Source organism: Aquarana catesbeiana, linkage group LG09 (assembly GCF_042186555.1).
Source record: "Aquarana catesbeiana isolate 2022-GZ linkage group LG09, ASM4218655v1, whole genome shotgun sequence".
NCBI classification, from domain to species: Eukaryota; Metazoa; Chordata; class Amphibia; order Anura; family Ranidae; genus Aquarana; species Aquarana catesbeiana.
Window position 1 is genome coordinate 113,356,993 of NC_133332.1, and position 72,089 is coordinate 113,429,081.

Here is a 72,089-nt window from a genome sequence, read left to right on the forward strand (position 1 = left end):
GCCACAACACTCCAACCCCTCACAGATGCTATAGTTGGAGCACAGGAATGAGCCCAGCTGCAAAGTATTGCATCAAAAATTGTAATTGTACGCCCTTGTTAAACAGGGGCTGAAAAATTGGGCCTTGGGCACAGGTGCTGGTGCCACAACACTGCAACCCCTCACAGATACTATAGTTGGAGTGCAGGAATGAGCCCTGCTGCAAAGTATTGCATCAAAAATTGTAATTATACGCCCCTGTTGAACAGGGGCAGAAAAATTGGGCCTTGGATACTGGTGGTGGTGCCCAGAACCAAAAATGTTCTTACAAGCTATCAGCATGAAAATTGAGGAGAAAGAGGATTGTGACTCAGCATAACAGGATAGTCACTCAGCATCAGCATAGGCAGTCTTGAAGGGATCTCACATTAAAAAAAAAAATCAATCGGTTACATCAGCATCAGGTGCTTGGTAGCTGGTGATCCAAGACTGGTTCATTTTTATGAAGGTCAGCCGATCGACCGATTCGGTGGACAGGTGCACCCTGTGATCGGTTACAAAGCCTCCAGCAGCACTGAATGCATTCCGAAAGAACGCTGGATGCAGGACAGGCCAGTAGCTCAATTGCATACTGTGCAACCTCTGGCCAGTGATCCATCGTCAAGACCCGGTAACCCAGAGGATTTTCGGTGGGAAAAGTGTCCAAGTCTGATCTTGCCCCTAGGTAATCCTGCACCATGTGAATCAGACGCAGGCGATGGTTGCTGGAACTGATTAGACCTTGGGGCTGCGGCCTAAAAAATTGTCTGAACGCATCGGTCAGATGGCCACCTTCTCCACCGCTCCTTCTGTGACTGACTGAAGCCTCAGCAACACATTTTCCAGGAGGACCAGGAAATTGTAACCTCCCAGGCTCTGGAATTGCGTTGCACAAACCTTTCTGTAAGGCCTCCCGAAGATGTTTCATCCTCTGCTCCCTCTGCGACAGCAAGCTAAGGTCTGCAACCTTACCCTTGTAACCCTTGTTGATGAAGGAGGGTTGCCAGCCAGTAATCATCCCTCTCCTTGATACCACAAATACGAGGATCCTTCCGCAGGCTTTGCAAGATCAGGGAGGCCATGCAGCATAGGTTTGCTGAGGCATTCAGTCCAGAGTCCTCTGGGTCACTAAGGACGACATGATCCGCAGCCACCTCCTCCCAGCCACGTACAAGTCCATGGATTTCTTCGGACTGTAAATGATCCCTTAAAGACTGCTGCTGATGCTGAGTGCCAGGCTCCACCTCCATGCTGACACAATCCTCCTCCTCATCCTCTTCCTGTGTGATCGTCGGGCACGCAGGAACACTGTCTGGATAAAGGGGGTCTTGAGAGGTAAGGAAGTCCTCCTCTTCCTCCCTCTGTTCTGCCTCAAGTGCCCTGTCCATTATTCCACGTAGCGTGCTCCAACAGGTGGACAAGAGGGACAGTGTCACTGATGCATGCACTGTCACAGTTCACCATCCTCGTGGTGTCCTCAAATGGTGACAGGACAGTGCATGCATCCCTGATCATAGCCCACTGGCGTGGGGAAAAAAAAACAAGGTCCCCAGACCCTGTCCTGGTGCCATAGTCGCAGCATGGCCAATGTTGAGTTCCACCTGGTGGGCATGTCACAGATTAGGCGGTTCTGGGGCAGGTTAAATTCCTTTTGGAGGTCGGCCAGCCAAGCACTGGCATTATATGACCTGCGGAAATGCACACAGACTTTCCTGGCCTGCCTCAGGACATCCTGTAAGCCCGGGTACCTGCTCAAGAACCGCTGCACTACCAAGTTAAGGACGTGAGCCAAACAGGGCACATGGGTCATGTGTCCCTGTCGGAGGGCGAAGAGGAGGTTGGTGCCATTGTCGCAAACCACCATACCTGCCTTAAGCTGGCGTGGCATCAACCACCTCTGAACCTGCCCCTGCAGGACAGAATCTCTGCCCCAGTGTGGCTCCTGTCCCCCAAGCACACCAGCTCAAGCACCGCATGGCATCCAAGGACAAACCAGCACAGGAAGAGGCCATGGAGGAAGAAGAAGAAGAGGGGGTGGAGGAGAGAAGTATGGCAGAATCACTACTAGTAGAATTTTGAAGGCGTGGTGGTGGAACAACCTCCAACACTACTGCACCCTGTCCTGCATCCTTCCCAGCTGCCAGAAGAATCACCCAGTGCGCGGTGAAAGATTGGTAACGTCCCTCTCCATGCCTGCTGGACCATGAGTCAGTGGTAATATGCACCTTACCGCTGACCGCCCTGTCCAGCGAGGCCAAGACATTACCTTCCACATGCCAGTAGAGAGCCAAAATCACCTTCCATGAGAAAAAGTGGCATTTGGGAACCTGCCACTGAGGAACCGCACATTCCACAAACTCACGGAAGGGGGCAGAGTCTACCAACTGAGAAGGCAGCAGTTGAAGTGCTAGCAATTTAGCCAAGCTAGCATTCAACCGCTGGGCATGTGGATGGCTGGGAGCAAACTTCTTTCGGTGGTGCAGCAGCTGGGGCAGGGAAATTTGCCTGGTACAATCTGATGTCGGTGTACTGATAGCAGAGTGCCCGCAAGTACTTGGCTGTGACTCACCTAATTCTACACCTTCATTCCTCTCAGTGCAGGTTTCAGAGAGGACTGAACGTATAGTGGGGTTGGAGATCCCAGCTGATGAGGAGCAAGGTGAGGTCCGCTTTGTTCTTTGGTGTGGGTCTTTTAGGTACGTTTGCCAATGAACTGCATGGCAGGTCGACATATGTCTGGTCAAGCATGTGGTGCCCAAGCGGGTGATGTTTTGGCCATGCGAGATACGCTTGAGACGTATGTTACATATGGCAGTGGTGGGATCTGATGCACTCGTCTCAAAAAAGGCCCACACCAAAGAACTTTTAGAATAACGCGCAGAGACAGCAGCGCCCTGCACATTCGGAGCTCTGCGGTGTAATGCAGTCAGTGTGCTCCCCCTAAGCTGGCCCCTGGAGGGCATCCTGCCTCATTGGTGCCTCTTCCTCCTCTCTCCTATCAGGCACCCACGTGGAGTCAGTGACCTCATCATCCCCTCCCTCCTCATCACTGAAGCAAAGCTGGCAGTATGCTATAGCTGGGGGAACATGACTGACAGATTGCTGTCCTCTAGCTGGGTACCATCATTGAAGCCTTCAAAACGCTGGGCATCCTCCTGGAGCATGTACCCAACACTGAGGTCAAACAGTTTGGGGGACTCCTCAGGAGGACATGGTGGGGCTAGGGAAGAAGTGACTGATGCCATTGAGCCGAGGGAAGAGGCCGCGTTGGCAGCTGCTTTGCCAGACAAAGTACTCTGATCCTGGGTGAGAGAGGATGAGGAGGATGAGGATGGCTTGGTTATCCACTCTACCAAGTCTTCCACATGTTGCGGCTCAACGCAGCCAGCTGCCGAAAAAGAGGACAAGCGTGTCCCACGGCCACGTGATGATGAGGATGCACCGTCTGCATGACCAGCACTGTTGCCTCTAGACACAGAGCCTGCTTGCCCTCTTTTATTGGCTTGTGACTGTCTGCCTCTCCAGCAATTGTCTTCAGGTAGCTTTAGGTGCACACTGTGCAGAGGACACAGTACACCAACTGTAAATATTGCAGCTGCCTGCCTGTGGTATTAATAGGATCAGAACAACAGCAATTGTCTCCAGGTAGCTTTAGGTGCACAGTGTGCAGAGGACACTACACTAACTGTAAATACTGCAGCTGCCTGCCTGTGGTACTAATAGGATCAGAAGAACACCACCAATTTTCTTCAGGTAGCTTTAGGTGCACACTGTGCAGAGGACACAGTACACTAACTGTAAATATTGTAGCTGCCTGCCTGTGGTACTAATAGGATCAGAAGAACACAGCCAATTTTCTTCAGGTAGCTTTAGGTGCACACTGTGCAGAGGACACAGTACACTAACTGCAAATACTGTAGCTGCCTGCCCGTGGTACTAACAAGATCAGAAGAACACCACCAATTTTCTTCAGGTAGCTTTAGGTGCACACTGTGCAGAGGACGCACTACACTAACTGTAAATACTGCAGCTGCCTGTGGTACTAATAGGATCAGAAGAACACCACCAATTTTCTTCAGGTAGCTTTAGGTGCACACTGTGCAGAGGACGCACTACACTAACTGTAAATACTGCAGCTGCCTGTGGTACTAATAGGATCAGAAGAACACCACCAATTTTCTGCAGGTAGCTTTAGGTGCACACTGTGCAGAGGACGCACTACACTAACTGTAGCTAATAGGACTAATAGGATCAGAAGAACACCAGCAATTTTCTTCAGGTAGCTGTAAATGCTGTAAAAACACCTGCCTGCCTGTCAGTAGGAAGAGAACAACAGGAATGGATCTAGCTAAACTGAATACAGTGTGTATATATATATATATATATATATATATATATATATATATATATATATATATATACATGCAGGCGGCCTTATATAGTGTGGGGCATGTACTAAACCCCCTGAGCTATAATTAGCTAAAGCCATCCTGGCTTTGGCCAATTACGGCTCTCTGTACAGACAGCGCTATGATTGGCCAAGCATGCAGGTCATAGTGCATGCTTGGCCAATCATCAGCCAGCAATGCACTGCGATGCCGCAGTGAATTATGGGCCCTGACGCGCCACTCCAATTTGGCGCGAACGGCCCATAACGTTCGAAATTCAACGAACTATCGAACATAAGATGTTCGAGTCGAACATGGGTTCGACTCGAACTCGAAGCTCATCCCTAACTGAAAGTAATACTCAAAAAATAATAATCCATAGTAGTGACTACACATATGCATGTAAAATTGCAATATGCATATTAACAAATACCATAACAATACCTAAAAACCTACCTTGCACATCATTCAATAATCACTGATAAAGCAATTGATAGCAAGCTCAATATTTAATCCTTTCGGGGCAAGGGTATCTTTTCAAAAAATCCAGTGAGTTTCTCGTTTAGAGGTTTCTCTCACTAGATTTGAACCTCTCCAAACTGGTTTTATGTGGTCTATACCCCAAAACTTCAGACCAGAAGGGTCTTGATTATGATGCAGTTTAAAATGAAGAGACACATTATGATCTTTAAAACCCAATTTAATATTATGGACATGTTCTGCTATTCTTACCCTCAACATCCTTTTAGTTCTACCTATATACATCAACCCACATGGGCACTCCAAGGCGTAAACAACATGTGTAGTGTTGCACGTAATAAATCATTTGATGGAGAACTCCTTGTTATTAGAGTTTGATATAAAATGGTCCACACCTCTCATGGTTCTAGACACTTCTTTACATGGCTTACACTTTCTACACGCGAAAAAAACATCTCTGTCCCAAAATGATGGACATCTCACTGGAGGGTCAACCACCCTTTTGAACACTAAATCTCCAAAGTTTGAAGCTTTCCTGTATAATAACTTTGGTATCGGTGGGAGCTCTGTTTTAAGAGTCTTATCAAGACATAAAACATGCCAATGAGTCTTAAAGATGGTCTCTACTTCTCTATACTGCGAATGAAAGGCCAATATAAAGCCCCATTCATGGCTTTTGTTGTTTGTCTCTAATATTTTGTCCCTTAGGCATTCTTCTCGGGGAATACATCTTATCTCCTCTACAACTGTGTCCAGATGTTGAGCATTGTAGCCTTTTTCTAAAAATCTGTTTTTTGGTACAATCGATTGAGCATCAAAATTCACAGTAGTGGAACAATTCCTTTTTACCTGCATCATTTGGTCTTTAGGAACATTCCTCAACCAAAGAGGATAATGGCCACCGTGTGTGGGCAAAAAACTATTACGGTCCGTTGGTTTAAAATAGACTTTGGTCTCCAAACTGTCATTATATCTATAAATATTGACATCTAAAAAATAATCTGTTCCTTGCTCCACTGACTGGTCAGTTGTATATTATTCATATTATTGTTTAAATTCTTTAGAAATGCTTTCAAAAAAGGTTCTGATCCTGCCCATATGAATAGTAGATCATCTATATAACGCCTATAAAACAGCAGCTCCGCCCTCTTTTCACGTAAGACAAATTTATCCTCCCAATCTCCCATAAGGAGGTTAGCTATACTGGGCGCAAATTTTGTGCCCATAGCCACTCCTCTCTTTTGGGTAAAATAATTATTATTTAACCAAAAATAATTGTGGGAAAAGCAAAACTCTAAAGCATTCCGCAAAAAAACTTTCTGTATACATGGTAAGTCTTCTCTTTTACTCAAAGATCAATTAAGGGCAAGTAGAGCGTCCTCATGTACTGTGTATAGAGATGTCACATCTGATGTGATTAAAACAACCTCATCTTTCCCAGTTAACACAACTTCTTGTAATAGCTGTAACAGATTTTTTGTATCTCTAAGGTAAGCTTTCATGACTACAACGCTTTTCTGGAAAAGCTGATCCAAATATTGACCCATCCTTGATGTTACGGATTCTATCCCATTCACAATGGGCCTAGGGAGGGTGTAAATATTGGGTATACGGCTACTACTTGGTATAAAATATCTCTTTTCTTTCACCATTAGTACATGTGACTGATGACCGAATTCTACCAGGGCTCCAACTCAGACCTATACTGGGGAGTGGGGTCTTTATCCAATTTACTATAGGTGCCTACATTTGATAACATTTCTGTTAATTGATTTTTATAGTACTCTTTAGACAGAATGACCACTCACCCTCCCTTGTCTGCTGGCCTAATTATTATGTCTTTCCTGGTTTCCAACGGCTCTATCCCTTCTTTAATATGCCTAGGGATCACATTCTTGTTAGGTACTATTTGGTCTAAATCACGCAATACCAGGTTATTAAATACCTCTAAGTAATGTACTACTGTATTTGGTGTGTTAAATAGTGATCGATTTTTAAGGCCACTATCAACCGCTATTGATGCAGTTCCACTGGCATTAACTGAATTTTGATTTAAAAATACTTTTTAATACTGAGCTTTCTCATGTATTTATGAACATTTATGTATACATGAAATTTGCCAATGGTTCTCTTCAGACCACATTTCAAACCCTGATGCAATATATTGGTCTCCTTATGTGCTAATGTTACATTACTCAAGTTAAAAATTCCTCCTACTCTGTTTCCCTCCCTCCTTATTTTGGACCCTAAGTCCTGCCCTACAGCCCCTGATTCTTCTCTCCTTGGGCCTTGTGGCTGAGCTAAATTCCTCTCCCAATATAGTTGTTCTCTCTCCACTGTGGTTCCCTATAAACAGGTGTCATTGGGGGGTATGAGAGTGGTGGTGGCTTGCCTTTGTGTGCTGGGTGTCCTTGACCTCTCCTTTGTCCCCCCTCCCCCTCCCTAAAAAAGAACGTGGTGAATGGGGTCTATTCCCAGTACTCTGATCCCACAGTGGTTCATACCTATTTGTAATTGAAATCTGATATGCGTTATCTTATAATGGGGGTTGCGGTTGGTAAGGAGTTCTCACTGTCCCACCTCTTCCTCTTGTTCCCCTACCTTGGTTCCTATTTCCCCTATTAGGGGTTAAATGGTTCATCAAGAGATAAGGGATTTTCTTCTCTGATTACCCTTCCCCTGTGCTTGTTGATAAGAGCCAGGTACTTGTTGATAAGAGCCAGGCTTTTATTGTTGAGGCCTCACAGTCTGAACTTGTGATGGATCACTATCCATATTTTCCTCATTATGCTTATGAACCAAGAAACTTTGCCACATATATATTGTATTAGCTTGAAAATCTCTTAAATCTCTAAAAAACTGTTTTACCTTTTTCTTCTGAGTATCCCTATCTAACTTCTCCAATCTTTTAGTAATGCGACCATTAAAGTCCATATGTTGTTGGGATTCCTTAACAGGGTCCAGCTGTTGTTATAATTGTTGGAATTTACTCACTAATTTAATAATTTTCTTCATTTTCCTTTGTAGTACCAATTCTTGCAATTTCAGTCCAACTCCATTAAAAAACCCCAACCATTCTGTCATGGATTCTAAATCATCCAATCCATCTTGGACTGGATCCAACTTCCCACCGCAAACTCCGTACTATAATATTTTCTTTTAAATAATTCTCTATGATACAAATGTCGCACCAGGTTCTAACCTGTTTTTCTAAAGCTCCTCCCAGAGCTGTAATGATACTGTCATAGTTCTTATCAGATTCAGACTGTTCATTTACAGAGAATACGCTATTTATATCAATTTGCCTATTGTTCAAAAACCTAAAAGCATCCATTGCTGCCAGAGTAAAAAATAAATAAACAATCTATATAAAAAGGAGAAACAAATGCTCCCACTTTCCCTATCACAGCGCTATGGTGTTTAGACTAAGACAACAAACAATCAATTAAAAAGACCATCAGTTAAAAACATATATCTAAAATCAATAATACAATTTATTCATCAGCAGCCGCTTAATATACACAAACATTCATAATATTCTCAAGATAAACAAGACCAAAGCACTTAACCTGTGCCAGGTATTTATCAAAGTAGCCTTGCTATAGGTGTGTGCATGCATGGTTGAAGCGTGATGCAGCTGCTCTTAAACAGACAACGTTGTCTATTTTTAATATGATCTTTGTGTTGGTGGTGGGTACCTGGTCTTGGCTCTTTTTGTATTAAACATATTTTTCTAATAAAGTGTATCCCTTTTTAAGCAGCATGGTCCGCCTGTGTCTCTTTTCAGTGGGAATCTTTCCCCTGTAACTTTCTTTTTCTATAGTATTTAGGCACAGAGACCGCATTTATTATTGGTGAGCCTGCAAATCTTGGGAAACCACACGGGTATATTGAACACCCAGTGTTGTAATAACTAATACAGAATACTGATCTTTAACCAATTTTTTTATTTATCAAAGCAGTGCTCCTATCAGTGGTTAATATGACTGGCTTGTGTATGTAAAACAACATATGCGAACAGAAAACAAGCACATTTGAATGACAGGTGGTGATGAGAAAGAGTCCGAAAAAGACACAGGTGGTGTTCCAAGTATTGATTGATATGTGCAACTTTCACCAGAATCCTCCAAGCTGTGTGTCACATCCCCCTCTGGGGTTTAAACTCTCCAGATTGTAGTAGTTTTCAAGCCTCAAAACTCCTTGGCCATTGCCATCCGCAATATGGACAAGATCAGAGCTACATAAAATCTCCACAGGTTTTCGGATGGGTTTTACCTTTTATTGCAATCCTCCAATCATTAAAAATTGACACTGTAACTCAATCTGTATAAAAAACTGGTCAAAAGTTTTAGTGTCAGCAATGTCCCAAGTCTAACTGAGGAGCCGGAGATGGATGGAGGTCGTCTCAGCACACTGATAAGCCTACAAGCCTTCCTTACGTGTCTCTCTCAAGCTGTAGAACGCAAAAACGTCACTTCCAGTCATCGTAAGATCACTGACTCACGCGTTTCGTCATCACGACTTTGTCTGAGGGCATGGTCTTACGGCGCGGCGTCCCAGAATTTATTTGAAAATTTCTGAGTGAGATTAACTCACTACAAGCTAGAAACCGCTCTATTATTAGGTGCACATCAGTAGTAACGGGAATAATGCTCACAGGCTACCAATTTCTTAGTACCAATTTAGCAACAGCCGACGCTTAAATATTAGACCTTTACAATATTTGTTTATATTTCATGTAAACTTATATAAAAAAATAACATAAGTACCTTTTATTAAAAGTCATTTAGACTTGTCTATATCTGAACTTTATACATATTATCATAAAATCACCCATTCAATCAACAGAGCCTCTATATAGAGCTCTGTTAATCAATCATAATCGACAATAAATCTAAAACATTACTAAAGGTAGCAGACCAAATAATATCTAAAAAGAATGTGAACCCTAGGCATATTAAAAAAGGGATAGAGTTGTTGGAAACCAGGAAAGACGTAATAACTAGGCTAGCAGACAAGGGAGGGGGAGTGGTCATTCTGTCTAAAGATTACTATAATAATCAATTAACAGAAATGTTATCAGATATAGACACCTATAGTAAATTGGATTAAGACCCCACTCCCTGGTATAGGTCTGAGGTGGAGGCCCTGGTAGAATTCAGTTATCAGTCACATGTACTAATGGTGAAAGAAAAGAGATATCTTATACCAAGTAGTAGCCGTATACCAACGATTTACACCCTTCCTAAGATCAATAAGGATTCAGTAAACCCCCCAGCTAGGCCCATTGTGAATGGGATAGGATCCGTAACATCAAGGATGGGTCAATATTTGGACCAATTTTTACAGAAAAACTTTGTAGTCACAAAAGCTTACCTTAGAGATACAAAAAATCTGTTACAGCTATTACAAGAAGTTGTTTAACTGGGAAAGATGAGTTTTTTTTAGTCACATCAGATGTGACATCTCTATACACAGTAATCCAACATGAGGGTGCTCTACTCGCCCTTAATTGAGCTTTGAGTAAAAGAGAGGATTTACCATGTATACATAACTTTTTTTGCAGAATGCTTTTGAGTTTTGCCAATCCCAGTGGAGAAAAACAACAAGATTGCTCAAATCTTGGACCTTTGCAGAAAGATTGCAGGGCATTTCCACCGCAGTGTAGGGGATAGTCAACCGTTGAGGGAGGAGCAAGAACAATCAGGGCTCCCCATACATCACCTGAAACAAGATGTCAGCACCCGGTGGAACTATACCCTGGAAATGCTGGAACGCATTTTGGAGCAAAAGACAGCCACCACAATCTATCATCCCGCCACAGCATCGGGATTGATTCCACACTGGGACCTGATGACTGGTGTATAATTGGGCAGCTCGTTTATGTCTTAAAACCCTTTGGAATGTGACAGAAAACTTGAGTCAGAGCAATGCCAGCCTAGGACAGGTCATACCCTTGTTTACCTATCTCATAGATAAGATTGGATCGTTCCTAGAAAACAGTGAGCCTGTTTGTGGCAGCCCACTTCATGCCAATGTAGCGTCTTTCATCAGAAAGCTACAAGCTAACTTAAAAGATCGGCTAAATGAACGTGTCCGAAAAAGCCCTGAACTCATGCTGGCTTCCTTGTGTGATCCCAAGATCAAAGGTAAACTGGCACTCAGAGACAACAGCCTCTCCTACTGGAAAGAAAAATTGATTGAAAGGGTCCGGAATTTGCAGCAACAGAGATGTACGACGGATGAGGCCGGTTTGGAAGATTCACCTGCCATGTCTGCTATTCCAAGGCCTGGCACCATCACTCAAAAACAACAGAGTGGAGCATGTGCATGTTGGGTAGAGGCACTTGACAATCTGGTGGATGCAGGTCAAGCAGCAGGTAATCGAGAGGAGAGCAGTGCCTCTGAAATGGTCAGGGCCTACCTATATGAAGCACCTTTGCTTCCTACAGAGGACCCTTTGACCTATTGGGATGGTAAGAAAAGTTTGTGGCCTGGTCTTTGCCTGGTTGCCCAGCAACTACTATCCTGTCCTCCAACCACTGTGCAAAGTGAGAGAGTTTTCTCTATTACTGGGAATATCCTTAATCCACACGGTTCACAACTAACACCCCATTTGATGGAACAAATAACTTTCCTCAAATTTAACCTCCCCAAGCTGGGTTACCCTACCCTTAACTTGTGAGACCTGAATCATTGTTACCATGTGAAGATAGATGGGACTAGAGTGACTTGAGTGTGCGTAATTGCATGAATGAATGTTGTGTGAATGGACAGTGAAGATAGATGGGACTCAGAGGAACCATCCAAATGTTGAGGAAAATAATTTTTTTAAATTTTCTTACCACTTGACACAATAGCAGTTGTCTACTTGACTTTGGTGTGACCCCAAGATTTAAATAGAGTTATATTGTTTTAAGCAATCTAAATTTTTCCCTTTATTCCTTCCATCACCCTTTTTTGTAATGAATGTTGTGTAGAGTGACTAGAGTGTGCGTGATTGCATGAATGAATGTTGTGTGAATGGACACAGTAGCAAGGGTTGAAGCCTTGACGTGGAGCTACTGCTCACGTGTTACTGTCTTTGTAAATACAAATAGCAACATGTGCTAATTTAACCATTTTTGTTTGATGATCTGGAAATAAGAGACAATGATTAATGATGACCTCAACAGCATGATAGTTCCTCTTGATGGAGAGACTGTCAACTCAAGGATCAGAATATGCTACCAACACAACATAGCACAAAGAAGCATACAGTTGGAAACGTGATTCTATGCAAGATATATCAGTTGGTCACTGCTGAGCTGCTTCCAGATGCCCAGGACCCCTCCCATTTACCATCTCTGACCCTGGGGACACCAGGGCCCTCTCTGATCCTCCGCCTGTTTCATGACCATCTGCAATTGTCCAAAGTCACCAGTGTGAGTGAGTAATCTACCCTGCTGCCATGTTACTCAAGCCCTGGAAATGATGACTGCCTGTCAGGTCACCTTGAGGCTAGGTGACAGATGCACTCTGTAGAAATCGGAAGTGCACCGCTAGGTAGTGGACCCTGGGACTGACTGCTGTGGATTGACTCCTGGGAGGTTCAGGAAGCAGGTCTACTGGATCACTAACACAGATCCCACTGGGAGCTAGAGAATAGATTCCCCAGGGCGCGGAGTCTAAGAGCCAGCAGGTGTTCACCAGAGCCTCTAGTGGTGAGGATGGACTGCGCTGCAGTCTGGCTCCAGGTCGCGGCCCCCAGGGTCTCACAGCTCATGCTCACAGTAGACTACAGGAGAAGAGGAAAGAGGCAGCAGGCTGGAACAACAAGCAAGTAAGGGATAAGCCAAGGTCGGGGCCACAAGCAGACAAGGACAACAGAGTACACGCCAAGGTTCAGGGTCACAGGCAAACAGGGATGGTCAAGGACACGCCAAAGGTCAGGGTCACGAGCAGACAGGAATAGTAGAGAACAGGCCAAAGTCGGTTAACTGGAATCAGATGTAGGAAACACAGCCAGTACACACGAAAGCTAACACACAATGGTTGATCAGCACTGCTGCCTTGCAGTGCACAGGTTAATATAGGGTTCCCTGATAGGAGCTGGGGTGGAGCCATGCTAGAGGAGAGCTTACAAAAATAGTCAGGTGAGGGTCAGCTGGTCTCTAGAGATGAACACATGGAGGCAGGTATGCTGACAGGCCAACTCTATTGCATAACCATGACACTGCCCTTTGAACTGTTGCCCCTTGTGATTGTGTTAGCCTGTGAACCTCTGTCCGGTTAACTGTTGCCCTCATGATTGCAAGCCTGCAACCTATGTCCTGTGAACTGTTGAGGAATGTATAGAGTAACCCCTGCTGTAACTATCTGCTGTGTATTCTGGTGGAGGGAAAGCTGAACGGTGTGACTGGACACAATACATGGGATTACCCTTTGCACATTGAAATAGTGTAGAGAGAAATCTCATCAATTTTCTAAGTTCAGCCTGATGGTTAAATTTAGAAAAACTACAATTATAAGGCCTTTAGTAAGTTAGTAACAATATATGGACTAGTTCATTTAGATAAACATCACACAAATCTAACAAGGAAAGCAAAACTCAAGAAAACAATTATTTCTGAACAAATTTTTTTATTTTTAACATAAACAAAACAAACAAAAAATTAAAATAAAAAAAAATTAAAGTACATTCTCCCCCAACCTGGTGACCAGTCGCTGTAGGGACATATTAATCCCAGACAACTGGTCACCAAGGTACCGCGTAGCCTCCAGGTGTCTCCTGAGGCTACGCTGGTTCCTCTCCAGAGCCACATAGTGACGGAGCTGCCGGCGATTGCGAAGGGCAAAAGATCGAGCCTCCGGGTTACTTCAAATTGTCTCTCTTGGACCTCCACAATGCGCCGCAGATAATCCGTCACATGTGGCTCTGGAGGGTGGGGGATGTGTGCCTCTTCTGGAGCGGGTAAAGGATGCACTGGGGAGGAGGCAGCAACAACAATGGGTGTGTCACTGTCCAGGTGGGGGGATGTTGAAGGGTGGAGGACTGTAGAAACCACTGGGGACTCGGAAGGACAGTCAGTCCAACCAGATGCGGGCAGGTCCAGGCCTTCGTCCACAGGGTGCAGTTGCAGGATGAAGACTTCACCTGTGAAGAAAAGAAAATACATTAGATGATCAGGGACATTGAGGAAATAACAAGCACAGGTCACGCTAACAGGAAGACTGGAATCAGCTGCAGAGGGGAACTAATATAATTAATAATTCCAGCTAAACCGAAGCCTTGCAGAATAAATCACAAGCTATTCTAGACAAGGTATGCCATCAGCATTTCATATTTAAAATACTATATTTGCCTGGAAAATACAAAAAAAGTTATGCTTACTCCCTGGATCTGCCGCGTCTGGCTGTTCCCCCAGCAGCCTCTACAGGGCAGGTTTCTTCCACCTCCTGCTCAGCCTCAGTAGCTGTTGATTAATGATAGAAAAGAACATTACAATCTGCAGTGTACAACAATCTCACACATTAGTACAAGAACATTGAAACATGTATGAGATCACTCAGCAGATACCAGCAAGATTATACTAACTTAATGTGGGCGTTGCTGCCTCAGCCTCCTCCTCAGTCTCCCCCTCTGACTGGATGACACCTATTTATAAAGGAGAAATGATGAACGTTAATAAACATAAATAAGTATACTGTAGTGTAAATAGATAAAATTAATTATCCATTAGCATGGCAATACAGGGCAGGTCACTAACGTTTATCTACAAGGCAGGGACATGCATTCACCATTTAGAAAAAATCATTAAAAAAAAACAAATACGAGGCACTTACCTGTCCTGGTTCCAGTGGCACCGGCGAGTGCTAGGTGCACCGCCACTGATCAGGCGCTTCAGTTCAGAGCGGCGACGTTCTGTCAGATTACGTAAGTTACGCAATCGCTTGCGTTACCTGACAGAGCGTCGCAGAGGCTCTACCTGTCACTGCATGAGCGAGAAGCAATGACACTGGAATCAACAATGGAAGGCTGGACAAATGGAAAAGGAACTACTGTATTAGTGTCACTACTACAGTACTTACTGCACATTGATGACTACAGTACTTACTGCACGTTGCTCCTCCGCCCTCTGTCTTCGACGGCGCTGGGCCTGGAGACGATCTTTAAATAATATCAAACACATCATGGTAAATGACTATGTCGCATCGCATGCTTGACAAAAAAAAATGTCCTGCACACAATGCAATGCTGACACCAACCTTGATGAGCCAGCAGCTTTGTTATCTCATCCTCCCCTACAGCTGCTAAGAGCTCCTACTCATGGGGGTGGAGAGATACCTGCTTTCCTCTGCGCCCCGACTGCCTGCGCTTACGCGCTATGGAACTACAAAACAAAAAGAGAAGAGAAACGGGTTCCACAATTAAACTACAATTGTAGAATGAACCTGTAGAATGAAACAATGCAAATGGAATTTTTGGATTAGGCACATTTTTTCATGTAGCACAAGGTTTGCACATTTATTTATTAACCAAATTTATTGTAAGAAAAACGTATGCTTTTTTGGTGCACAATAAAAAATAAGACAGGATTGGGACTGTACCGAGTAAAATGTCCATTGTGTCCACTCCAGTCCACCTTTCTATTACGCGCTTGTGTGGGTGAACTGTGTATAGTGTAAAATTTCCTTTCTTGTTTCTTTTGCAAAGCATTAACCCACTTGCAGATGTGGACCCCCCATAGTAACTAAACATATGGCGGGTCCGCAAGCTGGTTAAGTCCAGCCACCGTAACACGTTTTATATATATATTTAACTTTTTTATTTTTCAATAACAAAAAATGTAAAACCCAGTGGTGATCTAATGCCACCAATAAAAGCTCTATATGTGGCGGGAGAAGAGCATAAATTTCATTTGGGCAGTACATCGCAGGAGCGTGCAGTTTAAAGCTGCTAAATAGCAGAATATGGTGATAGGGTTGAAATAATGACTTAGAGTTCCACTTTAATTGTTTCTGTTTTTTCTTACCTGTGTACGTATCAATTGTTCTATTTAAATTGTTTGTGCTCCTTTCTTACCTGTGTACGTATCAATTGTTCTATCAATCTGTATCTAGATGGAATTTGGAACTGCTGAATAATCATTACATGTTCGCTGATGAGAAACTCTTTGTACCTTAACCTCATTTGGTAATGCCGATAAGATTACTGCTTTTGGAACTGCCTATAAAAGAAGTAAAGGGAGCAGTCCTTTTGGGGATGCTCAGAACTTTGATACAGACATACCTGACTCTGTGTCTTAATTCCTATATGAAGCAATAATTAGACAAAGCAATATAAACTATAAGCAACTTGTTTAAGAGTTGCCCCTAACATTTTTGGCGCCTGAACAGGGACTCACCGATGATACTACAAGAGGTGGACGAACGCGGCTGACGGAACAAAAAGACAGGCATTCCGGGAACCACAGATCAAAAAAAAACCTGCGCAGGTAAGAAAAAGCTTTATTTTTCTTATATTCTGTGCTCCCCTGATTTGTGCCTATCCGTTCTGTCAGTTACGGTTCTCCTGGTTTTAAAACACCAGCCTCTGTAGTGGTGAGTCTAGAATTACTGCATATTTTAGTTTATATTGCTGGAATTATTTGTTTGTTTTGTTATCTGTGTTTGTCTTGTCTGTCTTGTTGAGAAAGTGAATGAGCCTTGTCAAGGATGGTATGAGTTAGAAGGGGATTGCCGAACTAAGCAACGGAATGCGCCTTACCTCACACGATTGGGAACCTGAGGGCTTGTGAGCTTGGGGGTCTGACGCTTATGCTTAACCTCACATCTAACTCATAAACCATAGACGGGTTGAGAGTATAAGCCCTGTCTGCTCCATAAAGCAGGGATAAGAGTGTATGAGAGGGTTTCCCAGATACGGGGAGGGAATAAGGTCTCAACAAAGTCCCGAGATCTAGTCGGATACCTGGCCACTTAAAGGAATGCTTGTATATGTTGTAGCCGCATTTTTGTATATGTTGTAGCCGCATTCTGGTTTGTTATTGGGCTAGCATATAAAGTAATTATTTATTATTGGGCTAGCATATAAAGTAATTCGGTTTCAGAAATCTCATTCCGGAGAGGTTTCTAGAATTCTAGCACCCTAGGAGGAAGGCAACGAGGAACTAGTGTAACTTAGCTGGTTTGCTATTGGGCTAGCATATAAAGTAATTATTCATTCTTGTATATGTTGTAGCCGCATTATATTGTACACTAAGTGTCCCACACGCTACCTAGGCAGGACTGTTAGAATGGGCCAGAGGAACACAAAACCCCGTCAGGGAATTGTGGCGCACTATACGGTGCCACAGATAATTAAGAACATTTATGGGAAAACCGAAGCACAGGACTTAAAGGATGTCCTTCGTAAATTTAAGGTGAAAGGAGCAGCGGGCTTAGACCCGGATGTATGGAGTGAAATAAAAAGGGACAGACAAGGAGAGGTGTTAGAGAAGCAATGGATGCGTCAGGTTCAATGCTTAATTAAGGTCTCAAATAGAGCGAAAGAAGAGGGGTGGAAGTATAATCCAGATTGTGATGGTTGGGATATGAAAGATAGAAGAACAAAAAATGTTGAGGCTCCCAGCTCAGCCATCCCACCCCCATACACTGACGTAGAACGCAAACCACACAAGATATATCCGGTACTTGAGGGGAGAGGATGGGTTTGTCAGGATTGTGGAGCACAAAACCCAGAATGGGCAGTAGAATGTGTGCATTGTGGGGCACAAAAACCTCATCCAGAAACTGTAGCTCCCGTACGCACTGATACACGCATTGTTCAGGTAAACAATCCAGAATTTGGACAAGCAGCCCATCCAAATGCCCCGCCTACTGTCACTCGTAGAATGCAAATAAGGACTTGGGCACCATGGTCGGCAGACACCCTTATGGCATTAATACAGAGCGCCCCAGACCCGGTAGCAAAGCCAGCTGCTTTTTGTAGATTTGTGACACAGTTAATGAATGCACATGAAGCGACCTGGCAGGATGGGGAGGATCTATGCAGACACAAAATGACTCTGACCCTGTTTAACCAGTTTATGACAGAAATAGGTCCACACAGACCTGCAGGACAAGTTGATGGGGATGGCAATTTAGAGACAGGACATGTCAGACATATAGACTCAAGGGCCCCTTTTATTGCTAGATTAGAAGCTTTTTGTCAGGCAAAACAACAGGAGAGGGGGTCCATATCACCCATGAAGCAAATGCCAGGACAGACTGTATCGGAATTTTACTTATCTATGGAAAGTATGATGGCAGATGAGGGATTGGACTTGGCCCTGCCAGTCACAATCCGAGCCTTCAATAGACAATTTATGGAGGGATTAATTCCACAGATAAGTGAGAGACTGAAAGCCTGCACACCAGAGTGGAGGGCAACTAGAGATAGAGGGACGTTGTTACAAAAAGCGCAAGGCATAGAGGCGGACTTAGCAGAAACCAAAGGGAGGAAATCTCATGCTATCAACGCACTCGGGGGTCCCCAAGAGCAAGGTAGAGGTTCCTTTCGCAAACCCCTTACCTGTCACTACTGTAACAAGATTGGTCACATCAGACGCAACTGTAAGAAAAGAATAAGGGATGAAGGAGAGGAAGGTGTTGATTCTCCAGTTAATCAGAGAAGGAACCAGCCCAGGGACAACAAAAATAGTCATATCAGGCAGCAGGGAGATGGTCCACGAGCATGACTCACCCCGGTTTTAGAAAAATCCAAAACAACAATGCTTAAGACAAATATAACGGTTGGTAATAAGAAAATCTCTTGTTTAGTCGATACAGGAGCTTCACGCTCGTTACTTTCTGACTCTGAACTACTCCCTGGCCAAAAATCACCTGACACTTTACTAATAACTGGATATGATGGCATTTTAGCCGACGCCCCGCTTACAAAACCTCTGAAAGTTAAAGTAGGAAACCACATGTTCCTTTCACGCTTTCTGGTATCCAGAGGAGCCCCCACTAATTTGTTAGGAGCTGACATTTTGCAGAAAATAGGAGCTAACATTACCTATCACCCAGATGGCACTGTCACCTTAGCTATAGGGGATAATCAAGAACACATGGAGATGTGTAACCTGATACAATACCTAGAGGAGGAATCGGAATTGTCCGGCACACCTCCTTCAGACTTAGATCAGATTTTGTCGTCCCTTCCAGGAGAACTATGGGAAAAACATCCAGCTGATGTTGGACTTTTGCCCATACCTCCGGTTACCCTACAGCTGATTCCAGGAGCAGTGCTTCCCCAACAAAAGCAGTATCCACTTAGTGCACCCCAAGAGACGGCCATAGAAATGCAGGTCCAATCCTTCTTAAAAAGTGGAGTTCTAAAAGAGGTAAAATCACCGGCAAACACTCCCTTGTACCCGGTTAAAAAGAAATTAGTAGCCGGTAGTCCGGTTAAGTATAGAATGGTCCAAGACCTTAGAGCGGTCAACAAAATACTAGCCCCGATGACACCTTTAGTACCCAATCCACATACATTACTGTTACAAATACCATCAACCAGTATGTACTTTACGGTTATAGATTTAGCGAATGCTTTCTTTTCTGTCCCGCTTGCTGAAGAATGCCAACTTTGGTTCGCATTTTCAATAAAAAATCGGCAACTAACCTGGACACGCCTACCTCAGGGTATGGCGCATTCACCTACCTTGTATTCGCAAGCATTGCAAACGGTGTTGGGAGAATGGGTACCACCAGATTCCTGTGTATTGTTACAATATGTGGATGATTTATTGTTATGCTGCCCTGACAAAGAAACTTGTTTGGCCACCACCCTTAATTTGTTGCGATTTTTGGCAGAAAAAGGTTGCAAGGTTAATAAGAAAAAGTTGCAAGTGTGTCAGGAAAAAGTTATCTTTTTGGGACATTGTATATCACAGGGTACGAGACATCTCACTGAGGAGAGGGTTCAAGTGATAAAGGGAATGTTACCCCCACGGAATTTCAAACAATTGCGTATGTTTTTAGGTATCGTGTCATATTGTAGACAGTGGATACCACATGCTAGCGCTTTGATGCAGCCATTATACGATTGTTTGAAAATTGTACCGTATATGCTTACAGAAGTAGCTTATGAATCGTTTGTCACTTTGAAAAAGTTGTTGATTTCTGCCCCGGCTATTGGTATACCAGATTACACCAAGATATTTAATCTGTACATTGCTGAGATCACTGGACACGCCACAGGTGTTCTGACACAGGCACATGTAAAACAAAGACCAGTCGCTTACTTTTCAGCAGCATTAGATCCAGTATCTAGAGGTTCACCGTCTTGTGTACGGGCGGTAGCTGCAGTGTCAATTATCATAGATAAGTCATCAGAGATTGTTCTAGACAATCGAGTCGTAGTGCATACCACACATGACATACATGCAATCTTGTCTCAGGTACAGCCCAAACACATTTCAATGGCTAGGCAATTAAGATTACAGTGTACTTTACTCTTACCTCCAAATGTTACTTTTCAGCGCTGTACAACCTTAAATTTGGCCACCTTTTTGCCTCTTCAGTCACCAGATTTGGCAAGGGGGAATGATAGTACTAATAGTACTAGTGAGAAAAGAAATGAGGACACTGACACTCTTTTGTTTAAAGAAGTAGATCAGCACGATTGTTTTCAGCTCATGGAACAGGAGACAATGGGATTTCCACATGTTACAGATGCACCAATTTTAAATGCTGAGCACACCTTGTATATAGATGGTAGTAGGTTTGCTGATGACAAGGGTAAATATCACACAGGGTATGCTGTAGTGACTGATACGCAGGTAATTGAAGCACAGGCCTTACCAGCCCACATGTCAGCACAGGAAGCAGAATTAAAAGCTTTAGAACAAGCCCTAGAATACTTAAAAGAACGAGAAGGGAATATTTACACTGACTCTGCCTACGCTTATGGTGTAGCGCACGATTATGGCCACATATGGAGGGCTAGAGGTTATCTGACAGCAGCAGGTACACCTGTAAAACATGGAGAAGGGATTAAGAGAGTCCTGAACAATCTTCAAAAGGTTAAACGAGTAGCCATTATGAAGATAGCGGCACACACGAGCGCAAAAACAATTGAGGCAAAAGGAAATGCATTTGCAGATTTGACTGCAAAACAGGCAGCTCTAGGGGAAGGAAGCCCTGAGACCTTAGCAGCGGTAGAGGTGAGTATCCCAGAACCAACATGGCAGCAGCTGAGTAAATTACAGGAGCAAGCAGGGGAGAGCGAGAAAGATAAGTGGGTCAGGATGGGAGCAGCACCAGACCTTGACAATGTATGGAGGGAAGGAGGCAAAATATGCCTGCCTGCCTCTCTGTACCCAGCAATGGCAGCGGCAGTTCACCTACCCACACACGTCAGTTCCAATTCCATGTATAGGATTGTGAACCAAGGATGGCTCGCCCCTGGATTCAGTAGCACTGCAAGAAACTACTGTGCAGCCTGCCAAATCTGTCTCCTGAATAACCCAGGACAGAGAGTAAAAACCCCACGTAAACACCAGGTCCGGGCCCAATACCCCTTCCAGAGACTGCAGATTGATTACATACAAATGCCTAAGAGCGGCCCTTTTGAATTTGTCCTCGTGTGTATCGATTTATTCTCAGGTTGGCCCGAAAGTTATCCAGTAAAATCGGCTACAGCTAAAGCCACAGCTAAGAAACTGATCACTGAGTTAATACCTAGGTTTGGTCTTCCTGAAACCATAGAATCAGATAGGGGGACACACTTTACAGGAGAAATCATGCAGAATGTGATGACCATGTTAGGGGTTCAACAAAGTTTTCACACCCCTTACCACCCACAGAGTTCAGGATCAGTGGAGAGAGTAAATGGGACAATAAAGTTAAAAATACAAAAAGCCATGCAAGAGTTAAACAAGCCTTGGCCAGAATGCCTGCCTTTGGCTTTGTTCTCTATAAGGTACACTCCAACAGGAAAGACAGGATTATCCCCATATGAGATACTTTTTGGGAATGCACCTAGATTGGGTTTATACTTTCCACAGAGTATGCAATTGCAATGTGATAGTTTGACTGCATATGTGATACAATTACAACAACGTCTAACTAAGATCCACAAAAGTGTGTATTCTTCTCTTCCAGACCCTAATTCAATAACAGGTACACATACTCTGCTACCAGGGGATTATGTATATGTGAAGAAACACACCAGAAAGACATTGGAACCCAGGTTTGAAGGTCCTTACCAAGTACTCTTGACCACAGCCACCTCAGTAAAGCTGGAAGGAAAACCTACCTGGATACACGCATCACATTGCAAGAAACAACCCGAGAAAACAACATGATGAAATATCTACTTACATATTTTTTGTTGAAGATTGTTGTTTTACAAATATATGCATGGACTCCTGGTATTAATGTACTTGAAGTAGACGAAACAGCAACTTTCGAATGGGCTATAGATGATCCTAAAGTAGCAAATTATTATTGACAAAGGTAGACTAGTACATCTTTCCTCACAGATACAACAGGATACTGCACCACATTGGTGGGATATATTTAGTGGAATGTCTTCTACAGCAACCAATACCTTTCACTGGTTGTTAAGTCCAATGGTAATTATTATTCTAATATTAATATCACTTACAATCACGAATATATGTGTATACAGGAAAATAAATAGGAAAATTAGGAGAATAGACAGGGCATACCGATAAATGTGTATTGACATCACCCTACTCCTATAAAACTCCTCTTCTTGAATTTTAAGATGTTGGTAATACCTAGGGGGATGGGTTCTACCCCTCTGACAACTCGCGGTCAGGGAAAGGACTCTGGGGAAAAACTGACTAGAACTTATTCATGAGGACCCAGGGGGAAGGAGAGGATGATGTCAAAGGGGGAAATTGATAGGGTTGAAATAATGACTTAGAGTTCCACTTTAATTGTTTCTGTTTTTTCTTACCTGTGTACGTATCAATTGTTCTATTTAAATTGTTTGTGCTCCTTTCTTACCTGTGTACGTATCAATTGTTCTATCAATCTGTATCTAGATGGAATTTGGAACTGCTGAATAATCATTACATGTTCCCTGATGAGAAACTCTTTGTACCTTAACCTCATTTGGTAATGCCGATAAGATTACTGCTTTTGGAACTGCCTATAAAAGAAGTAAAGGGAGCAGTCCTTTTGGGGATGCTCAGAACTTTGATACAGACATACCTGACTCTGTGTCTTAATTCCTATATGAAGCAATAATTAGACAAAGCAATATAAACTATAAGCAACTTGTTTAAGAGTTGCCCCTAACAATGGCCTGGTCAGAAAGGGGGCGTAACCTACAGGTGGTCAGGTCAAGTGGAACTTAAAAGCACTTACTGCTCAGTTTAGTGATAACTAAGAACAAATAATGGGCATGGAAATATTCCTCTTAAAATGATCGTGGCGATAATATATAACATGTGCAACTGCAGACTATGTGTAGGCTAGGCACACCTATGCGCAAATTTGTTTTTTCACAGGAGGGAGGATAAATTAAAAATTATTTATTCCTTTTTAAAAAAAATTTCACTTAACTTTACTGACATCACATGTGATAGCAATAATATATGTTTATATGTGTGTGTAAAAGCAGTGCATTTTTGGAGCTTTTATCATTGTATAAATGACAATGGTCCCGAAATGACATCAAAAGTGTCCGATGTGTCCGCCATAATGTCGCAGTCACAATAAAAATCGCTGATCGCCGCCATTACTAGTAAAAAAAATTGTTAATAAAAATGCCATAAAACTATCCCTATTTTGTGGACGCTAGAACTTTTGCACAAACCAATCAATAAATGCTTATTGCAATTTTTGTTACCAAAAATATGTAGAAGAATACATATCGGCCTAAACTGAGGAAAACATTTTTTTTTATATATTTGTTGGGGATACTTATATAGCAAAAAGTAAATAAAAACCGCAGAGGTGATGAAATACCACCAAAAGAAAGCTCTATTTGTGGGAAAAAAAGGACGTCAATTTTGTTTGGGAGCAACGTCACACCACCGCGCAATTGTCAGTTAAAGCGTCGCAGTGCCGAATCGCACGGTCATTTGGTCATTTGGCAGCCATACCTCTGGGGCTGAAGTGGTTAAAATGTAAAAAAAAAAAATAATCAGACACGTTACTTACCGTTTTATGTCGCTGAATTTTTTGCGACAGGCAGTTGGGTCACGCCGATGGCGATATGTCTCCTCGACCTTCCTGGAGATCTCCTCCTACTTCTTCCGCTTCCACTCCGCAGTGGTTTCCCTGGAGCGGGGGCCACACAGCTGCATCCAGCAAGGAAGCGTTTCCCTTATAAGGACCTGGGACTCAATGTGAGTCCACATAAGGTTACGCTTCCTGCTGGTTGCAGCTTGTGTCCCCCTCCTGCGCCCATTTTTGGATGCTGCCTTAGTAGGCCCAGGAACGTCCTCCTCCATGCTGCTAGTGCTTTCATCGGTTGCTGCTGGTGCTGCCATTGCCATTATCTCTAAGCCAGACACAGCGTCGGATTTTGCGGCCGCACTTCCGCACTTCCGATTGAGAAACGAATGTGAAAGTTTGGTTAGCTGACTGCTGGGGCAGAGTAGACCAATGAGCATGAACGATGAAGATTCGACACAGAAACGAAAACATGCAAACGTAAATCTTTGGCTTATGGTGTCTGTCGAAAGTTAGAAGATTCGATGGAGCAGCTAAACAAACTGTACGATGCTGCTATCGTACATTTCCGGTCAAATGCATCCCGGAAAATTCGACCGGAATGTACGATTGCGACGTCGTACAGTTTAGCTGCTCCGTCGAATCTTCTTTGAACATTCGACAGACACCATAAGTCTTTAATGACAGATTCGACCTTAATTCATTTCGATTTTCGGACGAATGCAAGTTTTTAACGAAAAACGAAATAAAGAAAAACAAATTTCGGGAGTAACTAAATAAATGTATTTTTCGGACGAAAACTAAATTCCGGAAACAAAATATTTCAGTGTGCACATGTCTACTGATTATTGTTTTCTTAGGGTGAATAGATTTGATTTGCTTGTTCTCCTCTTCCTCTTTAGGATTTAGGGCTCTTTCACACGGGGCGGATCAGTGATGATCCGCCCCGTGAACACCCGCTTGCTCAGCGGGGATCGCTCCGCCGATTCCCGCTGAGCAGAAAGATGACAGGTCCCCCTATGGGGGATCGGATGATGACGGACCGTAGAGTCCGTCGTCACCCGATCCGATCCGAAAACGGATGGAAAAGTAGGATTTTCCTCCGTTACACTTTTCGGATCGGAGCGGGTCGGATGTCAGCGGACATGTCCCCGCTGACATCTGCCGCTCCATAGGGATACATGTATGTCCGTTTTTCATCCGAAAACGGAAGGATGAAAAACGGACATACGGATCCCTCGTGTGAAAGAGGCCTTATTTAACTAATTATATTTGCAGATGTGTGTGTGTTTATTCTTTGGATGTAAGGGATATCTTCTTATGCACAGCTATATTGAGCCTTTAGGGTTAATTTCCTCATGTGGGCAGTCTAACTGGACTCTCAGGCAGCCAATTAGATCATTGACTCCAGTATTTAGCCTTGTAGGATCCAGTACATCTCTAGCTCTGAAGAAAATCGCTCTGAAGAAAATCGCTTGACGATTGAAATGCGTCAGCTACATGCCCCCCCAACTCAGCAGCTACCTGGAAGCTATTTCCAACTCCCACCTACCAGATATTCCCCTCTCCCCCTTTTTTATGGTTGGCAAATGGAAGTACACTACTGGGACCATGTGCATCTCTAAGACTGTTGTATCTATTGATTGCTTCAGGGAAAGAAACATCAGCTGATTGTAATCTCATCCCATGAAGTCCTGCACGGGCGTTGAGAACCTGACCTCCGCTCAGAGTCTGTTCACTTGAGCTCCGCTAACAGCACTGCACGGCTGCAATGCTCAGCCCTTTCTGCGATAGCGTCGATAGAGCAGTGTGAGTTTTAGGCTCGGCGAAGCACTACTGTTCATTCATTCAACAGCCCTTGTAGCGGGATCCACATAACGACAGCAGTTACATACTATCTGGAAGGCATCACACATCTCAGTATCACCAGGGGATCCCCTTCTGAGGTGTCTTTCATCTTATGAGTGACAGTGCCTACAATCAGGTGAGACAAACTGAACTTGACTACACATGAAGATTTGTCCTCTGTAGAAACTCAGAGAAGGTATGTGCTTGTCTATACCTTTCATGTGGTGCATTCCGTGACTTTTTACAATCTTCCCAACACATGGGCAATTTAACAATCTATTATGATGCAACATTATTCAGGATTTAATTCAGTATAATTTATGAACTGCCAGAATTTTTTACCTACTACACTTAACAGCCGCAACGTGGGAGGTTTACCATCACTCTTTCTGATCTATTACTACTGTACAGAGACTGCCTCTTTAGTCATATTGTCCCAATTTTTCAGTAGCGGCGCTTATTTTTAATAATACTCTGGAACCAGCATTAATTAATGCTCTGGAACCAGTACTCCCCATACTGGGGAGATCTGGAGTGAATCAGGAGTGTGTAGGTGGTGTGTCTGTTGTTGCTATACTTAGCTGTTTTTATCATTGGTGGAGGTACCATGTATTGTTTATTTGTTTATATGTTCAGATTTTTATACCATTAACCAGTTGCCGACCGCCGCACGCCGATGTACGTCGGCACAATGGCACGGGCAGGCATAAGGACTTACCTGTACGTCCCTGCCTGCCCGTGGGCACGGGGTCCGACCGGACCCCTCCCGGTGTCTGCGGCGGTCGGATTCAGGTAAGGGGCGATCAGAGGTGAGGGGGAGACCACTCATTCGTGGCCACCCCTCGCGATCGCTCCTGGCAAATGACAAGCTTCCTCAGCTTCTGTAATGTAAACAGAAGCGGAGGAAGTGATGTCATCTCTCCTCGAGCCGGTCTTTTCGTTCCAGCGCCGAGGAGAGAAGACATCAATGTGAGTTTGCACAACACTACACTTACAGTAGAACATGCAGGCACACTTTTCACCCCCCAGTCACTCCCCGATCACCCCCCTGTACCCCCTGTCACAGTGACACCAATAGCAGTTTTTTTTTTGCATTGGTGTCAGTTTGTGACAGTTATAAGTGTTAGGGCAGTTAGGGTTAGCCCCCTTTAGGTCTAGGGTACCCCCCTTTAGGTCTAGGGTACCCCCTTAACCCCCCTAATAAAGGTTAACCCCTTGATCACCCCCCGTTGCCAGAGTCACTAAGCGATCGTTTTTCTGATCGCTGTATTAGTGACACAGGTGACGCTAGTTAGGGAGGTAAGTATATAGGTTCGCCGTCAGTGTTTTATAGCGACAGGGACCCCCATATACTACCTAATAAAGGTTTTAACCCCCTGATTGCCCCCTTGTTAACCCTTTCACCAGTGATCACCGTATAAGTGTTACAGGTGACGCTGGTTAGTTAGTTTGTTTATTATAGTTTCAGGGCACCCGCCGTTTATTACCTAATAAAGGTTTAACCCCCTAATTGCCCGGCGGTGATATAAGTTAAGTTTTTAGGGTCAGATAAGGTCTGCGTTGCCCCAGGCAGCGTCAGGTTAGTGCCAGTACCGCTAACACCCACGCACGCAGCATACACCTCCCTTAGTGGTATAGTATCTGAACGGATCAATATCTGATCCGATCAGATCTATACTAGCGTCCCCAGCAGTTTAGGGTCCCCAAAAATGCACCTGCGTTTTGCCCCTCGGCCCAGCCCTGCCCAGTCCACCCAAGTGCAGTATCGATCGATCACTATCACTTACAAAACACTAAACACATAACTGCAGCGTTCGCAGAGTCAGGCCTGATCCCTGCGATCGCTAACAGTTTTTTGGTAGCATTTTAAATCAGTCGCTTACAGTCAGGAGCTTTTTTGCCTGTGAGTCTCACTAGTGTACCACTAAATTTAGAGGCCAAAATGGCAAATTGAAGGTACACTAGTGAAGAGGCCTACACGTTTCTGAGTGTGACAGATAGTGAAGAGGAAGTCAGTCATCTGTCAGATTCAGGCTCAGAATACGAACCTGTAGACAGCAGCAGCTCCATGACAGATAGCTCTGATGACGGAGTTGTGGTCCCTGCCAAGGTCAGGCGTACCAGACCCCAAACTTCTTCTTCTGTCTTTGATGTGCAAGAACCGCAGGTCCCTCGTATGGAGCAGAGAAGTACTAGCGCGCTATTCCTTCTGGTGAACTGGCAAGCACCAGCGGCCTAGTACACCCTAGTCGTACATCCAGCACTGCAGTAACACTTGGTGACGTGGCGAGTCCCATAAGTGCAGTTCAAGCTGGTGAGGTGGCAAGCACAAGTAGTGTCCCGCTGCCACCAAGAAGAGGAACACAGGCCCGTCGTGCCCATAGTGCCCTTCCTGCTGCATTCGCCAATCCGAATTGTGAACCCACCACTTCTGCAGCACCCGTACTTCCCCCATTCACTGGCCAACCCAGCATTCATGTGGAAACAGTTGATTTTATGCCACTTGATTTTTATTTGTTGTTTTTCACCGAAGATCTCTATAGATCTATTGTGGACCAAAGCAATTTGTACGCTGGTCAACACATCGCCACTATTCGCCAGTTCTCCCTTGCCAGAGATTGGAGACCAATTACGGTCTCTGAATTTAAGATCTTTCTGGGCTTTTCCCTCAACATGGGCATAACCAAAAAGAGTGAGTTGTGGTCATATTGGTCCACTGACCCAATTCACCATATGCCCTTGTTCTCTGCCTCCATGACCAGGGCACGATACGAGCAGATCTTGCGGTTCATGCACTTCAATGACAATGAACTCTGTCGTCCTCGTGGAGACCCTGAATACGATCGGCTCTACAAAATTCGGCCCCTCGTAAACCACTTCAACCAACATTTTGCAGACTTGTTTACTCCCCATCAAGTTGTCTGCGTTGATGAGTCGCTGATTAAGTTTTCTGGCAGCTTGTCATTCAAACAGTACCTTCCCGGCAAGCGTGCCAGATACGGGGTCAAGATGTATAAGCTCTGTGACAGGGCCACAGGCTATACATGTAGTTTTATGGTTTATGAGGGCAAAGATAGTCACGTAGAGCTGACAAACTGCCCTGACTACATAGGAAGCGCTGGCAAGATTGTGTGGGACTTGGTGTCACCATTATTCGGAAAAGGGTACCACTTATATGTGGACAATTATTACACGAGCGTGCCACTTTTTAGTCACCTTTTTGATCAGCAGATTGGCGCATGTGGCACCATGCGACTTAATCGCCGGGGCTTTCCCCAGTGGCTTGTAGATTCCCGTCTTAGGCTGGGGGAGAGAGCCTGCTTGCAGTGTAATAATTTGCTTGCTATGAAGTGGAGGGATAATAAGAATGTTTTCGTTCTTACCTCCCTTCATGCAGACACGACGGTCCAAATTACTACGGCGACTGGTGTTGTGGAGAAACCCCTCTGTGTCCACGAATATAACCTCAATATGGGAGGGGTGGACCTCAACGACCAGTTGTTGGCGCCATACCTAGTTGCCCTTAAGGGCAGACACTGGTATAAAAAAGTGTCTGTATACTTATTTCAGTTGGCTTTGCTGAACGCTCATGTGCTATACAGAGCTTCAGGACGGACTGGATCCTTCCTTAAATTCCAGGAAGAGATCGTCAGAGCCCTTCTGTTTCCAGATGGTGCTCAACCTCACCTTCCCCAACCAAATGCAGTAAGCCGGCTGCATGAGAGGCATTTTCCTTATGCCCTCCCGCATACCCCTACCCAACGAGCCCCCCAAAGAAAATTTTGTGTCTACAGAAAGCGCGGATATAGGCGTGACACCCAGTATTATTGTCCCTCCTGTCCTGACAATCCTGGTCTTTGCATTGGTTAATGTTCCTACCTTTTGCGGGAGGATGCCCCCATGCTTTGGCATATATATATTTTAGGCACATGTTGCGTTAAATGTTTTATTTTTTACTATTTTTTTTTGTATTTGCTTTGCAGGTATGGTAAGTCTTACTGTTATACTGTAATGTTACTTTGTTTTATTGTTAACCATCATTTGCTTAGCAGGTACGTCATTCAGTTGCAGCGCGGATTTATTTATCTTGACAGCAACAGCGTTTGCTCCCACGATACATTAAGCCGTGACTCCAGTGCTGTCGGAGGTGATTTCACCACCACAGTTACATACTTCAGCATATATGCTGAAGCGTGGGGGCAGCAGTGGGCGGAGGAGCGATTTGCTCTTACCTTTTACGGGAGGATGCCCCCATGCTTCGGCATATATAAACGGTGCATGTATGCCCATCATTAGAAGTGGGTGGATGAAGGGAGGTATTCTAATGGTGGGCATACCCACCGATCAATCTCTTTTTTTCGTTCAGCCCACAGGCTGCATGAAAAAAAAGTTTACAATATATGCCCAACAAGACCAGCAACGTACTGGTATGTTGCTGGACTTTGAGTGGTTATACCAGAATGATGCCTGCAGGTTTAGGTATCATTCTTTTCAGCCAGCGGTTGTTTTAATGTGAAAGCAATCCTAGCGGCTAAATAGCCTCTAGACTGCTTTTACAAGCAGTGGGAGGGAATGCCCCCCCCCCCCACCGTCTTCCATGTTTTTCTCTGGCTCTCCTGTCCCAACAGGGAACCTGAGAATGCAGCCGGTAATTCAGCCAGCTGACCATAGAGCTTATTAGAGACCAGAATGGCTCCAAACATCTCTATGGCCTAAGAAACCGGAAGCTACGAGCATTTCATGACTTGGATTTCGCCGGATGTAAACAGCGCCATTGGGAAATTGAGAAAGCATTTTATCACACTGATCTTGGTGTGGTCAGATGCTTTGAGGGCAGAGGAGAGATCTAGGGTCTAATAGGCCCCAATTTTTTTTAAAAAGAGTACCTGTCACTACCTATTCTATCATAGGGGATATTTACATTCCCTGAGATAACAATAAAAACGATTAAAAAAAAATATGAAAGGAACAGTTTAAAAATAAGATAAAAAAGCAAAAAAAAAAAAGCACCCCTGTCCCCCCCTGCTCTCGCTCAAAGGCGAACGCAAGCGTCGGTCTGGCGTCAAATGTAAACAGCAATTGCACCATACATGTGAGGTATCACCGCGAAGGTCAGATCGAGGGCAGTAATTTTAGCAGTAGACCTCCTCTGTAAATCTAAAGTGGTAACCTGTAAAGACTTTTGAAGGCTTTTAAAAATGTATGTAGTTTGTCGCCACTGCTCGTTTGTGCGCAATTTTAAAGCACGACATGTTTGGTATCCATGTACTCGGCCTAAGATCATCTTTTTTATTTCATCAAACATTTGGGCAATATAGTGTTTTTTATTGCATTAAAATTTTAAAAAGTGTGTTTTTTCCCAAAAAAATGCGTTTGAAAAATCGCTGCGCAAATACTGTGTGAAAAAAAAATGAAAAACCCACCATTTTAATCTGTAGGGTATTTGCTTTAAAAAAAATATATAATGTTTGGGGGGTTCAAAGTAATTTTCTTGCAAAAAAAAATTATTTTTTCATGTAAACAAAAAGTGTCAGAAAGGGCTTTGTCTTCAAATGGTTAGAAGAGTGGGTGATGTGTGACATAAGCTTCTAAATGTTGTGCATAAAATGCCAGGACAGTTCAAACCCCCCCCCAAATGACCCCATTTTAGAAAGTAGACACCCTAAGCTATTTGCTGAGAGGCATGTCGAGTCCATGGAATATTTTATATTGTGACACAAGTTGCGGGAAAGAGACAAATTTTTTTTTTTTTTTTTTGCACAAAGTTGTCACTAAATGATATATTGCTCAAACATGCCATGGAAATATGTGAAATTACACCCCAAAATACATTCTGTTGCTTCCCCTGAGTATGGGGATACCACATGTGTGAGACTTTTTGGGAGCGTAGCCGCGTACGGGACCCCGATAACCAAGCACCGCCTTCAGGCTTTCTAAATTTGTAATTTCACTCCTCACTGCCTATCACAGTTTCGGAGGCCATGGAATGCCCAGGTGGCACAACCCCCCCCCCCCCCCCCAAATGACCCTATTTTGGAAAGTAGACACCCCAAGCTATTTGCTGAGAGGTATAGCGAGTATTTTGCAGACCTCACTTTTTGTCACAAAGTTTTGAAAATTGAAAAAAAAAAAAAAAAAATGTTTTCTTGTCTTTCTTCATTTTCAAAAACAAATGAGAGCTGCAAAATACTCACCATGCCTCTCAGCAAATAGCTTGGGATGTCTACTTTGCAAAATGGGGTCATTTGAGGGGGGGTGCTATCTTGGCATTTTATGGCCTTCGAAACTGTGATAGGTAGTGAGGAGTGAATCAAAAATTTACGCCCTTAGAAATCCTGAAGGCGGTGCTTGGTTTCGGGGCCCCGTACATAGCTAGGTTCCCAAAAAGTCCCACACATGTGGTATCCCCGTACTGAGGAGAAGCAGCAGAATGTATTTTGGGGTGTAATTCCACATATCCCCTTGGCATGTTTGAGCAATATATCATTTAGTGACAACTTTGTGCAAAAAAAAAAAAGTTTGTAATTTTCCCGCAACTTGTGTCAAAATATAAAATATTCCATGGACTCAACATGCCTCTCAGCAAATAGCTTGGGGTGTCTACTTTCCAAAATGGGGTCATTTGGGGGGGGGTTGTGCCATCTTGGCATTTTATGGCCTTCAAAACTGTGATAGGTAGTGAGGAGTGAAATAAAAAATTTACGCCCTTAGGATTTCTGAAGGCGGTGCTTGGTTTTCGGGGCCCCGTACGCGGCTAGGCTCCCAAAAAGCCTATTTTGGGGTGCAATTCCACATATGCCCATGGCCTGTGTGAGCAATATATCATTTAGTGACAACTTTTTGTAATTTTTTTTTTTTGTCATTATTCAATCACTTGGGACAAAAAAAATTAATATTCAATGGGCTCAACATGCCTCTCAGCAATTTCCTTGGGGTGTCTACTTTCCAAAATGGGGTCATTTGGGGGGTTTTGTACTGCCCTGCCATTTTAGCACCTCAAGAAATGAGATAGGCAGTCATAAAGTAAAAGCTGTGTAAATTCCAGAAAATGTACCCTAGTTTGTAGACGCTATAACTTTTGCGCAAACCAATAAATATACACTTATTGACATTTTTTTTACCAAAGACATGTGGCCAAATACATTTTGACCTAAATGTATGACTAAAATTTAGTTTATTGGATTTTTTTAAAAACAAAAAGTAGAAAATATCATTTTTTTTCAAAATATTTGGTCTTTTTCCGTTTATAGCGCAAAAAATAAAAAGAGGCTCTATTTGTGGGAAGAAAAGGATGCAAATTTTGTTTGGGTACAGCATTGCATGACCGCACAATTAGCAGTTAAAGCGACGCAGTGCCAAATTGTAAAAAGTGCTCTGGTCAGGAAGGGGGTAAATCCTTCCGGGGCTGAAGTGGTTAATAAAGTATTCCGTTTTGTATTCTTTTCAAGACCTGAGTGTTCCTCTCCGAAGAATCTCTTTTCAGACTCCTAGTCTCCTCTTTTTGTTACATGGTTTCATATGATTCAGAGGAACTGGCCTGGTAGCTAATTTATTCCCAGTTAGCAACCAGACAATAGGTTTTTTGGGTCTTTTTTCAGCAGATCATTGATTTAAGGTGTGTTTTTAACACAGATACTATTGGCTGGCTGATACCCTTACTAGTTAGGAGAGACCTGACTTCCCCCCTTTTTTTTATCATATGGTCGTGGGAGTGTCATGGTCTGGGGCTGCATGAGTGCTGCCGGCACTGGGGAGCTACAGTTCATTGAGGGAACCATGAATGTCAACATGTATTGTGACATACTGAAGCAGAGCATGATCCCCTCTCTTCAGAGGTAAAGATGATGGACTGGCCAAGCATGTCTCCAGACCTAAATCCTATTGAGCATCTGTGAGGCATCCTCAAACGGAAGGTGGAGGAGCGCAAGGCCTCTAATATTTACCAGCTCCGTGATGTCGTCATGGAAGAGTGGAAGAGGACTCCAGTGGCAACCTGTGAAGCTCTGGTTAACTTCAAAAGAGTTAAGGCAGTGATGAAAACAAATGGTGGCCACACAAAACATTGATACTCACTGTTGTTGCCAGCGGTTTAGACAGTAATGGCTGTGTGTTAAGTTATTTTATGTGTACTTGAAAATATCCAAGTTTAAGAGGTCCTTAGGGGGTGATCCTGCAGAACACGTCGATCTCTAAGTTTTAAGAATATTTGATGAAGTTGGTTGATGTTATGAACTCTGGATATGCAAGTTATGATCAATTGAATTCAAACAATTGTCCTATGGGATATATTTTTTTATACATTGTGACATAAAAAATTATTGTTGTAATAAGGCTTTTTATATTTTGTAGTAACATGTTTGACCATTCGAGCAGTGGCGGCTGGTGCTCAAAATTTTTTTGGGGGGCGCAAACAAACTGAAAAAATCTGAAAAAAGAAATCCATCAATTGCAGCCACACTGTGCCATCAAATGCAACCACTGTGCCCATCAAACGCAGCCACTGTGCCATCAAACGCAACCACTGTGCCCATCAAACGCAGCCACTGTGCCATCAAATGCAGCCACTGTGCCCATCAAACGCAGCCACTGTGCCCATCAAACGCAGCCACTGTGCCATCAAACGCAGCCACTGTGCCCATCAATTGCCGCCACTATACCATCAAACACAGCCACTATGCCCAACGCAGCCACTGTGCCCATAAATTGCCGCCACTGTGACAAACGCAGCCACTGTGCCCATCTTATGCAGCCACTGTGCCCATCTAATGCAACCTCACTGTGCCCAATCTAACGCAGCCTCTTACGCAACTATATGTGCACAGGCATGTTTTTTCAAAACGTAAAATTTTATATGTTAAAAAAAAAAAAAAAGAAGAAAGAAAAAAGAAATACAAACGCACAAGTAAACTCATACAGCAAAGCAACCCTTACTGCTCATATTTAGCACTGCTTGTGTGTGACAGTCACTGTGTATAAAAATCTCCTCCTTGATTACTGCTGTTTGCCCCTAAACCAAACATGGAACAAAACTAGTACAATGTGTGTAGCCAGGTTGAGCTATAATCAATCCCTTTCTCCAGAGCTCTTTATTTACATTGATTTTTCAATTGATTTTTCTCCCTGCTCTATCCTTTACCCACACAATCCCTTTTTATATACAGCAAACAGCAAAGCTGATCGGTCTCTGGTCCTACCTGCACATACTGTCCTCTGTATGATGTGTCAGTCCACTCCTCACCATTCAACACACTTCAATAGGCAGCTCCTCTATCCCTCGACTAGGAGCTGTACACTCACTCTGCTTCCTGGTCTGAGTCATGTGGTGTGCACATCAATCCCATCATGCTCCACACCGCTCCTCTCCTGCCTCATCCTCACTTAAACAAAGCAGCTCCTGCCCATAGTATACTATGGGCGGAAGCCGATCGGCGATTTGGATTGCGCCGCAAGGCGGGACAAAAACCCGCAAATGAAGTGCCACATCTGCAATCTTGTGATTGACGTGGCGCTTCCCATAGTGCACTGTGTCCGGTGCACTTAGTTAAAGGACATTTTTTTTTCATGTATTTTTTCTTAAAGGGGCCGTTTTAAACTTTTTTTTTGTTTTCTGGTGACTACGGGGGGGGGGGGGGGGGGGTAGCGCCCGGGCGCCCCTTATGGATGGGCATCACTGCATTCGAGGCATATGTAAAGTCCCATTAAGATGTAATTATTTAACAATACTTATCACTGTATCTGTTAAAACATAATTTGACTGTTAAAGAGCTGTTGTCCCCATCCAGTGCCATTCTCTAGGATGGGAAGGGGGCTATCTGACAGCCCTCCTCCTTAAGTGGTACCCCCCCCCCCCCCGATTACAACATGCAAACACTGGGCAATTATTCCTGCACCTAACTACTGATAACAGAAATCTTTCATCCCACTGGCTTTCAATACCGGGCATTTTTTTTTCTCCCACTGACCACTAACGCTGGTCATTTTTTCCTCCTCTATGTAAGACATGTATATATTTAAATGTACAGACAGATGCAAGTTGGTAACAGCTGGACCTCCATTTACATAATAAAAGGAAAATCCTCATAGATTGAAAGAATTGAATTGATAGACTTTTCCTCTGCTAATTTTATTCAAACGGAAAATGCAAATTACAGTATATAACCGAAACACCAAAGTCTTATGTTAATTGGTAAAATTAGTAATTGTTAATTGTATTCTGTTATAAAAAAAACTACAGCACTACAGCTTCCCTTAAAGTGTTATTAAACCCACAACAGTAAAATATGTCTTGTTATATTCACTGTGGAACTTAAGGGGTTAATCCTCAGCATTGTGTAAAAACGCTGTTTTATCCTGTATGCACAGATTCTTCCCCTCCTACAATGTCTATCTGGGGAAAGCCAGCTAGCACACAGACAATAGCCAACCTGCACATGCTCAGTTGTGTCTTTTATGCTGGAGAGAACATTTACTTGTTTTTACTTGTTCTCAGAGATAGCCAGGTCACATGATATTGGCATCACACATGTGGGCATGTATACAGGCTGCAGTGGAAATCTCCTCCTACCTGAACTCTCAGCACTGAAACTCTGCAGTTTATCACTGACCTTGGTATACAGATCAGCCAAAAAGGTAGATAGTGGCAATATTTTAATGTAAAAAGAAGATTTATAAGCTGTGGGCACTGTGGGGAGGAAAAATAACTTTTTTCATACTGGGTTTAGTAACACTTTAAGCTGGGTCAACATGATCTGAATATCAGCCTGTTCAGCAGTAACTGTCCGACATTTGGACAAAGTGTACAGCAGCCTGTCTCACAACTGTCTTCTGTCAAATGGGCATGCAGGAAAACCAGAATCCGACCAGCAGCCGATCAGCGCTCGCAGCCAATGGCTGCAAGCACTGATCATTGTGTTCTGGCACAGCAGAGTCTCCCGTCAGAAAACAAAGGCACACCAGGGGAGATCCCAGCACCAATATAGCTTGTGTTAGAACAGCAGTTCTGACCGTTTTTTTTGTTCAGCACGCTGAGTTGAATAAAAAGTGTGTGCACCCAGTTTTGATTGTTATTATCAATAAATGAATACATGAATAAAAGGTCCAGAGTATTGTTTAACAACAAGATCAGAAGTCTTTGTCTTATCAACCAGTCAGCTTCCCCTACATCTTTGTAACTTAGAAAACCTTTATTCTACCATCATCTAAATTTCCTGTGTGTATTCTGCCATCATCTACAAACTATTGTATATATTTTTGAAAATTGATCGATCCTGACGTGCTGATGGCTTATAGACCCTTAAAATGGCAGGACAGCACAAATACCCCCAAACCTCTTTTTGGAAATTTAACAGTCTGAGGTAATTTTTTTGTCACAATTTTTTAAAGAGAATGAAGAAATTCAATAACATTTTTGAATTTTTTTCACAATTAGTTTTTTTTTAAATTTTTTTTACATACTGTCACAAGTGCTGTATAGCATCGTCATGTAACTGGTGTGGCGGTGATCAGGGATACTGACTGGTGATAGTATGTTAAAAAAAAAAAAAAAAAATTATTCAACTTTTTAACCGTTTCCGGACCAGCTGCCGCAGTTTTACTGCGGCAGGTTGGCTCCCCTGCCGAAACCACGTAACTATACGTTGGCTCACGGGGTCCGGATAGCAGGTGCGCGTCCGCTGTACAGTGGGGGTGCCGATGCTTGTGGCTGACGGTCACAATGACCGCCAGCCATGAGTGATCGTGAGCTGGAGACACAGAACAGGGACGACTGTGTGTAAATACACACTTCCCTGTTCTGTTCTGACAGGAGTGACAGGTCGTGTGTTCCCTTTAGCTAAGAACCACGATCTGTCACTTCCTGTAGTTAGTCCCTCCCCCTTCAGTTAGAATCACCTCCCAGGGAACACAGTTAACCCCTTTACCGCCCCCTAGTGTTAACCCCTTCACTGCCAGTGACATTTTTACAGTAATCAATGCATTTTTAATCGCACTGATCGCTGTATTAATGCCAAAGGTTCCAAAAATGCCTCAAAATTGTCCGATCTGTCCATCATAATGTCGCAGTCATGATAAAAATCCCAGATCGCTGCCATTACTAGTAAAAAAAATAAAAATAAAAATGCTATAAATTTATCCCCTATTTTGTAGATGCTATAACTTTTGCGCAAACCAATCAATATACGCTTATTGCGATTTTTTTTACCAAAAATATGTAGAATACATATCAGCCGAAACTGAGGAAAAAAAAATTTTTTTATATATTTTTGGGTGATATTTATTATAGCAAAAAGTAAAAAATAATGCGTTTTTTGCAAAATTGTTGCTCTTTTTTTGTTTATAGCGCAAAAAATAAAAACTGCAAAGGCGATCAAATACCACCAAAAGAAAGCTCTATTTGTGGGAAAAAAAGGACGTCAAATTTGTTTGGGTACAACGTCGCACGACCGCGCAAATGTCAGTTAAAACGACACATTCCCGAATCGCAAAAAGTGCTCTGGTCAGGAAGGGGGTAAATTCTTCCAGGGCTGAAATGGAAAAAAAAAAAAAATTCTATTTTTTTAACATACTTTCATAAGTAATTCACCATAGTGACAGTGTACTACTTTGGGGGGGAGTGGTGATCAGGGCCACTTTGTACCAGGAGCCTCAATCAGCTGTATCCAGTGGAGCTCTCTGCACACCCCTTAGCTGAATGACATACATGTACATGATCTAGCCTGCCCATGCCACCCTGACACAGAAAATGTACTGTGGCCGGGCGGCAACCAGTTAAGCAAAATGGACTTGTTCAATTGGACTTCAATTGTTGCTTGTTGTCGATTTGATCTCACCCAGACTTATGGTATCCATGCACACTTTGATTCATTTGTCCGATCTATGTTCATTTCGATCAAAACGATCTAATTTGCAATTATACAGCCATAACTTTCCTTTTGATCGATTTGGACTACATTTCAAATAGATTCAATCAAACTGAGTGGACGGTTCAGGGCAGAATATTATTTATCCTTTAGCATCAAATGACAGCACTGTTATGCTTTGTTTATGAATACCATAATATTCACATTCCGATTATGAAATAACAGTAGAAACAGGAATGTGATTGATAACTTACGGTCATAAATTAACTATTGATTGAATTCCATTTCCCTGTGTGCCATATTAATCAAATGGGTTGTCGACTATAGATCAATTATTCCTATCAGAAGAGCTTAATCAGAAAAAATATTCATCATTTATCAAAGCATGTATGGTCACCATTAGGGTGTTGTATGTCTGAGAATTGTTGATTGTACCCTCAAGGAAAAACAAATAAAGATTATTTAGGGAAAAATTAAAAACAAGAACAGCCAACGAAGTCAGAAGTTATGACTTGCCCAGCAAGAATTGCAAAAAAGACAAAACAAATGGCAAATAGGGTAATTGTGCATAGAGAAGATTGTTGCTGCCACCTAGTGGTCCTCACAACGCAGTACAACACTGGTTTAATTAGTGTTTATGTCTTTTGTTTTTTGTTTTTTATAACGATCTTGCTATGTTAAGTTAAATCACTTGTTAACATCAGTTATTTGCTAAGAAACGTTTTGTATTGTACTATTTCCAATATGAATGTTGAGCACAGCAAAGCTTTATTATTTAAGTGCCCATTTCATGACATATCTCCAAAATAAGAAGATTACAGTAAAACCTTGGTTTGAGAGTAACTTGGTTTGAGAGTGTTTTGCAAAACAAGCAACATGTTTTAATAAATTTTGACCTGATATACAAGCAATGTCTTGATATACAAGTAGAACAGATATATGTATAAACGGACTACCAATAAAAGACCAATGGTCTAAAGAGTAAAGCCAACCTCTCACCTCATCCCAAAATAATAGAAAAAATTGGAGAATTGCCCGAGGGATTTTGCGGGTGAGAGGGGAGGAAGAGGTACACAAAGGTAGTGATCAATAGTAATGACTGATTGGTATAGATCAAGTGATCATAAAATTGTAAAAAATATATATAAACTTTATTCAAAAATTGACACAATAGGAATTAAAAACAATGGGTATGTCATACAACTGTTGCACCAATATCATGTTAATAAAGGTTCTATACAAAGAACCACATGCATATATGATACATTTTAGAGACCTGACATATTTCGGAATATCAAAGATGTGATTCCTTCTTCAGGGGTTTCCTGTGAGGTTGTATGATATAATCTAGAAAAGTACATGAATAGAGTATACCAATCAAAATAATTTCAAATGTATCAAGATGAAATATAAATAATCAGGGTACATAGAGGGGGGGGGGGGGGCGCTCTGGGAGAAAAGAATAAAGAAATAATTGATGATGGTAGAAAGACTTACACACCGCTATGTTTGTTTATATGGATCAAAAGTTATGCTAAGTTCCACAAGTAGTACTCCAGAATCCGATCGCCTCGATGCCAATTGAGGGTGTTGCATGAAAAATAGACCAAATTATGGATGCATCTATTTATCATTTAGATACTGTATGAGGCTCCTTTCATCTATATACATGAATGGCAGCATCGCATCACAGGTCCGTCAGGAGTGCAAGGCCCATGGGGTCCACGAGGAACAGCATAAATAATTAGGTGCAGGATCCTAAGTGTAAATATAATATATAGTATATATTAGGATTTATATAACTAAGGAACTATGTAACTATAGGGTATTCCATTGGTAACAACTAGCAATGCAAAGAAGCGTAAGGAGCGTGAGGTAATGATGTGTATGCTTGTCTATACCCACGAGAGGGGCATTGAATACAAGGGGTTAATGAGAAGATCAACTTGATCTCTAATAGTTGGTATATATTAATTGGAAGGGGGGGGGGGGACAAGGGAAGTATCAATGAATTAAATAATGTGTGTATAAATCATGAGCGTATGCAGGGGAACTGCAGGATAAGCTAAAATAAGTCAATCACAAAAAACAAGTATATATTATATATGTGCACTGAGCATAGCCCAATATGGAGCAATTCAATTAATTATACAGTGCAACTCTAGATTTGCACACATCCCGATATCAATGTTTTAGTCATGACAACCATAGTTGGTTGTATAGTTACACTACCTTAAAGGGTTGGTTTGCAGCATGAATGGACGGAAGAGTGACATACTTACTATATGCTGAGGATCTGTAAGAGGATCAGCCTGCTCCTTGCTCTGAGGTTCGGGTGTGAAGCAAATAAGATGCCAACATCCCGAGATATATAAGCCAGCTGATTGTGAATGAGTACCGCCTATAAGGGGCGGGGGATCCCATGTAAAAGTGATAGCGTCAGGGAAGAAAAAAGGAGCCGCACCCAACTCCGGCAACACTAGGGGCGGACTGATAACTCATGATGCCCCGGGCAATAGGAGATGATGGGGCCCCCAGGCAATCAGAGATTATGGGGCCACACAGTATACACACACACAGTATACAATCACACTGTATACACATACATGTATACACAGTATACACAGACAGATGTAAAAAAAACACAGATTTATACATACTGTCCCTGGTTTTACTGAGGCTGGCAACCCTGATGGGGCCCCCTAGTGGCCCAGGGCCCTCGGGCAGTGCCCGAGTGGCTCAATGGTCAGTCCGCCCCTCGACACACCTCCACTAGTCGACCAGAGTGTCAGCAGGGAGGTAAACCGTCGCCGGATGCTAAGTTCCCCCAGCGCAATGGCGTCCGGCGTCGCCGCGCTATAAGGCGCAATGACGTCAGACGTCAGAACGCCACCGACACGGGAAGGAGGGGCATATTCGTAGTTGGTCCAGGAGTCCCCTACATTGCCCATGCGCGAGCGGCGAACTCGCATTGGACCACGGAAGGCCCAAAGTGAGGCCCACACAGCAATTGTGTGGAGCCTACCCGTGCCGGGGGACACCAGGAGGCACCAGGCAACGGTCAATGGACAAATAGCGGTGGATGCTTGCCAATGAAAGGTCAAATGTGTATTAAAGATATATTAGGCACCAAATGTGGAATCAGGAGATCAGAGGTGGAGAACCAAACTGCAAGACAGAAAACATACATTAATTATAAATCCATAAAAATATAATATTTGCAGTGATGTTCGCTATTTAAACAGTGTGGTGTAGATATCAAATCCATAAATCACACAGTTATGATACACTGCATTCAAGAACAATATCAAGAAGAAGAACAACAAATGTTCAAAACCTATATTTGACAGGTTAATGCACATCATTACCTCTCACTGAGCAGTGGAGCAATCCCAAATAATTGAGCAAGTAAAGGGGCACATTAATACACGTACTACAGGAGAGTGTCAGAGAGTGCAAACATACTACAGGAGAGGTTCAGAGACTGTGGACATACTGCAGGAGACAATCAGAGACTGCAGACATACTGCAGGAGATTACCAGAGACTGCGGACATACTGCAGGAGACAATCAGAGACTGCGGACATACTGCAGGAGACAATCAGAGACTGCGGACATACTGCAGGAGACAATCAGAGTCTGCGGACATACTGCAGGAGACAATCAGAGACTGCGGACATACTGCAGGAGACAATCAGAGACTGCGGACATACTGCAGGAGATTACCAGAGACTGCGGATGTACCGCAGGAGATTACCAGAGACTGCGGACATACTGCAGGAGACAATCAGAACTGCGGACATACTGCAGGAGACAATCAGAGACTGCGGACATACTGCAGGAGATTACCAAAGACTACGGACATACTGCAAGAGATTACCAGAGACTGCAGACATAATGCAGGAGACAATTAAAGACTACAGACATACTGCAGGAGACAATCAGAGACTGCGGACATACTGCAAGAGACAATCAGAGACTGCGGACATACTGCAGGAGATTACTAGAGACTGCGGACATACTGCAGGAGATTACTAGAGACTGCAGACATTATGCAGGAGATGGTCAGAGAACTTTCAGCAATGCACAGCTTTACAGTTGAATAACACAGCTCAGGGTTTAAGCAATCAGGCATTTTATGGGTGTAAGGACATACCTGGACAGCCAAACTCACTACATACATTCAGGTGTGTTGGCGGGGCTTCCACTCTCTGCTCTCACTACAACAGCCGGGAGTTCCACTGATGCTTTGTTGGGGGGCCCGCGTCACCCGTGAATTGGGGCCCCGATGACAGCTTTGCAGAGCGCACAGAGGACACGGGAGGATGTATTCCCATGCTAGCCAGCTGAGGGAGGCGGGGCCGGGAGTTCCACTGACGCTCTGACCCTGCCCATGTGCAGCCTGTATACTCGGAATAGAGCGTCTGTAGTGAGAGCCAGTGATCGGAGTGAGAGTGTCATTGGAGCTCCCGGCCCAGCCCCCGGACCTATGTATTCACCAGCCAGTATAGAGGGGGCGGGGCCGGGAGCTCCACTGACGCTCCCACTCTGATCACTGGCTCTCACTACAGACGCTCTTTTCCGAGTACACAGGCTGCACGTGGGCAGGGTCAGAGCGTCAGTGGAGCTCCCGGCCCCGCTCCTCACCTGGCTAGCGCGGAAAACATCCTCCCCTGTCCTCTGTGCACTCTGCAAAGCTGTCATCGGGGCCCCAATTCACGGCTAGCACGGGCCCCCCAACAAAGATTGGGCCCAGGGCAAGTGGCCCATTTGCCCTGCACTAAAGACGGCCCTGCTTTAAGGTAGTGTAACAGTGTAGTGTATACAGTTGCACTGTATAATTAATTGAATTGCCCCATATTGGGCTATGCTCAGTGCACATATATAGTATATACTTCTTTTTTGTAATTGACTTATTTTAGCTTATCCTGCAGTTTCCCTGCATAAGCCTGTATCATATTATCTCATGATTTATACACACAATATTTAATTCATTTATTACGTCCCTTGTCCCCCCCCCCCCTTTCCAATTAATATATACCAACTATTAGAGATCAAGTTGATCTTCTCATTAACCCCTCGTATTCAATTCCCCTCTCGTGGGTATAGACAAGCACACACATCATTACCTCACGCTCCTTACGCTTCTTTGCATTGCTAGTTGTTACCAATAGAATACCCTATAGTTACATAGTTCCTTAGTTATATAAATCCTAATATATACTATATATTATATTTACACTTAGGATCCTGCATCTAATTATTTATGCTGTTCCTCGTGGACCCCATGGGACTGGCATGAAAGGAGCCTCATACAGTATCTAAACGATAAATAGATGCATCCATAATTTGGTCTAATTTTGGTCTATTTTTCATGCAACACTCTCAATTGGCATCGAGGCGATCGGATTCAGGAGTACTACTTGTGGAACTTAGCGTAACTTTTGATCCATATAAACAAACACAGTGGTGTGTACTAGTAAGTCTTTCTACCATCATCAATTATTTCTTTATTCTTTCCTCCCAGAGCGGTCCCCCCCTCTCTATGTACCCTGATTATTTATATTTCATCTTGATACATTTGAAATTATTTTGATTGGTATACTCTATTCATGTACTTTTCTAGATTATATCATACAACCTCACAGGAAACCCCTGAAGAAGGAATCACATCTTTGATATTCCGAAACATGTCGGGTCTCTAAAATGTATCATATATGCATGTGGTTCTTTGTATAGAACCTTTATTAACATGATATTGGTGCAACAGTTGTATGACATACCCATTGTTTTTAACTCCTATTGTGTCAATTTTTGAATAAAGTTTATATATATTTTTTACAATTTTATGATCACTTGATCTATACCAATCAGTCATTACTATTGATCACTACCTTTGTGTACCTCTTCCTCCCCTCTCACCCGCAAAATCCCTGGGGCAATTCTCCAATTTTTTCTTGATATACAAGTAGCGTCATGTCACAACTGAGTATAAAAGAGAAGAGAGGTGCCTCTAAGTTTAGCAATATGGTTACATTTAATTAAGGTACGACATTTAGCAACATATTGTTACGCTTACAGGCCCCTCTCTTCTCTTTTATACTCTGTAGCTCCTGCGGGATTTTGTTCCCTTTGAGGAGGCTTCCATTTGTGGATGGACATTTTATGGTTACACAACCTGTTCAAAATGCTATAATTTTGTTATATAGACTATAAACGGAAGGACCTATGAATAAATGGCTGTGGAACGAATCATTTGAGCTTCCATTATTTCTTATGGGGAAATTCGCTTTGATATACAAGTGCTTTGGAATACAAGCATGTTTCTGGAACGAATTATGCTCGCAATCCAAGGTTTTACTGTATTCCTCATTCCTCAGGACAGTGGATAAGGCATCATTTCTTTATGCAAATCATTCCTTTATGCCCATTCCTTTACAGCCAGATGCACATCCAGAACTGCTAATGAATAGTTATAATATAGCTTAATTTTCAGAGCAATTTATTCTAACCTGCATACAGCTATTTGTTTTTTTGGCCATCATCGGTGCAGTGTTTGGTAACCATAGCTTGAGGAATAAATGAATAGGTAAACCATAGCTAAAGGAATAAATTGGCTTTTTGATTCCTTTAGTCTTTTCTTACCATAATGCCCTCATTGGGCCCAAAGCCCTATTTCATATAGGCTATGGTTTTCATATACAGCACTAATCATGGCCAAATAGCCTGAAATATAGTATGGAATGAGTTATGTTTCTGCATATTTTTTTTTTATTGTTTATTTATTAATTTTTCAATACGTACAGATTGTACAGTTCAAAGAAGAATAAAGACATTATCCATAGAAACAGGAGAAGTTACGTTAATCATAAAAACAATAGTTATAGGGTTATATGAGGAAAAACAATATTAATACATCATGGTACTAATGACATAACTGTGATAATCAACAGGGATATGGGTAGTGCTTATTTTATATGGACCTGAAAAGGATAGCACAAAAGTTTTATCATTATGGCGTTGGAAGTTGCGTCTCATTGTTATATTCGGAATTATCCAATTTCCCCCATATACTGTTGAAACCTTGCCAGGGAATCGTCTATAACAGCAGTTTGACACTCCATTCTGCGTATGGCAGCTATGGCTGAGAGAAACTACAAAAAAGCAGGAGGGGTAGTAGTCAACCAGCATTGGGGTATAGCTCGTTTGGCCACCAGTAAGATAAATGCCATCAATCTACTGGTAGGTTTGGATGTATTAGGGAGAGGCAAACCTAGAAGATGTGTGGGGTTGAAGGGGATGGATATGTCAAGGACCTTTTCCAAGAGATTGTGAACTTGGGTCCAGAAAGGTATGAGTGCAGAGCAATCCCAGAATATGTGATAATGGGTACCAAGGTTAAACCACATCTCCGGCAATGTCCAGATGATGAGTATTTTGTAAGCAGTTTCCCTCTGTGCCACACATCTTGAAACTTTGGATGTAGATTCCCATATTTTCCCCCAGACACCTAGGGAGATAGGTCGTTATAAAATATGGGACCATTTCCTCATGTAAGAATGACTATTTTCTGCCAGGGGGGGAGTTGCATGTAGGATTTTATAGATAGATGAAATCAGGTGGGGTTCATAGGGGGCTCTGGAGCATAACAATTCAAATTCAATTGGTATGTCTAGGGTCATATGTGGGATTTTGGTGGCAAAGATTTGGAGATTTTATGTTTGGTTTGTAAGCCAGAAAAGGAGAGTAGTTTGCGTGTCACTGGGTGTACCAAATGGCATAGCTGAAATATACCAGCTTGGGTCCAAGGCAACATAGAGTTATAAGACAGGCTGTCAGGGATTTCCAGATTGAAAAGGACATTTACTAGTGGTGAGCATGGAGAAAAGAGAGAGTATTTACCGGAGCAGCGTTTCCAAATTAAAAGTGTAAATAACATCGGGTTCAGGCAAACACTATGCAGTTGAGAAGTCAGAGAACGGCCATAACATGCAGCATGGGTGGGCAGGAGTTGTGATTCCCATTTCAATTTCTGACCATCTGTTTGGGACACATCTGGACGTCCAAGAGGCAATAGCTCTCAGATGAGTGGCATAGTAATACTTTAGTATGTAGGGTGCCCCCAGCCCTCCCCTGGTTCATAGAGCTTGGACTACTGAGCTTGCTATCCTATGGGAGGTATTGTTCCATATAAAGTGCAGGAAGTTCCTCTGAAGCGCTTTCAGTTGGGATATTGGGATCGGTACTGATAGAGTCTCAAAGAGGTACAGCAATTTCAGCAATGTACTCGTAGGCTCTCGCGGCTGCCACCCGCACTAATACAGCCCCTGGTGCTGCGGCCGACCTGCTTGAGTGCAGTGTCGGCACAGCACTTTATAATAGTTACTTGGCCTGGGGAGGGGAGCAACAGACGCCCCCGTGACAGCCGATGACTGGCCAGACCGGGTCCACGTAACTGGTGGAGGCAGAGCCTAATGCTCTGCCTACCCTCCTCTGCATGGCATTATCTTCTCCTTGGAGGGGGGGGGGGTCTGTGACGTGAGGGGGAGAAGGGATTCAGACGAGAGAAGGAATGGATGACGGGGAACCCTCAGACAGCTGCAAGGATTAACAGCCTAGTTTGGTAATAAAGCATTCATGCTTTACTCTACACAAACTGTTTTCATCTAATTTGCATTTGATTTATTCACATGCTATTTAAAATAAATGAAACTTGTAGCCATAGATTTCAGAGGAATACAATAGTATTTATTGCTCATATAGATAAATACACATTCATGGAGGATGAGTTGCACTATAATTGTTCTCTAACCTGTTTAACAGCTGTTATGTACACAACGTTAAAGTTATTTCTTTATGAGATCGATCCATCTGTGTGGAACATACCACACCTAAACCTATAGCCAGATCGTTCATCCACCCACATCCCAGATATATTGGTATATGAACTGCCCTTACTACACTGGACACTTCATTTCAGGTTAACTGTTACCTACAATTGCTACTCCAACTGGGCTGGACTTCCCTCCTGTTCATTATACCTTATCAATATACTAGAGGTGTGATTGATGTGTATGAGTGGATGTGTAACCGCGGCTCCCACATCTTTTTAATTACCCCTTGTGACAACGTTGTCCACTTTTAATTGGTTTGTGGTAACCGTCAGTCTCCATTGCTACCTTTTTCACTTTTTTGTACTTCAATTTGGTTTATAATTTAGGTAAATAATAAAGCTGGTTTTGTATTAACATCAGTGTTCTTTGTTGACCCTCTTTAGAGAATTCTTTCTCTTTTGTTTTTTGCTATAATTGTTCTCTAGCAACTGCACGTGTTTATGTGGCATAAAATAGAAAACATGCAGTAGCAGATTGGCATAATGGTGTGTGGCAGTAAAAGACAAACCTTGCTGCTCAGCATGGTATAAAATAATGTTATTCTTTCAGCAGCAGACGAGAAGAGAAGAGGGGCCGTCAGGGAGCAGTGCACCGTGAGAGGTCTTATTATTACAGGCATCGGGTGTTTTTTTTGTTAGGGTTATTTGAAAGATGGGTTTCAAATATTTTGACAGGGGCACAGTTTCAGTGCTTGCCATAGGCACCATTTTCACTAGATACGTCTCTGGGAGGGGGTAAGCATAACGTTTTTTCAGGGACACGGCCCTCTTTTTCTAAGGGAAATCCAGAAAATAAAGTTTAAATAGCCCACCTCGGGTAATTCCTATTTACACTTCCAGAGTTGTTATCACCCAAGGTGGGTAAACAACATTCCCAAGGGACAGTTCAGCCGGCTCCGAAGGAACTGCACCTTGGATTAAGACTACTCCTCCCAAGGTCAAATCATCAAGAAATGTTTCTTGGACAATGGATTTGACCTGGCCTTGTCAAGCAATCCCATAAGGAATGTTCCACCATTCGCACCAAGCCTTCTAAAACTGAGATGACCACAGGGTCAGATATAAAATTAATCACTCAGTTCCATAGCAAGTTTAAACAGATGGAGAAGATTGTTGCTCGGCATTGGGGGGTTTTGCATAAAGGCCACAAGTTGGGTGGATCATCAGAAAAAAGTTTTAAGGACAGTAAAAGCAGAATATACCCCATTCACTCCTTTTTCTCTTGCTCTGCGGACCATGTCATCTATTGCCACTCCTGTCCCTGCAACCTCCTATATGTGGACCAGGCAGTTCAGGCGGGCCAGACACGATTTGGCGAGCACAGGAGGTTGCACGAAGAAAGCAACATGGATCATAGTGACCTCGACGCTTCAAGTCCAAATATAGTGGCTCCACAGAGGGTCTTCATGTTTGGATCCACGAGTAGATCCCCCTCTGTGACTCTGTGGTAAAGCGGTGCCATACTCTCTGCCAAAGGGAAACTTTTTTTATATACCATCTCAACACCTTATCACCAGGTGGGTCTGGGTGAGAAGGTGTGGTCCATTCTGTAATTTTCGTTTTTTTAGGTAGGACTTTTAATAAAACGTTTTTTAAAACCATTTTTAAGCTTTTATATTATGTTTCTGCTGCCAGTAGTCCCTGTTACCTCTCCCCCCATTTTGTCTTGTTGTAGCGGTCATATTTTCTTACTACACTATAATGACAATCCACCCCTGCTTTTTTGCTAACTGTATTAGTTATTTAGCCTTAACGCATGTTTCACATGTGTTTTAGGGGAAAAGAGTTCATTTTTTCATTCCCCCACAGTTTAAATTTTTTATTCTTATATATTTTTTAAAAATGTGTAATTTTATCCCTATTTTCTTTTATATTCATGTTCTAGTATTGTAGTTTAGACATGTTACCAGTTTGATGTATAATACACTTAGTGAATTGCCTACCATAATGTGCCTGTGTATTGTATTATTGTGGCATTGCCAAGAATGCAGCAGCTCGGTCTCTGGACTTTCCCCTCCTTCCCCGCCCCACTGGCTATTTAAAACTTTAGCTTCTGGCTTTCCCTTTGCATTTAAAAAAGAGGGCCATGTCCCTTGAAACACGTTATGGTTATTACCTCCTGAAATCACCTTAGGATCCTGACAGCTGTCATCTTCACAGTGCAGCTGGAGAAGCCGCCAGCTCTTTCTCTCCATACTACCTGCTGGAGCCCCTGTTGCTGCATACCTAGCAACCATCCATTGCCTCTTTGTACCTTCTGCCAATCTGCTCTGGTATCCCAACCTCCTGCGTTACTATCCACTGGTGGATTGGTGATTTTTGACATGTAAGTGCTGTTTTTAATAAAGGTGTTTTTTGCTTGGTATTAATATCAGTGCCCTGCTTTTTGCTATTTCCTGGAAAATATAGCTACCTTTTTAAACTAGCTATTTTTTTTAAAATTGTCACTGCCATAATCTCCTAAGAAGGCTGCCGATTACTGGTTGTAGTTTGAATTCCCAAAATGGCGTCTAGCTATGCTGGGGATGTGTGCCTGATGATGTGATGAGGTGTGAGATCTAGATAATGAGGTGATTTCTCAGATGTTTTCCTTCCTCCTTTTCTATATGATGGGCGTGCGTCATATGACGTGAATGTGTGTTCAGATGAGGTCTGACCTATGTGTAAGTGCTCCTTCCTGTTATTTCTGGTTGTGAATAATACACTCATAAAATAAGCCCAGAGGGTGGCCTAGAAGGTGTAACCTTATTCCTATTGGGGGTTTTGTTTAATCATCAAATGTGTTTGCTTATGCATTACCTCCCTTGGCTACCAGGAGGTACTCTGGGACAAGAAGTGTCTATTCTACATTTATCTGGGAAATTAATCCTATAAAATGACCTGTTATGGGACCAATTCATATTTTACTGTAACATGTGAGACCATGTGATTTTGTCTAAAAGATATAGAATGCTTAGGAGAGTCTGGCAATTGCTAATTTATGATGAAATGTAAACTTCTCTAGAGATATGGCATCATTTTTATAATCAGATATTAATGATATACATAAAATTCCCACACTATATACTAGTATTTGAATATGGTAATATATTACACGCACACACAATCCTAACAATGTTGATTCTGAACAAACAAACATAACTATAGTAAGCTTAATTGCTTGTCGTTAGATAATATGCTTAATTAATTAAGTCTTTTCTTATATCATCGTGTTTTATACCTAGAAACATATATACACCCTTTGAGAGTCCTTTCCAAAATTGTACTCAACAATATCACTGTAGCAAAGTCTTTAACCTCTTCCAGCCTAATGGGGACCTTCAAGGCCAAAGACAGCTGACGTCCTTCAATATGTGGTGGGTTGTGAGGCATAGTGGGTGCAAAGATGGTGAAAGTCAGACACTTCTTGGATGCAAAAGATTTTTTTTTCTTTTAACAGTCCTTTTATATTTTGAAGGCAAAGAAGGTCAGGGCCAGAACACCCTTAATTAGTTGCAATTTCAATTGGCAGACTCCGAGACTTCAATAGGAGAACAGCCGTACAGGGAAAGGCCCCAGCAAGATGCCACTTCTGCACATGCAGGATTGCTGTCCCCTATGGCAACAGTCTTTTACAGTTCCTAACACAAAGTTCAACAGTTCACTCAGCTGCACTACAACGTCTACTTGTAGTTCTTCAGCCCCTTGAGCTCCTAGTCTCTCACTGGACTCTCTGATTTACTGACTCTGAATCCCGTGAGCTTCTCAAGGCTTTTGTGGTGGTACCTCCCTCAAGTGTCACCCACGGTTTCTTGTTGGGTCCCTAGCTTGACACTCCAGATACTTTTCAAGCTTCACCCCTGCTAACCAGATCGGTCCCTGACTTGACACACATGGCTGCTCTGCAAGTGTCACCTCTGCTGGTTGGGTCCCTGACTTGATCACCACCTGAAGTTTCCCAAAACTCCAACGTGCCCGCAGCCTGGTGCTTACGACACACGTCCACCCAGACAGCGGTCCGAGTGGTACAGAACATAGATCACCTGACCTCAACCGAATATATAAGCTCTCCCAGCAGGCCAAGGGATTCAAGAAAACCCCTGCCCATTGGCTGAGATACCCCATATACCCATAACCTGACCTTGGGTTGCCCTTCTCATATCTAGTACCACCAAGTTCCCAACCACCTGGTAAAAGAGAAAAGTGCAACAAGGCCAAACTTAGGGAGAAATCAATAGATCTCTATTAATTAACTGCAGTAGCTACTCCTGAGAAGTCATTTGGTGAGGAGCTCCCTGACTAAACCCCAGGGCACTACATCACAATTTTGTTTGACACGATATTAAAGTTCAATTATTTCTTCTTCTCTGGATTAAACTGTCATGTAACCAGCCTCAGAATGTTTGTTCTTTAAACTTCCTTTGTGGGCTCTTCTCAGCCTAAAAACAATCACCAGTTAGGAGAGTAAATAAACGTTTGTTATTTGCAAACATGGAAGTATTGCTTGAGTGGAGGTTATGTTGTCCTTCTGGTTAAGTGTTGGGGCTTTTGCAAACCTGAGACCATTCCATCTTGCCCAGATGTTCTATTCCCCTTATAATCCAGGTAAACATACAATGTCTCTTCACAATACCAATTTATGACACCTGGAAATCCTTGTAAACATTGGTCAGTTTCTTTTTGAGTTCAGGTGTTGTGGGAATGCCAGAAGCCAATCGTCCAGAAATTGCAAGGAAACTTTGGCTTTGGTTAAAGTGATTGTAAATGATCACCTTGTAAAACGGCCTATTCAGTTTAAAATAGAAATGAAAGGCAAAACATTTTTTGTATACAGTGGGGACGGAAAGTATTCAGACTCCCTTAAATTTTTTACTCTTTTTTATATTGCAGCCATTTGCTAAAATCATTTAAGTTTATTTTTTTCCTCATTAATGTACACACAGCACCCCATATTGACAGAAAAACACAGAATTGTTGACATTTTTGCAGATTTATTAAAAAAGAAAAACTGAAATATCACATGGTCCTAAGTATTCAGACCCTTTGCTCAGTATTTAGTAGAAGCACCCTTTTGATCTAATACAGCCATGAGTCTTTTTGGGAAAGATGCAACAAGTTTTTCGCACCTGGATTTGGGGATCCTCTGCCATTCCTCCTTGTAGATCCTCTCCAGTTCTGTCAGGTTGGATGGTAAACGTTGGTGGACAGCCATTTTTAGGTCTCTCCAGAGATGCTTAATTGGGTTTAAGTCAGGGCTCTGGCTGGGCCATTCAAGAACAGTCAAGGAGTTGTTGTGAAGCCAGTCCTTCGTTATTTTAGCTGTGTGCTTAGGGTCATTGTCTTGTTGGAAGAAAACCTTCGGCCCAGTCTGAGGTCCTGAGCACTCTGGAGAAGGTTTTCGTCCAGGATATCCCTGTCCTTGGCCGCATTCATCTTTCCCTCAATTGCAACCAGTCGTCCTGTCCCTACAGCTGAAAAACACCCCCACAGCATGATGCTGCCACCACCATGCTTCACTGTTGGGACTGTATTAGGCAGGTGATGAGCAGTGCCTGGTTTTCTCCACACATACCGCTTATAATTAAGGCCAAAAAGTTCTATCTTGGTCTCATCAGACCAAAGAATCTTATTTCTCACCATCTTGGAGTCCTTCGGGTGTTTTTTTAGCAAACTCCATGCGGGCTTTCATGTGTCTTGCACTGAGGAAAGGCTTCTGTCGGGCCACTCTGCCATAAAGCCCTGATGGAGGGCTGCAGTGATGGTTGACTTTCTACAACTTTCTCCCATCTCCTGACTGCATCTCTGGAGCTCACCAAAGTGATCTTTGGGTTCTTCTTTACCTCTCTCACCAAGGCTCTTCTCCCCCGATAGCTCAGTTTGGCCGGACGGCCAGCTCTAGGAAGGGTTCTGGTCGTCCCAAACGTCTTCCATTTAAGGATTATGGAGGCCACTGTGATCTCAGGAACCTTAAGTGCAGCAGATTTTTTTTGTAACCCTGGCCAGATCTGTGCCTTGCCACAATTCTGTCTCTGAGCTCTTCAGGCAGTTCCTTTGACCTCATGATTCTCATTTGCTCTGACATGCACTGTGAGTTGTAAGGTCTTATATAGACAGGTGTGTGGCTTTCCTAATCAAGTCCAATCAGTATAATCAAACACAGCTGGACTCGAATGAAGGTGTGGAACCATCTCAAGGATGATCAGAAGAAATGGACAGCACCTGAGTTAAATATATGAGTGTCACAGCAAAGGGTCTGAATACTTAGGACCATGTGATATTTCAGTTTTTCTTTTTTAATAAATCTGCAAAACTGTCAACAATTCTGTGTTTTTCTGTCAACATGGGGTGCTGTGTGTACATTAATGAGGAAAAAAATGAACTTAAATGATTTTAGCAAATGGCTGCAATATAACAAAGAGTGAAAAATTTAAGGGGGTCTGAATACTTTCCGTCCCCACTGTAGATAACAAAAAAATTATAAATACTTTTTTTCCCTTTTTTAGATCACATTCCCTCTGTTCTCAACTGCATAAGAGCTGGGGGAGGAGAAGCAGCAGCACACTGAGTTTTCCAGTGAATTTCTGTGCAGAGGGGGTGTGTCAGGACAAGTCTGATCATTGGAGGAGAGCACACTGAGTTTACAGCATAGCTAGAGAACTGACCACGGTGTGTTCTCCTGCTTAATGTGGTCAGTTTTTTAAAAGGAAAGCAGAGGGACTGGCACTATCAAAAGGGATTTCACATAAGGGAAACATACAATGAGGACAGGATACTTTCTCATACAAGTGCATAGTACAGCAGGCACATATCAGGAATGTGAAGTTTTGGGGTAACGAACGTTTTAACTTATCCCCAGCTTGTATGTAGACGAAATAGAATGTCTCTGATAGAAAAGACAAACTTAAATAAAATTAAATGGTCTCTGCTTATTTGGAACCTGTTTTAGCCAGTCCATAATTAAAAATGATATATATATATATATATAGATATATCTATATATATATATATCTATCTATATCTATATATCTATATATATATCTATATATATATAGATATATAGATATATATATATATCTATATATCTATATATACATATAGATATATAGATATATATATATATATATATATATATATATATATATATATATATATATATATATATATATATATATCTATATATCTATATACATATAGATATATACATTTTTTTTTTCATAAAAAGTTCCGACAGTAATCACCAGTTCATCTTGGTCTTCTGGTGTATCCCAAATATCACATTCTGTTATTGGGGTAGATGCTGCTGAACCTCAATGATTGCACCTCTAGGTTTCCTATAGAAGGTTTAGGCAAACATGGAGTTGTCCATGGAGGAGCCAATTTCCTATTGCAGGGTTTTAATGCACTGGATTAATCATGTGTCAAGAAAGCTGTAAGGCTGGTGCTGACCAAAAAATTTGGAAGCGAGAAAGATTTGGCAGAGCAAGGAAAGAGGACATTTTTGCTTTGCTGGATTATCCGAAATGGTCTTCGGTGTTGTGTTGGTGGCAGAAGGAATTTATAAAGACTTGCTTTCCATGGCTAAGAAATGTTGTGAAGACAGATGTTTGGAAGGAGTGAAGATCTTTTCTAAATTTAAAGGAATTGTGCTGATAAAAATGTATTCGCCCCATTGTGCAAGTGGAGGACATTGCCTTTTTCTTTAAAGGATTTTTCTCAAATATGTAGTCAAATTCAGAATGAGTTTGGCAAGCATTGGTTTGTTGTAAACTTTAACAAAGGCTCCTGCCCTTCAACTAGGTTTGATTTGGAGAAGGTCAATGTGACCTTTTTCTTTGTGTCTATTGTGCATTTTCTACAAAAATTGCAAGATGTATAGACATAAAGAGGAAAGCCAGAAAGTGCTAGTTGCAAGAAAAGTTATGTAGCCCCAAAAGAGCCACTAGAAAATGTGGGTCCTCTGTTCGTCACTGAGCCCTGGGCAGAGCGCCACCCCTGCTGACACCACAACAGTACCTTGGACAGGTAGTCTCCTGGATGTCACACAAAGAAAAATATGCACACACTTGTAAAATAAATGACTAAGTTGTATTAAGATCAACGAATAGTATGGCAGGCAAAGAATACAGTCAACTGAAACTACTGAGAAACGAGGTAATACAGCAAAGGAGTAATGCAACACAATACCCATTTTAGACACGCCCACTCATCCTGCAGAACTGAAGATAAAATTGACAGCTCTGGGACCTAGAGACTTTCCCCAAGTGAGCGAAAAGGAGTAACAAAAACACAAGGTTACTTCACTCGGTGACCCTTAATTGGAAGAGACCAAGTCCAGGCTTCAGGAAGGTTGCCAAAGTGACCACCCACCACCAAACCATAAGTATATGATACACAACGAGGGGCGCAGTCTCTTAAAAAAGTAAACTGAATCATCTCTAAAGATTTTAGTAAAGTAAAGAGCAGAGCTCCCCTTTAATAGATGAAATTGGTGTAAAAGATCACTTTAAAAATAAGTAGTAGAAGTTGGGAAAGAAGAATTGTTAGATGTATGTCCCTTTAAATGGAGAAGGCAAACTTGCGTGGCTAATTCCTTTTATAGGATGGCTTGAACTTGATTTAGGGTAGATGCAGAGTTCTGCCTAGCAGGGGTTGATGGAGTTACCTCAGATAACCTGCAGGCAGTACTTGTAGGAACAGATAAGAATGGCAGACTGCAGCAATAGATGTTTTTTGGCACATGTGCTGATTACAGAGGCCTGTACTGTATTGTGTCCTTAACCTTGAAGAAACTTGAAACAGCAAACACACTGGCAACAAGGGTAATGTTGAATGGGTTTTGAACCCTCTCACTCGGTCCTTTAGCAAAGCAGAGCGAAGTGATGAGCGTCCTGCTGGGGGGAAGAGCTTTGTCTATTGTAGTTGTGGCTGCAATGATGATGATGACCGCCTTATCCGACTGCATATAGATCTCCACCAGTCAGTATCCTCAGGATGCTCGGCTTTCTAATGGCACTTGTGGCTTCTTGGCTCAACCTGGTCCAGTTTGGGCTCACGAGGCTCCTCACAGCTCTCCTACATACTGAATATCCTTCCAGCATCTCTCTCCTCTTCCTGTTCCTGGGATTTTCCTGCTCCCAATCCCTGGCAATTGCATCCTGGGTTGTGTAGTTTGCTCTCAGCTAAACTGTAGGGAAAAATTCTGCTTCCAGTATACAAGTGCCAGGGAACCTTCACTCTATTATAGAAACTTATGATGAACACTGCCATCTGCATTACAGTAACAATGCACAATGTTACAGTCATATATCTAGAAAATGCACCTAGGGCAAGACATGCAACGTATGTCAAGAATCAGTGCAATTATATGCAAAGTGCCCCCATAGGAAGGAAGAAAACAGCAAACAGGGGTTGGAGAAGAATGGGAGGAACAGGAAAATGTCCCAGAAGAAAAATTTCTTAGAAGAAAGGATGAGAATGAGGAGCCAGAAATGGAAGTGGTGTCTGTGGGAGACCAGGAAGAATAGTGTTCAATCAAAACAGCAAAGATGATATTACCTAAAGATGAACAGGATTCCTACACAGGTATCCTTAAGTAGAGACAACCATCAACTCCTGAATAGGGATGAGCTTCAAGTTTCAGTCGAACTCATGTTCGACTCGAACATCGGCTGTTCGCCAGTTTGCTGAACAGCGAACAATTTGGGGTTTTAGCGGCAAATTTGAAAACCGCGGAACACCCTTTAAAAGTCTATGGGAGAAATCAAAAGTGCTAATTTTAAAGGCTTATATGCAAGTTATTGTCATAAAAAGTGTTTGGGGACCTGGGTCCTGCCCCAGGGGACATGGATCAATGCAAAGAAAAAGTTTTAAAAACGGCCGTTTTTTCAGGAGCAGTGATTTTAATAATGCTTAAAGTGAAACAATAAAAGTGTAATATTCCTTTAAATTTCTTACCTGGGTGGGTGTCTATAGTATGCCTGTAAAGGGGCGCATGTTTCCCGTGTTTAGAACAGTCTGACAGCAAAATGACATTTCAAAGGAAAAAAAGTCATTTAAAACTACTCGCGGCTATTAATGAATTGCCGGTCCAACAATACACATAAAAGTTCATTAATAAAAACGGCATGGGAATTCCCCACAGGGGAACCCCGAACCAAAATTAAAAAAAAAAAAAAAAAATGAAGTGGGGGGTCCCCCTAAATTCCATACTAGGCCCTTCAGGTCTGGTATGGATATTAAGGGGAACCCCGGCCAAAATTTTTTAAAAAATGGCGTGGGGTCCCCCTCAAAATCTATACCAGACCCTTCAGGTCTGGTATGGATTTTAAGGGAAACCCCGCACCAAAATTTAAAAAAAAATGGCGTGGGGTCTCCCCAAAAATCCATACCCGACCCTTATCTGAGCACGCAACCTGGCAGGCCGCAGGAAAAGAGGGGGGGGGACGAGAGAGCACCCCCCCTCCTGAACCGTACCAGGCCACATGCCCTCAACATTGGGAGGGTGCTTTGGGGTAGCCCCCCAAAACACCTTGTCCCCATGTTGATGGGGACAAGGGCCTCATCCCCACAACCCTTGCCCGGTGGTTGTGGGGGTCTGCGGCCAGGGGGCTTATCGGAATCTGGAAGCCCCCTTTCATAAGGGGACCACCAGATCCCGGCCCTCCCTCTGTGTGAAATGGTAAGGGGGTACAAAAGTCCACTACCATTTCACAAAAAAGTGTCAAAAATGTTAAAAATGACAAGAGACAGTTTTTGACAATTCCTTTATTTAAATGCTTCTTCTTTCTTCTATCTTCTATCTTCTATCTTCTTTCTTCTATCTTCTATCTTCCTTCGGTTTCTTCCTCCATCTTCTTCTTCTTCTGGTTCTTCTGGTTCTTCTGGTTCTTCCTCCGGTGTTCTCGTCCGGCATCTTCCTCCGCGTCGCCGGCGTCTTCTTCCCTTTGTCTTCTGGGCCGCTCCGCATCCAGCATGATGGGAGGCTCCCGCTGTGTGACGCTTCTCCTCTTCTGACGGTTCTTAAATAACGGAGGGCGGGGCCACCCGGTGACCCCGCCCCCTCTGACGCACGGGGACTTGAGGGGGACTTCCCTGTGGCATTCCCCGTGACGTCAGAGGGGGCGGACAGGGAAATCACCGTGCGTCAGAGGGGGTGGGGTCACCGGTGGCCCCGCCCTCCGTTATTTAAGAACCGCCAGAAGAGGAGAAGCATCACACAGCGGGAGCCTCCCACCATGCTGGATGTGGAGCGGCCCAGAAGACGAAGGGAAGAAGACGCCGGCGCCGTGGAGGAAGATGCCGGAAGAGAACACCGGAGGAAGAACCAGAAAAACCAGAAGTAGAAGAAGATGGAGGAAGAAACCGAAGGAAGATAGAAGATAGAAGAAAGAAGATAGGAGATAGAAGAAAGAAGAAAGAAGAAAGAAGAAGCATTTAAATAAAGGACTTGTCAAAAACTGTCTCTTGTCATTTTTAACATTTTTGACACTTTTTTTGTGAAATGGTAGGCCTTACCATTTCACACAGGGGGAGGGCCGGGATCTGGGGGTCCCCTTGTTAAAGGGGGCTTCCAGATTCCGATAAGCCCCCCGCCCGCAGACCCCCACAACCACCGGGCAAGGGTTGTGGGGATGAGACCCATGTCCCCATCAACATGGGGACAAGGTGTTTTGGGGGGCTACCCCAAAGCACCCTCCCAATGTTGAGGGCATGTGGCCTGGTACGGTTCAGGAGGGGGGCTCTCTCTCGTCCCCCCTCTTTTTCTGCGGCCTGCCAGGTTGCATGCTCGGATAAGGGTCTGGTATGGATTTTTGGGGAGACCCCACGACATTTTAAAAAAAAATTTTGGCGCGGGGTTCCCCTTAAAATCCATACCAGACCTGAAGGGTCTGGTATGGATTTTGAGGGGGACCCCATGCCATTTTTAAAAAAAATTTTGGCCGGGGTTCCCCTTAATATCCATACCAGACCTGAAGGGCCTGGTATGGAATTTAGGGAGACACGACACGTCATTTTTTTTTTTTTTTAATTTTGGTTTGGGGTTCCCCTGTGGGGAATTCCCATGCCATTTTTATCAATGAACTTTTATGTGTATTGTCGGACCGGCAATTCATTAATAGCCGCAAGTAGTTATAAATAACTTTTTTTCCTTTGAAATGTCATTTTGCTGTCAGACTGTTCTAAACACGGGAAACACGCGCCCCTTTACAGGCATACTATAGACACCCCCCAGGTACGAAATTTAAAGAAATATTACACTTTTATTGTTTCACTTTAAGTATTATTAAAATCACTGCTCCCAAAAAAACGGATGTTTTTAAAACTTTTTTTTGCATTGATCCATGTCCCCTGGGGCAGGACCCAGGTCCCCAAACACTTTTTATGACAATAACTTGCATATAAGCCTTTAAAATTAGCACTTTTGATTATTCATGTTCGTGTCCCATAGACTTTAACAGTGTTCGCGTGTTCAAACAAATTTTTTGCCTGTTCGCATGTTCTGGTGCGAACCGAACAGGGGGGTGTTTGGCTCATCCCTACTCCTGAATTGCAGTTTCTATATAGGAGGGTGTCACAAATTGGAGCAGTTAGATTGCTAATATTATTAAAGTGTTTGATCTATGTAGAGAAGAATTTTCTCCAATTTTTAACCTCTTCCCGCCCGCGCTATAGCCAAAAGACGGCTACAGCGTGGGCCTATATTCCCGAGAGGGCATCCATGTACGTCTTCCCGTGCATGTGCTGCCTGCATGCCCCCTGTGGAGCGCACGGGCAGCGCGCTCTGTGATCAGTGAGTCTAAGAGACGTGGCCGATCACAGATCGGAGTAAGGGGCCGATCCCAGCCCTTTACCACATGATCAGCTGTCAGCCAATGACAGCTGATTATGTGATGTAAACAGAAGCCAGCAATCGTCTTTTTCAGCGTGAGGAGAAAAAAAAAGCTGATTACCGGCTTGTGTAAATGGGACATTGGTCCCGCACATGGACACATACTACTGGTAAGCAGTATAACCTACCAGTACCACCTACCAGCGCATATCAGTGCTGCTAAGCGGTACCCATCAGTGCCACCTACCAGTGCCCACCAGTGCCACCTATTAATGCCCACCAGTGCCACATATCAGTGCCCATCAGTGCCGCCTATCAGTTCTGCCTATCAGTGTCACCTACCAGTGCCTATTAGTGCCTATCAGTGCCACCTATCAGTTCCCTTCAGTGCCCTTCGGTGCCACCCATCAGCGTCACCTATCAGTGCAGCCTCATCAGTGCCTCCTGATCACTGCCCATCAGTGCTGCCTCATCAGTGCCACCTATCAGTGCCCATCAAAACCACCTTATCAGTGCCTATCAGTGCAGCCAATTAGTGCCCATAAGTGCAGCCTCTTTAGCGCACATCAGTGAAGGAGAAAAATTACCTGTTTGTAAAATTTTATAAACATCTATGAAAACTATTTTTTTTTTTCAAAATGTTATCCTCTTTTTTGTTAAGCAAAAAATAAAAACCCCAGTAGTGATTAAATACCACCAAAAGAAATCTCTATTTGTGTGAAAAAAATGATAAAAATTTCATATGGGTACAGTGTAGCATGACCGTGCAATTGTCATTAAAGAATCACAGCGGAGGGGCGTGTCCTGGCAATGAAGGAGTGAAGACGTGTGTCTCCTCAGCTCCATCTCACCGCCGCAATTCACCAGCGCTACGGGAGTGAAACCTACCCCACATGCCGCCTGTCATGTCCCTGAGGAACTGGGCATCCTCCCAGCCACCGCGGACTGACTGATCGCGGCAGGCCCAGCTAGACTCCTTCTTCCCCGAGCATAATGGGAGAGGCCGTGAGGCCTCCAAGATACCGCCACCAGGCCACACCAACAGAACAACAACTCTCCCATACCGTCCCCACGGTCGTAAGCGACTCGGCTCCCCCGCATCCCAGGAGGATGATCCTGCTGACCCGGATCCCCTGGCTGACACTGACATTATAAGCCATATTATGTCCTTACCTACTAAAGCTGATCTTGAGCGCTTTGCTGACAGGGTGGAAAAAGCCCTTAAGGAGGACATTGCACAGCTCAAAGCTGATACAACGCACCTGGGAGGTAGGCTTGAATCCTTGGAGCAAAAGTTTGAGGAAGCTCTTCCTGTCATCTCCATGCTACAAGATAAATGCCCTATACAGGGCCACCAGATTGAGGCCCTGCTTTGCCAGTTAGATGACACAGAGAACCGTAGCCGCAGGGCCAACATCAGGATCCGAGGCCTACCTGAAGCCACTGGTTCTAGGGACCTTATCCCCACCCTGGAGGGCGTCTTTAAAGAAATTCTGGGGCTGCCTGCTACTGCCACTATTGAAATTGATCGTGCACACAGGGCCCTGAAACCCCCTTCTCAGGATGTGAACAACCCAAGGGACATTATCTGCAAACTACATAAATATACGCTCAAGGCCCGCATCATGCAGAAAATGAGAGGAAAACCCTATTTTGACTTTGATGGTGCACACCTAGCTTTTTACCAAGACATTTCAAGACGCACCCTCATGCAGCGCAGGTCACTTCGTCCTCTCCTGGCAGCCATTAAGGACGCAGGCCTGTCATACCGATGGGGTTTTCCTTTTTGCCTCCAAGTTACCAAGGAGGGCAGATCTTCGTACTAAAGATGACCTCCCGCATTTCCTGACTTCCTTAGACCTGGGTCCGGTGGATTTTCTTGACTGGAGGGGCTCTTCGGACTTTGTAGCTGCCAGATTGCCCATGCCACAGCTATGGCAATCCACTAAGAGCCAGAACCAGACACGAAACCGCAGGTGGTACCCCTCTGACTCTTCAGCGGGCCCGGCCCCCTCAGGAAACTGATAGACTTACTCTTCCTTGACTTTGATGGTGAACACCTAGCTTTTTACCAAGACATTTCAAGACGCACCCTCATACAGTGCAGGTCACTTCGTCCTCTCCTGGCAGCCATTAAGGATGCAGGCCTGTCATACCGATGGGGCTTTCCTTTTTGCCTCCAAGTTACCAAGGAGGGCAGATCTGTGACTCTTCGTACTAAAGATGACCTCCCGCATTTCCTGACTTCCTTAGACCTGGGTCCGGTGGATTTTCTTGACTGGAGGGGCTCTTCGGACTTTGTAGCTGCCAGATTGCCCATGCCACAGCCATGGCAATCCACTAAGAGCCAGAACCGGACACGAAACCGCAGGCGGTACCCCTCTGACTCTTCAGCGGGCCCGGCCCCCTCAAGAAACGAATAGACTTTCTCTTCCTTGACGGCGAGACGCTATTATGACCTGTGTATTTCTGAGTATTTCTATTGGGACTTCCTTCAAACGCTAGCCAGAATGCTTTCTTCAGGCCTAGATGCCCCTTTGCCCTCTACATCCCTCCACTTTTCTCCCTCTCCCATCGCACCACGTTAGATGCGGTGGACGGAGACGGAGGCCCTCTCACCCTCTCCCTATGTTGGTATATGTACCCCCCGTGGGCCACCCTTTTTCTATGGGTATTGATCCCCATTGGGATCTCAGGTCGTGGTTCGGACCCCCTCCCCTTTCAGGAGACGGGGCCCCTAACATAGCCCTTAGTTGTTTTATGAGCTCTGATGGCTTCGGCCACCTTGTTTTGATGGTTATATTTTTTGTATCTGTCTCATACATGTTTTGTCTTTCCCTCCCTCCTCTTCCCTGTTCTTTCTTTTCCCGTCCCCCCCTTTCCAGGTCAGCCTTGCCTTCTCATCGTCTGAACCAAGCACACTACCAATCTGCATGCCCTGACCACCTTCACACCGTCCTATGGCTACATTGCAGGGGAGCAGGGAGGACGGCTGAAAACCAAAGTGGTCTTCCTTCAGGAGACTCACTTTACGCCAAAATCCCTTCCTAAACTGCCTACCCATCTCTACAGCCAATGGTTCATTAGCACCTCTCCGACACCTAAATCTAGGGGGATGGCCATCACCATACACAAGACATGCTCCTTTCAACCCTCAGACCATAAGGTAGATCCCTTGGGCAGGTACGTCTTCTTGAAGGGTAGTATTGCTGGCCAGACATACACGTTTGCGACAATTTATGCCCCTAATGCTGACCAACTTACCTTCCTTGATAAATTGACCATTCAATCCCACCTCCTGGTTGACAGCTGGCGGATACTTCACCCCTCAAACCGTGACTTCAGCTACTATTCTAAAGTGCATGACGTATACACACGCATTGACCACGTCTATGTGGACCACAATGTTCTAGAACTCCTCCAGTCTGCGTCCATTGGCACCATGACGGTGGCCTTTGCCCTGCCTCCGGGCATGCAGAGGGCCTGGACTTGGCAGCTCAATGACAACCTACTGGACGACGTGGTTGTGGTGAAGGAGGTTGTGGACACCCTAACCTACTATTTTAGGGAAAACCCAGTTGACGAGCAAAACTGGGGGGTGGTTTGGGAAGCCCATAAGGCTGTGATCAGAGGGGCACTGATCTCTCAAGGATCCAGACTTAAGAGAGAACGTCGGGCAGACTTCTTGAGAGTGCATACTGCACTTCAGAAGGCTGAACTTCGGCACAAATGGGAGTTCAGAGGCGCTGAAAGACCTGACAGAGCTACGGGAACTGTTCCTGCATCTGCTTGACCATCAAACCCGCAAACAGTTTTGCTTTATGGCACATAAATATTATGAACACGGGAACAAATGCGGGCGGATGCTGGCTCGTGCTCTCCGGACAGACGTACATACACAAATTACATACCGCTTCAGGGGTCCCGATTGTACAATCCTCCAAAATTGCCGGGGGGGTTCCGAGACTATTACGCCGCACTATATAATTTGGACTCTGACCTCCCCCCGCCTCACGAGATGCCAGACAGCGCGCGAGAATACTTGACTGCAGCTGGTCTCCCAACGCTTACAGACGATCAGTCCTTGGCCCTAGAACTCCCAATCACCACAGCTGAGCTTAGGGCCATGGTGAATTCCTTGCCCAATGGGAAGAGTCCTGGCCCCGATGGGTTCACTAAGGCATATTACAAACCTTTCTGCCTCAACTAGCAACTCCCATGTGTAACTACTTTAATTCTATAGCAGGGGGTGGGGACATCCCCCCCAGAGGCCCTCATGGCCCACATCACTGTGATTCCGAAAGAAGGCAAGGACCCCACCGTCCCTCAGAGCTCTCACCCCATTTCTCTCCTTAATTTAGACATAAAAATTTTAGCGAAAATTTTGGAAAATAGGCTTAAACACCTTATCCCTGAAATTGTCCACCCAGACCAAACGGGTTTCATAATGGGTAGGGAGGCCAGGGACAACTCCCTCAGAGCGGTGCACCTCATACATTGGGCTCGTACCCGTCCGGTTCCACAACCTTACATTATTTTATCAACAGATGCGGAAAAAGCTTTTGGCCGCATAGACTGGTCTTATTTGACAGAGGTGCTCCTTTCATTACGGTTAGGCCCGCGAATGCTGGCTTGAATTACGGCTTTGTATTCCAAACCTTGTGCCCAGGTCAAAGTAAATGGGACCCTCTCGACTCGATTCCCCATCAGAAACGGCATGAGGCAAGGGTGTCCTCTCTCACCCCTCTTGTTCTCCCTAGTGCTGGAGCCACTTCTCCGCACAGTGCGAGCTAGCCCTGACATTAAAGGCCTTCAGGTAGGTAACACAGAGCACAAACTCTCGGCGTATGCCGATGATGTCCTGTTCCACCTCTCGGACCCCCTGCTCTCCTTGCCCAACCTGATGAAGGAACTGAAGCTCTTTGGGTCTCTTTCCAACTTCAAAATAAATTTCTCAAAGTCCGAAATTCTCCCCATCTGCCTGGCGCCTCACTTAGCCACGACCCTTAAGGCGGCTTTCCCCTTTGCCTGGGCTACGTTGTCCCTGCGATACTTGGGTGTGCAACTCACGGTTCGCTTTGACACCCTATACACCACTAACTATCCCCCGTTGCTTGCTGCGGTCAAAAAAGACCTCTCCCAATGGACACAGACTGCCTTTATGTGGATGGGTAGGGTGAACATAATAAAGATGAATATCCTGCCCCGCATACTCTTTTATCTACAGATGCCACCGGTCCCTTTACCCCGACTCTTTTTTGACCGACTGTCCAGCCTACTGTCTGACTTTATCTGGAACGCACGTAAACCCAGGATAGCTTTACGGGTTCTGCGACGTCCGAAGCGAGATGGTGGCCTGAGGGGTTCCAGACATAAGACAATATTACCGAGCCATAGCCCTACAGAAGATACTTAACTGGCGTTTCCATACTCACTCGAAACTTTGGGTTCCCCTGGAGAAATGCCTAGCGGGTAGAAACTTATCCCATGCACCCTGGTTGCCCCAGGAACATAGGGGATTATCAGAGACGACCTCTCCCTTGACGGCTCAGGTGTTGTCGGTCTGGGATAAGATCAACCCGCTGCTGAAGCTAGCCCCCCATGTCCCCATTGGCTCCACTGGGTGGTTTCCTCTGGTTCCCCCCGGGCAAACAAATGGACTTCTTTGAGTCGTGGGTGGAAGACGGAAATGCCAGTTGTGGTAAGCTCATGAAAGACGGCAGACTCTTGAGTTATGATGCCTTACCTGCAGGAAGACAGGGCTCGCGGATGAACTTTTGGAAGTACAGGCAACTACACCACTTCTTCCAGGTACACGGCCACACGATTAGAGATTTCTCGTTCCTCACCCTATTTGAGCGCATTTTCATTGCAGAAGAACCGACACCTCACCTGGTTTCAGATCTCTACCAACTCCTAGGTTCGGCTGCCCCCCAAACTACACCCGCCTATGTTCGGTGATGGGAGACTGACCTGGGGCTAACTTTTACGGAGACGCATTTATCCCACCTATACCACCTCACTCACTCGTCCTCTATGGACTACAAAACTCAGGAGACAAATTTTAAGCTACTGTCTCGATGGTACAGGGTGCCAGCAGATTTGATCCGTTTTTATCCCTCTGCATCCGAGCTGTGCTGGAGAGGCTGTGGGCACCGAGGGACGTTAATCCACATATGGTGGGAGTGCCCCCTGATTAAACCCTTTTGGGAAGACTTACAGGGCCAAATTAAAATAGTGACAGGGATAGGTGTCCCCTTCTTCTCCTGCATGCCCCCCCAATCCCATTCCACCAGTACAAAATAAGCGTACTGCCTCATCTGCTGAATGCAGCGAGGTGCTTGCTTCCAATCTATTGGAAGAAATCCAGGATTCCCCCTCGTGAAGAGTGGATCAATGGAGTGCGGTTCGGGAGGCTGAGGACTGGGTGGCTACCTGTAAGGGCTCCAGAGACTGATTTCATAGCATCTGGGTGCCCTGGACTGAGTATGCTTCAGACTCTGACAATGTGCCCTCTAGCTTAGATATTGCATTATTGGAATTGGCGGATCCCACACTTAAGGCTCTCAGGATGGTTGGGGCCCAGGGGGCTGCGCCATCCCCCCCTGGAAGGCCATAGAGATTAGATTTTATTCTCAGATACCTGAGCCCTGGCGTGGTGTGCTCTGTGCGGATGTAGACGATGCTCCTTTCTAATCTACAGGTAACCTGGTCCAACCCCCCTACCCCCTCCACCTTTTTCTCCCTCCCTCTCCCTTTCCTTCCCCCTACTATCCCTTCCTTCCTCAGTACGCTCTAGAAGATGAAAGTTCCTTTTTCCCCCTTTTTATTTCTCTTTGTTCATCTATTGCAGGTACTTGGGGAATTAATGTTGGATTGTTGGCTAGAAGTTGACTCACATAGCCCCAGTGCCTGTGGGACAGGCAGTCCCATCTGGGCATGTATTGTTGCCTTCTGGTTTCCCTGGCATGCGGAGGGGTTGGGGGCAGTTTGATGGAGGCTGTTGGGCCCCCCCTGCCCCAGCTGCAGGCCACCGGACCATACACCCCACACACCTCTGACGGCAACCCACCCCTGGTTTATCCCTGAGGTCAGGGAGCTCCTGGGCTAGATTCTACGCTTTCTATGAATTCCTCATCCCTGCAACCTTCATACTGTTATATTGTTGCCCCTCCTGTCGGGCTCACTAGACTCTCCCCATACCCAGGACTTCTCTTTTTGTATATGTCTCTGTTCAACTTACTCACTGAATAATTGTCACCTATACAACCCTGCGTGGTCGTTGGTCTTATGTCTCTACAAATTGTTGGACATGTCTTGTTATGTGTTGTTTTGAAAATAAATACTAATTATACAAAAAAAAAAGAATGACGACGCTGAAAGCTAAAAATTGTCCTGGGCAGGAAAGGGGTTTAAGTGCAAAGTAAGCAAGTGGTTAAGGTGGCATGGATGGTAACAGTGTTTGATGTGATGGCTCCAGCTGCAGAGTGGTACAATTTTTTTTTTCATGCTATTTTGGTACCCAAGTAAGAGAAAGTTTTTTCCTGTCCCTCATAAAGTTCTTTTACACTTGGGCCATTAGCATTTGCAAGCGGGAGACTCTGCAGGGGTTTTCGGTAATTTGTTGTGGGAGGAAGCAACATTGAAAGCAACGGAAGGCTGACAGCTTCCGCAGTTAATCACGGCGCCTTGCATGTAATTGCTCATTGAGTGATTACCTACGAATGATCATCCAGGGCTGATCATTCACAGGTAATGGCTGCTTGAGTGTCTATATGTGATCAGCCACAATTAGCTGTGGGAGTTGTAAGCCTCCCATTGCTTTCAGCCTGGGTTCACACTTGTGCGTGCGGAACAGCGCATGTGATTTGCACAGGAATCGCACCGCACTGTATGACGAAAGCACTCAAGCGGAGTGTGGGACGTTTCGTTACACTCCTAAATGTCCATTTACCAGCTGTAGTGTTCATGAGGCCTAAGAGTTCAATAATGCCTCATAAAATGCGAAAATACCGCATGCGGTAACAATTGTGCAAGTGTTCAATTCATTAAGAATTTTACGTTAAATACCGAATGCGGTATTTGTTTGCTTTAGCGGTATTACTGCATTATTTTATGTGATAATTTACCAGCTGCCGTATCCTTAACAACGGTTGACACATCAGCTGTCAGTGGGTTCCCCGCTCACAGCTCAAAGTAAAAAAAAGGCAATGAAAAATTATGAGAAAAAACAGTGTGGGGTCCCCCATGCATACCAGGCCTTTCTGAACGATGCATGCTGGGTCGGTGATGTTACAAGGGTGCGGGACCACTAGGTGACATAGCCAGGTGTTCCTGCCCCTTACCTCTATAGGAAATGTCAAATGGCTGAGCCTGCAGTAGGCAGCCAGCCTTCATGAGCGGTGGGAGTGTTTTTTTAATTTTTCTTTGGGTCAGCGGTGCGCGGGCGGCGTGATTGTTTTTTGACAAATATCGCATGTGATACCGCCAGCAAAACCTTGGTGGTAAGTATCGCATGCTTTTTTACTCTCTGGTCTGTTTGTATATTGGACTTAAGAGTTTTTAAAGCAATATTTACCCGCACATTTTTTTTTTGTGGTAAATACTGCATAATTGTTATTTTGTTTTTTTTTTTTGGATGAATTGGACTTAATTTACAGCGTAAGATAATTTATGCAAATTAGTCGAGTGACTGCCTTGTCACATTCGGTAAATGTTAGTGAATTGACCCCATAAATTACTCATGGGGTGATCGTGAATTTACATCTTCAGCATCTCATGAGATATTCCCAGGGTAACTTATAGAAAGGCACCTAACCTAAAGAACAAGATCGCACCTAGTTAATTAAAACCACTACAAAAAACTTTCTCTTCACATACCTGTTTAATTCCTTTAAAAGGTATGTTCCAATGTAGAAAGTCTTTATGTAAGACATGTTCTTTCGTTAAACGTGGTAAAAAACAATTCACCACAAAAGGAAAGACCTATACTTTAGGAGACTTCTACAATTGTGGTTCAGATTTTGTAGTTTATGGCCTTGTTTGTCCTTGCCATCAAATGTATGTGGGACGCAACATACGGCCAGAGATTTAGTGAACACCGATGGAAAATAGAGGTGGGCAAGGACAAACACAGTGTCCCCCACCATTTTGTTGAACACCATAACAAGTCCACAGAGGGCTTGGAAGTCTGGATCATTGAACAAATCTCTAAAAATCTCTCTGAGGCTGATAGATTATGTGAGCGTGAGACATATTGGATATATTCGTTAGACACGCTAAATCCTGGAGGAATTAATGAGGAATTAGAAATATCCACTATATTATAAAAGGATGTCTAATTATACCTCCCATTTTCCTTCCTTTCCTTAGGTGATGTTCTATATGTTGATTACATACAAAATACACATAAAACAAAGGGTGTGGTGGGCTGCTCCATGCCATAGTAAGTAATCCTTAATGCATAAAATTGCCAACCTGTCTTTCATATGACCCATATTCCTTACTTTTCCTTTTTCTTTTTTCTCTCTTTCCCCCCACCCCTCCCTCTTTTCCTTTCCCCCTTCCCCCCTCCCCCCCCCCTTTCTCTCCTTCTCTCCCCCCCCCGTTTTTCCCCTCTCCCCCACACGTGATATATTCATTACACCCATTTTTTCCTATTAACTTTAATTCTAGTACTGCATCCATGATTTATTTATTTCAATAGTTTTATTTATGACTAGATATGAGAACTGTATATGCTATCATTGGATAGATATGTATGTATGTGTTAGGTACCTGGTAGGAGAGCCTGACTGTAGGAGGAGACTTCTCATACAACGCTGGTTCAGGAGTCACTGGAGTTGGGGACAGTGGTCTCCTGAGCGCAGTGGGGTAGGAGTGCCTGTTGGAGTTGGCTCTGGTGTAGCGGCAGAGATCCCTCCAGGGATGGCAGGACTGTAGGTAAGTGGAGACTGGAACAGCAGCAGACTTGACACTCTGGAGGTGAAGGATCACAGGAGCTGAAGCTGGAGGTGCAACAGCAATTTAAGTGACAGGCACAAGCAGAGTCAGACGGTCCGGGTCGGCAGGCAACTGGCAAAGGAGATCACAGCAGGCAAGGCAGAGTCGGTGAGCAGGCAGGGTCGGCAACGGTGGCAGATACAGACAGCAGAGTGGTCAGGCAGGCCGGGTCGGGATTGGAGCAGGTCGGATGGTCAACAAGCCGGGTCAAATCAGATAGCAGGCAATCAGATACAAGTTCAGGTTCAATCACAAAGCTGAGACGAAGCAGCAATGTTCCCTGGAACAGGGGGACTTTTATATGCTAAATGGCGCCAAACCGGCGCTAACCCGAACGCCGCGCCGATGCTCAACAACAGCAGCAGCTTGCCGCTGTGTCTGAACAGGGGCGCATAGGCGCATAGGCGCACGCAAGCACCCAGGTCTGGTGCTGGGAGAACCCTGACATTGCCCCCCCCCAAGGGGCAGCCTCCGGATGCCCAACAGCCTCTTTTTCTCAGGATGAGCAGAGAAATAAGCGCGTACTAACCGCCTAGCATGCACATTACTGTCCGGTTCCCACGAGTTGCTTTCTGGGCCGTAACCCTTCCACTTGATTAAGAATTGGTTTTGCCCTTGCCTTCTTCTACAATCAAGGATAGCCTCAACCTCAAATTCCTCGCTGCCATTAATTACAACAGGTTCAGGGGGTCTTGTCCCTCTAGCAGGAAAGGGGTCAGGTACAGCAGGTTTGAGCAGAGAAACATGAAATACTGTATGGATCTTGAATGAATCAGGTAAAGTCAGTTCATAAGATACTTCATTGATTTTCCTTCTAACTGGAAAGGGTCCCATGAACCTAGGTGACAACTTCTTAGAAGGACATGCAAGTTTGATATTAACGGTAGAAAGCCATACCTGGTCGCCGATTTGTAAATTCAGCTCCCCCCTTCTTTTCCGGTCGAAGATTCTCTTACCATCTGCCTGAGCCTTGGACACAGTTTCCTGCAACAACCGGCTGTTGCGACTGAGGAACTCCACTGTACTTTGTACCGCTGGAACCGAAGACTCTGAAAGGAAATCAGGCAAAAAGGTTAGGTGAAAGCCATAATTGGCGAAAAAGGGAGATTGACCGGTGGCAGAATGTTTGGCATTATTGTAGGCAAATTTTGCTAAGGGTAGCAGAGATACCCAATCGTCCTGTGTGAAAGATGTGAAACATCTGATGTATTGTTCCAGAGTCTGATTAGTCCTTTCTGTCTGGCCATTCGTTTGAGGATGATAGGCCGAGGACAAGGCCAATTCAATCTTCAGGGTCTCACACAGGGATCTCCAGAAGCGTGAGGTGAATTGAACCCCTCTATCAGAAACTATGTTTACAGGTACACCATGAAGTCTGATGATTTCCTTGACAAATATGTGAGCAGTTTCGGTGGCAGATGGGGTTCCTTTTAACGGTAGAAAATGAGCCATTTTGGTTAGACGGTCCACTACTACAAAGATGGCTGAGCACCCTTCAGAACATGGAAGCTCCACAGTAAAATCCATAGAAATCATTTTCCATGGTCTGTCAGGTACAGGCAATGGTTTTAATAGGCCCCAAGCACGATTCCTAGATGACTTGTTCTGAATGCAGA

The 72,089-nt window shown here is 43.9% G+C and overlaps 1 long non-coding RNA gene across 1 annotated transcript; it reads right to left on the bottom strand.

The window, feature by feature from the left end:
• Nucleotides 1-13,564: 13,564 nt before the first annotated feature.
• On the bottom strand, nt 13,565-41,114 carry LOC141107237 (uncharacterized). Its single transcript, XR_012235830.1, has 6 exons — nt 41,053-41,114; nt 15,135-15,259; nt 14,984-15,036; nt 14,464-14,523; nt 14,260-14,341; nt 13,565-14,022 (listed from the first exon to the last, which is right to left on the bottom strand). It is a non-coding gene; the product is annotated as an uncharacterized lncRNA (long non-coding RNA).
• Between the last annotated feature and the right edge of the window lie 30,975 nt (nt 41,115-72,089).